Source organism: Natrix helvetica (genome assembly GCF_964273705.1).
Source record: "Natrix helvetica genome assembly, chromosome: 15".
NCBI classification, from domain to species: domain Eukaryota; kingdom Metazoa; phylum Chordata; class Lepidosauria; order Squamata; family Natricidae; genus Natrix; species Natrix helvetica.
In genome coordinates, this window is record NC_138565.1 from 11,617,393 (window position 1) to 11,689,220 (window position 71,828).

Below are 71,828 nucleotides of genomic sequence, written 5' to 3' on the forward strand. Positions count from 1 at the left end.
GCCCCGAAAATCAGGTGGCAGAGGATTATTACAAGTGAAGCAAATAGTTGAAGAAGAAAAACATGCACTGGCTGATTATTTAAAAGAAAGACAAGAACATCTATTAATCGAAGTAAAGAACAAAAATTTATTGAAGGCCCAACAGACGAAACAAGAATAAAGAAAAGATGTGATAAAATCAAGAATGGAGAGTTGGCAGAACAAAGCATTACATGGTCAATTTCTGGAAAAAATAAAAGATAAAGTGGACAGTAAAAAAACTTGGTTATGGTTAACAACAGGTACATTAAAGAAAGAAACAGAGTCACTAATCCTGGCTGCGCAAGAACAAGCTATCCGAACAAATGCCATTAAGGCCAAAATCGAAAAATCCTCTGATGATGCCAAATGCAGACTCAGGTAATTGGCACACTGGGTGCTATTCCAAAAGCACTGGAATTACATTTAAAACAGTTAAAAATTGACAAAATCACCATCAGTCAAATGCAAAAGGCTGCACTGCTTGGATCTGCACACATATTACGAAAATATGTTACGACGTCCTAGGCCCCTGGGTGGGGCCCGACTAGTAATTAATGCCAAATCCGGCAAAACAACTGGCCGCTGTGATACACTTCTGTTGATGCAATAATAATAATAATAATAATAATAATAATAATAATAATAATAATAATAATAATTTAATTTGTTAGCCGCTCCCTCTCCACAAGGGACTCGGGGCGGCGTACAATAAAAACACATACAAATATACATATAAACATACACATACACACATACACATACATACACATACATGGAGGAGGTGACAATCATTAAATACATCACAATAATAATAAAAAATTAGCCATTAAAATATCCCATATTAAAAATTACAAATTTAAAAAAGGACTGTCAGGAGGCATAGGATGAAACTACGGTTGAGCCAGGCCAGATAATTGAAAAAGGTGGGTCTTGAGCTTTACACGGAAGGAGCGGAGATCGGAAGTAGTCCTGATGTCAAGGGGGAGGTCATTCCACAGGGCTGGGCCCATCACAGAGAAGGCCCTGCTCCTGGGTATCGCCCCCCGACACTGTTTAGCGGACGGCACCCGGAGAAGTCCCTCTCTGTGTGAGCGGATTGGTCGTAGGGATGTATGGGGCAGGATGCGATCCCGCAGATAACTAGGTCCTGTGCCATGGAGCGCTTTGAAGATCGTAATCAAAACCTTGAAACGCACCCGATAGACCACAGGAAGACAGTGCAGCTCACACAGGAGAGGTGTTACATGGGAGTACCTAGTACTCCCCATAATCACCCGCGCGGCCGCATTCTGGACCAACTGCAGTCTCCGAGTGCATCTCAAGGGAAGCCCATGTAGAGAGCATTGCAGTAGTCTAGGCGAGACGTCACCAGCGCATGGGTGACTGTGCGTAAGGCATCCCGGTCCAATAAGGTGCGCAATTGGCGCACCAGGCGGACCTGGTGGAACGCCCCCCTAGCCACGGCTGTTACATGGTCATCCATGGACAGCCGGGCATCCAGGAGGACGCCCAAATTGCGTGCCCGCTCCATGGGGGCCAGTTGCTCGCCCCCGATGGCCAGAGATGGAAGCAACTGGTTGAACCGGGTGGCCGGAAGCCACAGCCACTCCGTCTTGGAGGGGTTGAGTTTGAGTCGGTTGTCACCCATCCAGACCCGTACGGCTTCCAGGCACCGGGACATCACTTCGATGGCCTCGTTGGGGTGGTTCAGGGTGGAGATGTACAGCTGAGTATCATCAGCGTACAGATGATATCCCACCCCAAAGCCACGGATGATCTCGCCCAGCGGTTTCATGTATGTGTTGAACAGGAGCGGCGAGAGGACCGATCCCTGTGGCACCCCACAAGTAAGGGGGCTCAGGGTCGATCTCTGCTCCCCTGCCAACACATGTTGTGCCCGGACGGAGAGGTAGGAGCCGAACCACCGTAAAACAGTGCCCCTAACTCCCAACCCCTCCAGCCGGTGCAACAGGATACCATGGTCGATGGTATCAAAAGCCGCCGAGAGATCTAATAGGACCAGGATAGAGGAACAACCCCTATCTCTGGCCCTCCAGAGGTCATCAACCAACGCGACCAAGGCCGTCTCTGTGCTGTGCCCGGGTCGGAAGCTGGACTGGCGCGGGTCTAGATAATCATTCTCCTCCAGGTGACGTGGAAACTGTTGGGCCACCACACTCACTACAACCTTCGCTAAAAAGGGAAGGTTGGAGACTGGACGATAATTAGCTAGCTCCGTTGGGTCCAGGGAAGGCTTCTTGAGTAAGGATCTCACAACCGCCTCTTTCAAGGCGGCCGGCAGTGACCCCTCGCCCAACAAAGCATTCACTAGGCCCAGGAGCCACTCACGTGTAACCTCCCAGGATGCCAGTACAAGCCAGGAGGGACACGGGTCCAATAAACATGTGGTAGGTCGCAGACATCCACGTAACCTGTCCAAATCCTCGATGGCAACCGAGTCAAACTCCTCCCAGTATGGTCTCTCAAGACTCGCCTCGGGCGTCTCCACTAGCCTACTGAAAGGGACCCATTCACTCCGGATTTGAGCGACTTTATCCTGCAGATATTTCCCAAATTCCTCTGCCCTGCCCTGTAGAGGGGCTTCCCACGGCCTCTGAGACAGAAGGGAGCGGGTCACCCAGAACAGGGCAGCAGGGCGGTTATCTGCGGACGCAATAAGAGCGGCACAATGTCAACGTTTGGCCGCTCTTAATGCCACAAGGTACGTCCTTAAGTAGGTTCGTACCTGTGCTCGGTCAAATTCGGAGCGGGAGGATCTCCAACGACTCTCTAGGCGTCTCTTGTGGCGTTTCATCACCCTTAGCTCCTCGGTAAACCAAGGGGCCAGGGTGGTTCGTTGCCGCAGGAGAGGCCGCAAAGGCGCCACTCGGTCTAGGGCCCCGGCAGTCACACTATTCCATGCGGCTACTAGGTCCTCTACCCGGGGGCGGGTCAGGTCTACAGGAGGTGGCCCAAGCTCCGTCTGGAACCTATCTGGTTCCATCAGGCGCTTGGGGCGGAACCATCTAATGCCTTCCGGTTCCGCCTCCCCGCAGCGGGGGATAGCACCAGGGAAGTCAAGTCGGAGAAGTGAGTGATCTGACCATGACAAGGGAGTGATAGTTAAATCCCCGATTCCCAGATCACTCGTACACTGGCCAGAGACAAAAACAAGGTCCAGCATGTGGCCTCCTTCGTCTGTAGGGCCCTGAATTAATTGTGTCAGGTCCATGGCTGTCATGGAAGCCATGAACTCCCGAATCCCCTCGGAAGCTTCTCCCATCGACGGCAGGTTGAAATCCCCCATCACTAAGAGTTTGGGGGTTTCAACCGCCACCGATGCGATCAGCTCGAGGAGTTCAGGCAGGGCCGCTGATGTATAGCAAGGAGCCAGGTATACTATCAGCAGGCCCAACTGCCTCCCTGGGCCCCATCTCACGACAAGGGACTCACACCCGGATGTCTGCGGCACAGTGAACTCTCTCGGCTCTAGGTCTTCCCGGATAATCACTGTGACCTCACCGCCCCTTCCCTGGGGCCGGGGCTGGTGAAATGCTCAATGACCTGGTGGGCACATTTCCACGAGGGGTAGACCTCCCTCGTGGCCCAACCAGGTCTCAGTTATTCCTGCGAGGTCCAGCTCCCCCTCCAGAATCAGATCATTGATGAGGGGGGACTTAAGGAGAAATGAAAGCATTGGATAGGAAATGGACAAATAAAATTACCAATCAAAGAGAATATTTGCACTTCAGAGTTGAAATGAGATGTTCTCTTACTTGTTCCTCTTTTCTCTCTCTCTGTCACTCTCATCCTCTTTCTCTTTGTCTCTATTCTCTTTCTCTCTCCTTCTTTTCCATTCTTCTATCACTTTCTCGCTCCTTCTCCCTTCTCTCTCCTCTTTGTCTTTTTCTATCTCTCACACCCTCTTTCTCTTTGTCTCTCTTTCTCTCTCCTTCTTTCCCACTCTTCTGTCACTTTCTCTCTCCTTCTCTGTCCCTTTCTGTCTCTCTTCCCTCTTTCCCTCAGCAGAACTGACTGCTGACTCCAGGCTGGCTCTCCTTTCCTATTATCGTGGAAGGTGTCTCACAAAAAGCACTGCGTGGCAGTTGGAACCTGCTGCATGGTGTTTTGTTGCCACCTGCATGGCCACGCACCAATTAGAGGCATCCCGACCACGATGGAGCCAAAATTTCTTCTTTTAAAAAAATATTTTTATTCTCTTATGTATAGTTACAGGTATACCTCCACAGGGTTATTGTTCTCTTTTTTTAAAAAAATAAAGCTTTTTACTTTTTCATTTCCATACAAATAACCACATGTATACTGTTACATAACCAACATAATTTTGTATTATTAAATATTTACGTCAATTCATTTACCCTCAACCCCCAATAACAATTATTGGCTCTTCTGCTCTCCATACACCATATTTGTACCTTATCCATCACTTTCTTCTCCCTCTCTCCTCCCCCTCCCTACCTCCTTTTTTCCCTCTGTCCTCCTTCCCTTCTCTACTTCCTCTTCCTCTCTCCTTCTCCTCTCTCCCCTTTCTACTCTTTCTTTCTCTCTTCCTCGTCTCCCCCGCCCTCTCTCCTATCCCTCTCTTCTTCCCTTTACCTCTCTCCCCTCTTCCACACTCTTCATCTCATTTACTTGGTGTATTTCAGCCTCTGAACGGGCTCCATTTTATGTTGATGGTATTTATAATTTCATTTCAATAAACATCTTTAATTTTAACATACCCGTATTTTTCGCCCTATAAGTCGCTCCGGAATACAAGCCGCACCCAATTTTAAAGGAGGAAAATCTAGACAAAAAAGATTATGAACCAAATACTATAGTAAAATATTTTATATCAACTGTATAAAGTTAACAGCAGTTTAAGAACAATTTTATGTCAACCATGTAACACATTAAGAACTATCTTTACTCTCATTAACAGTCAGAGCAAGAAACAGCAAGAAATCCAGAAATGAAAGAACTGTCAATATTACCAATATGTTCTTCATTTCCCCTCCCCACTTATATTTCATCTGGTGCTCTCTTATCCAGCCATATTTCATCTAGTGGTCTCATAACCCCTAATATCTCATCTGGTGCTCTCTAACCCCCATATTTCATCTGGTGGTCTCTAACCCCCTCATATGCATCTGGTTTGAGTGAATGCTGCTGGAAAGGAGATTGTAAAAACTCATGAATGAAACTCATTTAACAATGCTCTTGCTTAGCAACCAAAACTTTGGGCTCAATTGTGATCATAAGTTCTCTTCCTTTTTCTTTCTTTTTTTCTTTCTTTTCCTCCCTCCCTCCCTCCCTCCCTTCCTTCCTTCCTTCCTTCCTTCCTTCCTTCTTCCTTTCTTTCTTGTGTCTTTCTCTCCCTCTTTCTTTCCTTCCTTCCTTCCTTCCTTCCTTCCTTCCTTCCTTTCTTTCCTTCCTTCCTTTCTTGTGTCTCTCTCTCTCTAACGTTCTTTCTTTCTCTTTCTATCTTTGTCTCTCTCTCCCCCTTCCTTTCTTTCTCTCTTACTCTTTCTTTCTCACTCTCCCCCCCCCTCACACACACATACGTACCTTCCAGTTGGCAAAAATTTCTGTTTTGCCAGCTGGGAGGCTGGCAAAGAAGCCTCGTTTTCCCAGCCGCCCGTGGCACTTCACTTGCTGCAACTCGGACAAGGGGGAGGGGGGAGTAGCGCTGTCCGGGTTGCAGCAAGAAGAAGGATCGGCTGCGGGAGTCCGGCAGAGCAGCGTGTGGAGCCGCGCGGAGACGGGCTCTGCGCGCTGCTCTGCCGGTCTGCCGATCATCCGCTGACCCCTAAAGAAGAAGGATCGGCTGCGGGAATCCAGCAGAGCAGCAGCCGATCCTTCTTCTTTAGGGGTCAGCGGATGATCGGCAGACCGGCAGAGCAGCACGCAGAGCCTGTCTCCCCGGGGCTCCACACGCTGCTCTGCCGGATTCCCGCAGCCGATCCTTCTTCCTTAGGGGTCAGCGGATGATCGGCAGACCGGCAGAGCAGCGCGCAGAGCCCGTCTCCCCGGGGCTCCACACGCTGCTCTGCCGGATTCCCGCAGCCGATCCTTCTTCTTTAGGGGTCAGCGGATGATCGGCAGACAGGCAGAGCAGCGCGCAGAGCCCGTCTCCCCGGGGCTCCACACGCTGCTCTGCCGGATTCCCACAGCCGATCCTTCTTCTTGCTGCAACCCGGACAGCGCTACTCCCACCTGCCCATTGTCTGAGTTGCAGCAAGTGAAGTGCCACGGGCGGCAGGGAAAACGAGGCTTCTTTGCCAGCCTCCCAGCTGGCAAAACAGAAATTTTTGCCAACTGGAAGGTACGTATGTGTGTGTGAGAGGGGGGGGAGAGTGAGAAAGAAAGAGTAAGAGAGAAAGGAAGGAAGGGAGAGAGAGAGACAAAGAGAAAAGGTCTTTGCTCCCTCTCTTTTGCAGCAAGCCCCGATGCAAAAAAACACCAAGGACTTGCGAGTGAGTGACAGGGGCGGAACTTCCGGGTTCATTGACCAACCGCAGAAACCCACCACTGCCCAGGTGGCTACATTTGGCCTATAAGACGCACCCAGATTTTCACCCTCTTTTTGGGAGTAAAAAAGTGCGTCTTATAGGGCGAAAAATACGGTATATGTCTGCTTATCTGCATTCAGTTTTGGTGGCCACAAGCGTAAATCATATGAAGAACAGCTGCAAGAACTGGGTATGTCTAGTTTGATGAAAAGAAGGACCAGGGGAGACATGATAGCAGTCTTCCGATATGTCCGGGGTTGCCACAAAGAAGAGGGAGTCAAGTTATTCTCCAAAGCACCTGAGGGCAGAACAGGAATCAATGGATGGAAACTAATCAAGGTGAGAAGCAACTTAGAGCTGAGGAGAAATTTCCTGATAATTACAACCATTAACCAGTGGAACAACTTGCCTCCAGAAGTTGTGAATGCTGCAACACTGGAAGTTCTTAAGAAGATGTTGGATAACGATTTGTCTGAAGTGGTGTAGGATTTCTTGCCTGAGCAGTGGGTTGGGCTAGAAGACCTCCAAGGTCCCTTCCAACTCTGTTATTCTATTCTATTCTATTCCATTCCATTCCATTCCATTGTCTTCCATCCCATTCCATTCAATCTTATTTTTCTATTCTGTTCTGTTCTGTTCTGTTCTGTTCTGTTCTGTTCTGTTCTGTTCTATTCCATTCCATTCCATTCCATTCCATTCCATTCCTGTTCTATTTCCATTCAATTTTATATTTTCTATTCTATTCTATTCTATTCCATTCCATTCCATCTCACTCAAGATGACTCCGGATGGCTTACCGCAATAAATTAATCAATAAGCTCCATTCCTCTGGTGGCAACCATCAAACCAACCCCTGGATGGGCTCCATCTGGGATCTCCAGGCCTCCTGTAACTTCAGGGCCTTTTAGTGGAATGAGGGGAGGGGGTTCAGTCATAGATCTGTAGGGATGATATTCCACAGGGAGGGAGCCACTACAGAGAAATCCCTTCGTCTTGGTCCCACTTCCTTAAGAGAGGAGATCCATAACATCGCCTGCTCCTTCTCTCCCCTTGGTTGCCAAGTCATCTTCTTACTTTTGCAGAGAAGGTCTGTGACTGTAAATCCTCCCTCGAAAGACTTTGCTGGCTGTGAATGAGCAGAATTCACAGTCAATTAATAAAAGGGGGTTTTGTCGGGACAAGGAGTTTGCTTCAGGCTCTTGGGAAGCTTCGGTCAGCACAATAACCTCTTGTGGAAGGGAGTTCCACAGACAACATTCCTGCTTTATAGGTAGTCCTCAACTTAAAGTTGAGCCCCAAATTTCTGTCACTAAGTGGGTTAAGTGAATTTCAAAACCTGTCTTTCCACAGTGGTTCAGTGAGTCACAGCAGTTCTTAAGGTAGTCACACGGTCGTTAAGCGAATCCATCTTCCCCCTTGACTTTGCTTGTTGAAAGGTCGTAAAAGGGGATCACAGGACTCTGGCACACTGCAACCGTCATAAATATGAGTAGTTTGCCACGCCTCTGAATTTTAATCACGTAACCATGGAGATGATGCAACGGTCGTAAGTGTAAAAAACGGTCATAAGTCACTTTTTGCAGTGCGGTCGTGGCTTTGAATGATCACCAAGCAAACTGTTGCAGGCCGAGGACTCCCTCTATTTTCTCCTGGCATTGGAGATGGACGAATTTGGAAAGGACTCCGATTATTATTATCTTTGATGCTCTGGCTTCTCCAGTTCTGGGAATACACTCTCTCTCTCTCTCTCTCACGCTCTCCCTCCCCCCCGCTCTCTGTCTCTCTCTCTGTTTCTCTCTCTGTGTTTCTCTCTCTGTGTTTCTCTCTCTCTCTCTCTGTTTCTCTCTCTCTCTGTTTCTCTCTCTCTGTGTTTCTCTCTGTGTGTGTTTCTCTCTCTCTGTTTCTCTCTCTGTTTCTCTCTCTCTCTGTTTCTCTCTCTCTCTGTTTCTCTCTCTCTCTGTTTTTCTCTCTCTCTGTTTCTCTCTCTCTCTGTTTTTCTCTCTCTCTGTTTCTCTCTCTCTCTGTTTCTCTCTCTCTCTCTCTGTTTTTCTCTCTGTGTGTGTTTCTCTCTCTCTGTGTTTCTCTCTCTGTGTTTCTCTCTCTGAGTTTCTCTCTCTCTCTGTTTTTCTCTCTCTCTGTTTTTCTCTCTCTCTGTTTTTCTCTCTCTCTGTTTCTCTCTCTCTCTGTTTCTCTCTCTCTCTGCTTTTCTCTCTCTGTTTTTCTCTCTCTCTGTTTCTCTCTCTCTGTGTTTCTCTCTCTGTGTTTCTCTCTCTCTCTCTGTTTTTCTCTCTCTCTGTTTCTCTCTCTCTCTCTCTGTTTTTCTCTCTCTCTGTTTTTCTCTCTCTCTGTGTTTCTCTCTCTGTGTTTCTCTCTGTGTGTTTCTCTCTCTGTTTCTCTCTCTCTGTTTCTCTCTCTCTGTTTCTCTCTCTCTCTGTTTCTCTCTCTCTCTGTTTCTCTCTCTCTCTGTTTCTCTCTCTGTGTGTTTCTCTCTCTGTGTGTTTCTCTCTCTCTCTGTTTCTCTCTCTCTCTGTTTCTCTCTCTGTGTTTCTCTCTCTCTGTGTTTCTCTCTCTCTCTCTGTTTTTCTCTCTCTCTGTTTCTCTCTCTCTCTGTTTCTCTCTCTCTGTTTTTCTCTCTCTGTGTTTCTCTCTCTCTCTGTTTCTCTCTCTCTGTTTCTCTCTCTCTCTGTTTCTCTCTCTCTGTTTTTCTCTCTCTCTGTGTTTCTCTCTGTGTGTTTCTCTCTGTGTGTGTTTCTCTCTTTCTCTCTGTTTTTCTCTCTCTCTGTTTCTCTCTCTCTCTGTTTCTCTCTCTGTTTTTCTCTCTCTCTCTGTTTTTCTCTCTCTCTGTTTTTCTCTCTCTGTGTGTTTCTCTCTCTGTGTTTCTCTCTCTTTCTCTCTCTCTCTGTTTATCTCTCTCTCTGTTTCTCTCTCTCTCTGTTTCTCTCTCTCTGTGTTTCTCTCTGTGTGTTTCTCTCTCTCTGTCTGTTTCTCTCTCTCTCTGTTTCTCTCTCTCTCTGTTTCTCTCTCTCTCTGTTTCTCTCTCTCTCTGTTTCTCTCTCTGTGTTTCTCTCTCTCTGTTTCTCTCTCTCTGTTTCTCTCTCTCTCTGTTTCTCTCTCTCTCTGTTTCTCTCTCTCTCTGTTTCTCTCTCTCTGTTTCTCTCTCTCTGTTTCTCTCCCTCTCTCTCGCTCTGTTTCTCTCTCTCTCTCTTTCTCTTTCTCTCCTCCCTCTCTCTGTTTTTCTCTCTGTGTGTTTCTTTCTCTCTCTCTGTTTTTCTCTCTCTCTCTGTTTCTTTCTCTGTTTCTCTCTGTCTGTTTCTCTCTCTCTCTGTTTCTCTGTCTGTTTCTCTCTCTGTGTGTTTTTTTCTCTGTTTCTCTCTGTCTGTTTCTCTCTTTCTCTGTTTCTCTCTCTCTCTGTTTCTCTGTTTCTCTCTGTTTCTCTGTTTCTCTCTGTCTCTCTCTCTCTATTTCTGTCTCTCTGTCTCTCTGTCTCTCTCTGTTTCTCTCTCTGTGTTTCTCCCCCTCCCTCTCCCCCCTCTCTCTCACTCTCTTCTTTTCACTCCAGGGCTGTTCCCATGATAAATTCCTTGCCAATTCTTCCGGCAAGATAAGATTTGTGTTTTTATGGTGCTTTAATTTCCCTTTTCGCAAATGATGACAGATCTCTTGAGATTCAAAGCACGGGATGGGAGTTACTCAAGGACATAGGTGCCAGGAAAATCTGGGTCTCAAGCCAAGATTGGCAGAGTCTAGAGAGGAAAGCCAAATGCTTGAGATATGGATGGGTTTCTGCACACCAAAATGGAGAGGTTGTCTCAACTTACGACCAACAACGGAGCCCCAAAGTGAGACCTTTGTTAAGTGAATTTTGCTCCATTTTATGACCTTTCTCGATGCAGTGAATCACTGCAGTTAAGTTCGTCACATGTCACAAGCAGTCAGCAGAATTAGCCTGCAATACTGCATTCTGACCACTGCACCACCATGTCAGATAGACATAGAGATAGAGATAGATAAATAGATAGACAGACAGACAGACAGACATAGAGATAGATAGATGATATATGATATAGGTAGATAGATTATCATTGATAGATAGATAGATAGATAGATGATAGATAGATAGATAGATGATAGATAGATAGATAGATAGATAGATAGATAGATAGATATGGATGATAGATGAGATAGATAGATGATAGAGATGAGATAGATGATAGATGAGATAAATAGATAGATAGATAGATAGATAGATAGATAGATAGATAGATAGATAGATAGATAGGCAGGCAGGCAGAGAGATAGATAGATGATATATGATATCGGTAGATAGATTATCATTTATAGATAGATAGATAGATAGATAGATAGATAGATAGATAGATGAGATAGATAAATGGATGGAGGGATGATACACAGACTGAACTTAACAATAGTCCTTAGACATACACACCACTTTACAGTGCTTTATGGAACCTCTCTAAGCAGTTTACAGAGTCAGCCTTTTGTCCCAACCATCTGGGTCCTCATTTTAGATAGATAGATGATAGATAGATAGATAGATAGATAGATAGATAGATAGAGTCAAACTTGAGCCTGGTAAGATTCGAAACACGAAATTGCAGGCAGCCGGCAGTCAGTGGAAGTAGCCTGCAGTACTTCATTCTAATCACTGCGCCGCTGTGTGAAAACTAGTCCTAACTCAATTTTTTTTTCACTGCTGTTGTAACTTTGAACGGTTATTAAATGAATAGCTGAGGACTAGCGTCAAACTGCTTTGAATTGACAGTGATGGGGAGCAGCTTAAGAGCCAAAGTCAAAGAATACTGTATATACATTGGGAAATAATTGCAAAATCAAATTCTGATTTTTCTTTTCTTTTGTTTACAGAACTTGCCTGAGGGAAGATTCGGAAGATTAGGTGCTGCCACCATCTGCTGGAAGGATTTGGAAAGTCTCGGCAGAAAGTGGAGAATGAAAAGGAAACCCAGGCCCAGCAGGTAGTAAGGTAGTCCTCAACTTACGACAGTTCATTTAGTAAATGTGGCACTAAAAACGTCCAAGCAAGTGAAGGGCAGCTCAAATCTCTGGAGAAACCGCAGATGCCTTGATATGCCCTGTAACCCCTTAAGAAAGAAGGAATTGTTAGGTGCAAAACTGATTGCAGGGAGATCTGAAGCCACGAAGGTCATTCAAAGCTGAAGAGGTCAAGAAACTCCGAAACGGAAAAGCTGCCGGTGTCTAAAGCCACTGAAGCAAACTCAGCTCTGGAACCAGGAGCTGCATTGAATCACAAAAAACTTCACAACAAATTTTATTTATTTCTTCATCTAAGTTAACCACTTGTCCATCTCACAAAGGAAGAGATTCTGGACCCTCTGCAAGGAAACTAAAATGCAGGGAATCTTTGACCTGCGACCACAGTCAGGCCCAAAACTTTTGTTGCTAAGAGAGATGGTCGTTAAGTGAGTGTTGGGCCATTTTACGACCTTTCTTGCCACCTTTGTTAAGTGAATCCCTAGAGTGGAATTAAGTAGAACCTTCCGGGCAGTGAGGAGAATTAACCCCTGGAATAGCTGCCTTCAGGAATCGTGGGAGCCCCACATCACTGGAGGCTTTCAAGAAGAAACTAGAAAGCCCCTGATCTGAAATAGTGTAGCTTCTCCTTTTGAGCAGGGGCTGGGCTAGAAGACCTCCCAGGTCCCTTCCAGCTCTTTGTTCTGTTCTGTTCTGTAAGTTAGTCACATGGTTGCGAAATGAATCCGGCTTCCCCATCGACTTTGCTGGTGAGAAGGTCACAAAATGGGATCACGTCCCTCCTGGGACAGCGTAACCGTCATAACTGTGAGTCAGTTGCCAAACATCCAAATTTTGATCATATGACCGTGGAGATGCCGCAATGGTCATAAGTGTGAAAAACAGTCATAAGTCACTTTGTTCAGTGCCGTTGTAGATTTGAACTGTCACGAAACAAACTGTTGTAAGCCAAGGACTATGTAATATCGTATAACGTCACGTAATGTCATAGATCATGAATCCTGTATTATGTATGTCATGTATCCTGTATCGTGTATTGTAATGTATCATGTATCATGCATCATATATCATGTATCATATAACATGTATCATGTAAGAATAAAGCGGATCAGCCATAATCTCGGTTGGGGTCTTTGGACATCCAGCAGGTGGAGAGCCTCCCTCCCTCCCTCCCTCCCTCCCATTGGGTCACTCCGTAGGAGATATGATATGGCCAATGTTATGGAAGGGCTGATCAAGGGGACCCTCCATATCCCACCCCCATTATCTGGGGGAGTGGGAGGCCCCTGGGGTCATGGCCTCAGGTAACCCCTATGAGGGCATAATGAGCTGTGATATCATGGCCCCTGAAGGCAGACCGAGAAAGGCCAAAGGGAGGAGAGGAGAATGGTGGAGCCTTGAGTTAAGCAGCTCTGCTTTCTCTCTGCTGCCTGTTACTTCCTCTCCGTCTTCTCTCTCTAGCGGAGTTTTGGTTTGGTTGTGGTGCCAAACCAGACAGTTGTAGAGGTACAAAGGAGAAGAATTTCTCTGTAGAATAAGCAGCTCCTTGGGCAGTCTGAGCTTCCTGAGTTGACCCAGGAAGAACACGGGATAAATAGATAGATAGGAGATAGAGATAGATAGATAGATAGATGATAGATAGATAGATAGATAGATAGATAAATAGATAGATAGATAGATAGATATAGATAGACTAGATAGATAGATAGATAGATAGATAGATAGATAGATAGATAGATAGATAGATAGATAGACAGACAGATGTAGATATAAGATAGATAGACAAACAGACAGACAGACAGATAGATAGATAGATGACAGATGATAAATAGATAGATAGATAGATAGATAGATAGATAGATAGATAGATAGATAGATGATAGATGATAGATGATAGATGATAGATGATAGATGATAGATGATAGATGATAGATGATAGATGATAGATGATAGATGATAGATGATAGATGATAGATGATAGATGATAGATGATAGACGATGATAGATAGATGATAGGTGATAGACAGACAGCCAGTCAGACAGAGAGGATGACCAGGGACCCCTCTTTTCAACCTGGAGTTACAAACCTTCTCCCTTGTTGATCTGCATCCAGGTCTAGCGATCACTTTTCAGGATGTCTCACATGCGGAAAAAGTTCCCCTTCCTGAAGAGGGGCAGCCAAGAGGCACAACTTCAAATCAATAATAATAATGACCAGCAGCGGTGGGACAACCGGGAAGGCCAATTCTCGGGCTCCTACCGGTTCACTTCCTCAACCGCTCAGCGAGCCATGGAAGTCCTGCCTCTGCTGGTAAAGTCTTCTCCAGCTCCAATGGAGGCAAGGAGGAAGGTTCAGCTTCCAGCGCTGGGGCTGCCCAATCTGGTCCAGAGAGGAACTGTCAAGATCCCTCCAAGGATTTCTCAGCTGGAGGTCAAGCACGGCCAGAAGGAGCTCCCTCCCCTGCCAAGGGGGCCCGAGAGTGAAAAGGCTCAGAGGAGCAGCCTTGACCAGGGGATAATATGCTCCCCAGATGCCATCCTATCTTTATATCCAGGTAACTACGCTACAGGTCTGGGCTACCTCTGGAACCAGCCTTCTCCTATCACATCAGCCCATCCCACCCTATCAATCAATCAATCAGAACAGAGCCGGAAGGGACCTTGAAGGTCTTCTAGTCCAACCTACTGCTGAAGCAAGAGTCCCTATACCATATCAGACAAGTGATTGTCCAGTCTCTTCTCAAAAGCCTCCAATGATAAGAGCACCCACAACTTCTGGTGGCAAGCTGTTCCACTGGTTGATTGTCCTCACTGTTAGGAAGTTCCAGGTTGCTTCTCTCTTTGATTAGTTTCCAACCATTGTGTCTTGTCCTGCCTTGGGGTGCTTTGGAAAATATGTGGACCCCCTCCTCTTTGTGGCAGCCCCTCAAATACTGGAAGACAACTCTCATGTCACATACACACAAACACACACATACTGCCCTTCTTTTCTCTAGACGTGCGAAACCCAAATCCTGCCACCGTCCTTCATCAGGCAGGGGAGTTATGGAGGAGACCCTCTTAGCTCTTGGCTCTTAACTCTGTTTTAATCTTATCTTTTAAGAAAAAAATTGTCATCCCAAATTAATCTTCATATTTCATGGCTAATTTTATATGCTGTTTTATATCTTGATTGGCCTCCTCCTCCTCCTGAGGGTTATCTAAGGATATGAAGATGAGGGACTCGAGGCTTGTGACACGTTTTACCCCTCCCTCAGGCTCAGCCTGGCCCTCCCCTACACCCCTACACCCCTTTCCCCTCTTCCCTTCGAGAAGGCTCCTCCCTCCCAATTGCCTCTCAATCTCATCCTGTCTCTCCTTCCCAGAACTCTCCGATGAACAATTTCGCTATTTGTGGGAGAGCAAGAAGTCTCTCAAAGTCAGACCCATCAAAGAAATATTGGACTCAATGGAGGAGAGGGTAATGTTGGAGACTATCTTGGAACATCTTCGTCCTCTCCCGGTAAGCAGCTGCGTTTGTGTCCTTTGTGCAGAGGTTGCAGAAGCCAGGGCTGCCCCGGTGGAGATAATTGACCCCCAAAGTAGACAAAGGTGGTTCTGGAGAAGCAGTTGAACGATGGGGCCCTTGGTGGGAGGAGCATGGAAGGACCATGGAATGATCACCTCAACCATTTCGGACCCCGTCTCAACATCAGGATAACGGGGTCCTTAGAGTCTGTCACCAGCCCTGGAACGCTTCCAATGCATGGAGAAAATCCAAAGAAGGTGGAGATTTTTGGGTATCTGGGGTCCCACCTCCAAGGCAAAGGTCTTCTGACACAGGCTTTCTTAAAAAGCATGAAGCACAGTCTTGGTCCCAGCAAAACCTCTTTTACTGACAAGACTGTGAATTCCTTTCATTCAGAGTCAGCCAGGCTTGGCAAACAGACTTTCAGAGGAATATTTATCTACATGAACCTTATCTCCCTCGGAGAACTGCCAAATAATCAGTTCCCAAACACAGGGCAAGGTAACACTTGGCCCAGAGACTCTTATAGTCAAAAACAGAACTTTCCACTCTTGAAACGACTGACCGGAGGAATTGTTTCCTGCAAAAGCCCCCTCCCCGTTCGCTCCTCTTTTGCTTCCTCTGGGAGGAGCCAATCACCTCCAAGGTGTGTCTTTACTCCCAAGTCGACCCTGCTTTCTTAGTAGTTCTTGTCTTCTGGCAGCTCTGCGCATGCGCACACTGGGAACAGGCTCCAGCTGTTCCTCTGCCTCACTGCTGTCTAGCTCCCTCTCTGCCTCTGATGCTTCTGTGAGTTCCCCTCAGTCCCCAGGACTGGCCCATGTTCCTCCCCAACCTCCTCACTGTCCCACTCTGCTGCCAGCTCCACTGGCGGGCCACAACAAAAGGGAACATCAATGGCAAGGCGCAAGCAAGGGTGAATGCCGCCTGGATGCGTTGGTGAGAACTCACTGATGTGTTACGTGACAGACGGATGCCAACCCATCTTGAATCTAAGACCTACCAGAGAACCATCCTCCTGTTGCACTGTATGGCCCTGAATGCTGGGCAGCAACAGGAGGGAGCAAAAGCTTTCTCCATGCCATGGAAATGCGAAGACTCCCTTGCATATCGGGCACCTCCCTTCCTGACCTCATCACACATGATACCATTCGACCACATTTTGGTGTGGCTCCGATTACAGAGAAGATGAGAGAAGGCCGACTCTGCTGATAAGGACACGTCCCGAGAGCAGCACCTTCCACCGTGGCCAAGGCTGCCTACCAACTGGAAGACAAGGACTGGTGACCGTGTGGGCATCCAAAACAGGGATGGCAGGAGGCCATCAACAAAGATATGGAAGCTGCAGGCCTTCTCCCAGGCGACACAGGTGATGGTGCAAAGTGGCCCTCAATGACCCATAAAGCGGACATTGTACCTGTGGGAATACGCTAGGAAGAAGACGATGGGGCCCTTGGTGCTCCCTGAACTGGGTTCTTTAGTTGCACACATTTCATGACCCAACTTCTGTACATCATCAGTGCTGGTAAGTTTGATGTTTGCTCCCTGCTTATTCGGGACAAGCTCCTGTGTATAAACAGAGAGAAACTTCACTCCCTCCTAGCGCTGATGATGTTCCCTAGTTGGGCCATGAACCATCTGCAAGAAAACAACTAAGCTCAGAGAGCATCAAGGACCACATAGTCCTCATCATCATCCACCTCCCTTTTCTTTTCTCCCCTTCCATCCTTCCTCCTCCCCTTCCTCCTCTTCTCCTCCTCCAGTTTGAAAACCTTTCATCTCTCCCCCCCCCCTTTATCCACCAGAGCGAGGGTGGGGCTTTGCTAGCAGCGGTGGCTCTTCCGTCCCAAGGACCGGCCCATAGATTTCCACTGCTCTCCTTTCCTTTGCCTTCTGGGCTTCCACGCATCAGGCACTGGGCCCAGTTGTTCCTCCTCTTCCTCATCAGCCACCTCCAGATCTGGGAGCGGTTAAGTCTCCATCTGAGGTCTGATGGACAGCCCAGGCTCCACCCTTGTCACTCTCTCTCTCTCTGCCAGCTCCATTCTCTCTTCCCCCTTGGAGCTCCTAGGTTGCCTCAATGCTGACACTGACTCCCACACCTCCACCTCCTCCTCCTCCTCCTCCTCCTCCTCCTCCTCCTCCTCCTCCTCCTCCTCCTCCTCCTCCTCCTCCTCCTCCTCCTCCTCCTCCTCCTCTTTGACTACTGTGGCGGAGAGGCCCCAACAATAAATGGTGATAAATCAAGGACTACCAACCTCTGTAGACCAGACAGAGGAAGAAAATCCAGGCTCTTCATCTCACCATTTGTGGCAGAGCTTTCCCTTCCATTCCTCTCAAAAGCTCTCTCGGCTCCAGCTGATAAAATCCGGATGGTCCTTCTTAGATGCTTTGTGCCTGTTCCAGCTAGAAAAGTTGAGTCAATGATCCAATGAATCCTAAGGCAGAAGGGAGACCAACCCTTCCCTTGGAAACACACAAAAACCTCTTCCTTCCTCTGCTCCTTCACGTCCTCACAGCTTCTGTTTTGTTGTTGTCCAAGCAGATTCCTGCAGACCACAAAGTGCCCAGGGGGAAAATCAGTGGACTGCAGCCCATCAGCCAGAAGCCTTCAATGCCACAAAGCTCTTCCCACTTGTTGCCTAAAGACAAGGTAAATATGCTGAGCTTTCCCCCTTTTAGGGTGGCAGTTGTCTTACACACAAGGTCAGAAGAGGACAACTTGCCGTGGCCAACTCCCCACTACCCACGAATCACAGCCGACTTGACAGGGGTTAATTTAACAATTTCATTCTTTCCAATAATGTTAAAAATCATTTAAACATTTTTTCATTTCATTTTGTCTCTCCTTTGGCATCCTTTCTTTGATGCTTATGTTCCACATTTCTTCGATATTATACAGACAAATGAACATTAGAATTGCAGACTTGGAAGGGGGCCTTGGAGATCTTCTAGTCCAACCCCCTGCTCAAGCAGAAAACCCTTTACCATTTCAGGCAAATGGTTGTCCAATTCATCTTAAAAGCCTCAAGTGATGCAGCACCCACAACCTCTGGAGACAAACTGTTCTACTGGTTAATTGTTCTCACTGTTAGGAAGTTTCTACTTACTTCTAGGTTGGCTCACTCCTTGCTTAGTCACAGAATAACATAAGAGATTTGGAAGGGAACTTAGAGGTCTTCTGGTCCAATCCCCTGCTCAAGAAGGAAACCCTATACCCTTTAAGGCAAATGGTTGTCCAATCTCTTCTTAAAAATCTCTAGTGATGAAGCACCCACAACCTCTAGAGGCAAACTGTTCCAGTGGTTAATTGTCTTCATTGTTAGGAAGTTCCTCCTTAGTTCTAGGTTGGTTCTCTCCTTGATTACTAACAGAATAACATAATAAGAGAGTTGGAAGGGACCTTGGAGGTCTTCTACTAAGATCTTCTACCAAAAAGTTTTTAGTAGGTTGGTTGTCTCCTTGATAAGTTTCCATCTGTTGCTTCTCGTGCCGACTTCTGGTCCCTTGGAGAACAGGTTGACCCCCTCTTCTTTGGGGCCACCCCTGAGATATTGGAACACTGATATTAGTGTAACTCTTGTTCCCTGCTGAGTTGGCCATGGCGAGTAAGCCATGCTTAGTTGGAAATGGCCCTGTGCTTGACCACACTTGGTCCTTTTCTGATCACCCTTTGTCCTATGCTTCCTTTTCCTGGATGATGGGTGGAGTTCCCTCAGACTCACGCACTCTTTTTCCAATCTTCAGATAAACCTATATAAATACTATGGCTTAAAGTTGAGGAATACCAGACAGAAAGATCTTGTAAAAGACCACCTCAAAAAGCTTCTGTCATTCTCATTTGCAGACGAGACGGACAGAGAGGTGAGTGGGAGTGGGCTGCCTGCGGGGGCTGAGGCCTCCAACTTTGTGGGGTCCTTGGTGCTCTCTGAGCTTGGTTGCAAGAAATGCAGACCTTTTGCGACACAACTAGGTCATTTCATCAGTTCTAGAAGGGAACAGGTTTTGCAGAGGGGAGGTGAAGGGAGGAGTGGGAGGAGGGAGGAGGAGGAGGGGAGGAGAAGAGGAAGGAGGGGAGGAGGAGGAGAACTGTGGGGGTTTTGTAGGAGGAGGAAGAGGAGGAAGAGGAGGAAGAGGAGGAAGAAGACTGTGGAGTCCTTGGTGCTCTCTGTGCTTGGTTGCATTCTTACAGACATTTTATTACCCAGTTAGGTAATTTCATCAGTGCTAGAAGGGCCTGGGGTTTGCAAATAGGAGGAGGAGGAGGAGGAGGAAGAGGAATAGGAAGATAAAAAAAAGAAAATGTGCAAATGTCGTAATTCACAAGCATCGCTTTGCCTAGGGAATCTCGGAGACAATCCGCCTCGCTGCATTCCATCATCTGCCAGAAATTCTCCTGGTCCTCGGGGAGGTCGGTAATACCACAGAGCCCAAGAGACCTTCTCTCTTGGAAGGATCCATTGAGGTAAGAGCAGGGATGGGTTTCCAAGCTCCAAAACTCAGTAGAGAAGAAGGTTGGGGGATTCTGGGAAGGAAAGTCCAAGGTGTTTAGAAGGACGGATGCTCCAGGCCATCTGCTCTCTTCAGTCTGGTCAGAGATTTCAAAGACCTGAGACCAGCACTGAGATTGTAGGTGGGGCTGGAAATTGTCCACCTCCATCTCCTGGAGGACTATTTTATAAATCTAGAGAAGATCATGAGTTGCCCAACAAACATCTCAAGTAAATCCAGAGGTGCTTTTTCAAAGGGCTTGGACTTTGTTTGACCTTGAAGACATTTCGCTTCTCATGCAGGAAGCTTCTTCTGTTTTGACAACATTAATGCTCTGCTATGGACAAGCAGCCCTGGGAGCCTCCGCTGAAGACCTGGGTGTTTTCATCGAAACCATCGTGTCCGAAATTCTCGTCCAGTACGCCACCATGAACAAGGTAGGCTGGTTTCCACCCTCTGTCAGTGCTGGCAGGACTGTTGTTTTCCTCCTCCTAGTTCCTTGATCTATTGTTTACTTCTGCCTTGTTTGTCTGGGGTTAATCCCTGCTTATCTGGATTTCAATTGATGGTGAAAAAATATAAGAAACGTCTGTAAAAAAACAAAACAAAGTTCAGGGAGCACCAAGGGCTCCGCAGTTCAACCCTGAGCTACAAATCGCCCCTTTTAGTGAACCAGGACAACCTGACTGCAGTTCTTAGAGGTTGCTGGGGAGAATCTGGGCTCAACAGGCGACCTCCAGCCCCCAGTTATGCCTCCCATTCCGATCTGCTTCCTGTTCCAATTGCCCTGGAGAGGATGAAATGCTAGTGGTTTCTTTATCTGTGGTCATGCCACATTCATTACACTCAAGGCAGCGCATTATCCTCTTTCTTCCTTTTCACACAACCACAACAACCCTGTGACGTTTCTTGGATTGAGAGAGAAGAACTGGGCCAGATGTGGACTCACCCAGCTGGCTCTCGTGCTAAAGGAGGGACTAGAACTCACAGTCTCCTGGTGATTGACTCAGACAGTTGGCTTTCATGGCTATAGTGGGACTAGAACTCTCCATCTCCTGGTGATTGGCCCAAAGTCTCTCGGCTGGCTCTCATGCCTAAGGCAGGACTAGCACCCAGAATGTCCAGGGGATATTTTGATTGGGAGCCCCGCAGAGTTCAAGAAAAGACGGTCGGCTACATAATTGTTGAAATAAATAGATGCACCCTCTTCCTCCTGCTGTCTTCTCACCCCACCCTCTTCCCACTTGGGTTTCCCAGGACGAAGGCCTGAAGAAAGCCTTCATGAGGTCCATCATCATGGTCACCAAAGCAGCTGCCCTCAGCAGGAGGCAAGACCTCCATCTACCCCAGAAACAGGAATTGGTCCTCAAGATCATTGTAAGTGGGGAGGGGGAGGGGCAGGTGCTCCTGGGCGCCTTTAGGTTTGAAAGAGAATTTGAACCGAATTGAATTCCAATCAATTGGGCCCCAAATTATTCTGTTGCTAAGTGGGACGGCTGTTAAGTGAATTCTGCCCCATTGTACGACTTCTCTTTCCACAGTTGTTAGCCGAATCACTGCCATTAAATTAGTCGCACGGTTGTTTCATGAATCTGGCTTCCCCATTGTTTTTATTATTAGTGTTTATTTTTAAATCAAGTTAGGTAGGTAGGTAGGTAGGTGGATGGCTGAGTGGATGGATGGATGGATGGATATATAATAGATAGATAAATGAGATATATAGATATGGATGGATAGAGAGAGATAGATAGATAGATATTTAATATATAAAGTAGAATGACCAATAGAAATGGGAAATTCGGGGAAGAAAGAAGAAAAAAAAAGGCATTGAGACTTTCTAGAAGAAACGACACAGCCAATTTCCAGAATGGAAGAGGGCAGAATTGTATAACTTTAAGAACGGTGGATTCAACTCCCAGAATTCTCCAGCCTTCAGGGATTCTGGGAGTTAAAGTTCACAGGTCGTAGTGAGACCCTAGTTACCCATCCCTGACTTAAACCATGGTCAGGGGACATTGCAAACTGCCATCAATGCTGGCTGGTTGCCAAGAGACCAAAATATGATCCTCTGATCGCTGAGGAAGAAGAGCCTCTCAGAACTTCAAATCTGGGTCATAAGTATTTACTGTGCTTCTAAGTAGTCCTTGAGTATCAGAATTAGAAGAACCAAGTTGGAAGGTGCCTTGGAGGTCTTCTAGTCCAGCCAGGAAACCCTACACCACTTCAGACAAATGGTTATCCAATCTCTTCTTTAACACTTCCAATGTTGGAGCATTCATAGCTTCTGGAGGAAAGTTGTTCCACTGGTTAATTGTTCTGGCAGGAAATTTACCCTTGGTTCTAAGAGGGATCCTGGAGAGATCCTTCATAACTTTAAATGGTGGCTAAGTGAGCAGTTGTAAGTTGAGGACTTCCCCTGTCAACCAGGAAAGGCGTAGGGATGGGAGTAGTGCCAGCTGGATGGTGGCCACATCTCAGGAGCTTTCTTTCTTTCCTTTTCCTTTCAGGAAGTCATTGAAGATGAGCCCGAAAGAACCCTGTCCGTCATAGTTCTCCATCAAGCCATCGTCACCATTACCTGCATAAGGTACGTACCTGCCCCACCCTCATCTTCCCACCAGCTGGGGAGGAGCTTGGAGTTGGACCAAGTGATGGGATTTCCGTGGCAAGTCAACGTGCTCTAGAGCAGGGGGGGTCAAACCCCATTTCATTGAGGTACACATCAGGACTGGGGTGGTATGGATGGATAGATGGATGGAGAAAGAGAGAGAGGGAGGGAGGGAGGGAGGGATAATAGATAGATAGATAGATAGATAGATAGATAGATAGATAGATAGATAGATAGATAGATAGATAGATAGATAGATAGATAGATAGATCCAGGAGAGTAGGAGTTCAAACTCCATTTCATTGAGGGACACATCAGGGCTGTGGTGGGATGGATGGATAAATGAATGGAGAGATGGATGGAGAGAGAGAGAGAGAGGGAGAGAGGGAGGGAGGGTGTGTGTGTGTGTGTGTGTGTGTGTGTGAGAGAGAGAGAGAGAGAGAGAGAGAGAGAGAGAGAGAGAGAGAGAGAGAGAGAGAGATAGATAGATCCAGGAGACATTTCCTTACACTGAGAACAATCAATCAGTGGAAGGGATTGCCTCCAGAAGTTGTGTTCTCTCCATCACTCGAGGTTTTCAAGAAAAGAGAGAACAACCATATGACTGGGTTGGCTTAAGGACTATCAAGCAAGGGTTGGAGTAGAAGATCTCCAAGGTCCCTTTTAGCCCTCTGAGTCTAGAATCTCCTCACTCTCCTCCTCCTCTTTTCTTGTCTTTCATCAGCCGTATGAAGCCCCCCTTGAATTCCGAAGTGAGGTCTAAATTGGTCAAACAAAGCATCCGGAAGGTGTTATCGTTGCCAGCTATCAAGGTGTCCAAAATTAAAACAGATAGCCAGACCTATTCACCTCAATCTCAGGTGAGCAGTCTAGATGGAGCAAAGCAATAGGGGATCCACCTGGAAACAAGGATGCAGTGAACAGGATTCCCGATCTCCTCAACAGCCCTGGATCCATCCCTCGAGCCAAAGGTCCCCTTGGCCAGTCCCTTCCTCTTTGTTCTTGAAAGTCTGCTTCCCCTTCTCGTTCTATGTTTCTGGATCCCAGGACTCCCTATTTTGAAGCCCTAAACATCTCCAGGGGGTTTTCCTCCCCATCTTTTCTCTCTTCCTCCACTTCTCTTTTATCTTCTGTTTGAAGGATCTTCTCAAGATCAATTCCCACCTCCCACCTTTGCCCCCCAACAAAAGAAGGGCCATGGTGGGGCAGAGCAACCATGGTCTGCAGGCACAAGCTATGATTCCTAGCTAGTCTCAGATAACCCTCAGAATTCAAATGGTTAGCAACTGATTCAGATTTTTTTAAAACAATTTTTATTTATTTTTGAACAAAGACAAATAAACATAAAAATAAAAAAGCCATCTTGCATTACAAATTGTAGAAAGTGTGTCAGTTGGTTACAGTTCTTCCAGGCATCTCTTCCATAGTCATCACCAGCTTTTCATATCAAATCGCATATTTTAAATTCACCTATATTCATGTATATCACGTTTATTATATCTCAACCTTAATTTGACTGTAATTGTTTTTACGTCATTTTATATATAATATTCAAAATCTAGAATAGGATTATATGATAACATTCTATTAAATCATCCAATCCCAATACATCTTTATAACATATTCTAGATAAAGCTTTTAAACCTCCTCTCATATTCTCCATTTGTTGTTTATATAAAATTTCATTTTATCAAACTAATATATCTATATGTATTGTTATCATTATTAATCATTATTTAACTATAGCTATTGTTGCTTCATTTTATGTATAAAATACATAATATTTTATACATACATATACATACTACTAGTAAACTAAATTAAGCTTAGTTTTTATTATACATTGTATTTATTATATTATATTTATTATATGTAGCATTAATATTCTAGTTACTTTCTTAATAAATCTTGTATGAGCTTCTCTTCGCAACATGTTTTCCTTTCGTATCTCATAAAAGCTTGAAACCCAGCATCTGATCTTTTCATCAGCCTATCTTTGGTTATCAATGGTGCTGCTGTCAAGATTTCTCTTCGTATCTCCGTTAATTTTTCTCTCTTTTCTTCTTCTGTGCTTTGAAGTCTGGGGTAGAGTTCCAATCGATCTATCTCCCCTTTCCATATTCCACTCTTGCCATTACCAACCACGCTCACTTTGTTGTCAGTATCCACAGTTTTCTTATCTCTTTGCTCATTTTTTCTTCCATCTTTTGAACTCTGTCCTCCACATTCTTCATTTGATAAACATCCTCAGTTTCTCCATCAGATTTTTCTGTTTTATATTCCATATTCTCCAATCTCTTTTCAATTCTCTCTGTCACAACTAATAGATTTTGAATTTCAAACATAATCATTTGCAATGTTACAGTTTCTTTTTCCTGCTGCGCCAGTCTTCCAATTTTGCAGGCACTGCTACTATAGGATTCAAGGCTATTTTAATAAACTTCAAACAGGTTCATTTATTATCTTTCAAGTCAAAATGTTGTCTTCCCTCCAATAGCTAGTGATGGAACTCCCAAAAAGCACCTGTATAAACAACTTGTGCTCTTCCTACTATCACTCTCAGCAAACAATACAATACAATAGCAGAGTTGGAAGGGACCTTGGAGGTCTTCTAGTTCAACCCCCTGCCTTGGCAGGAAACCCTATACCGTTTCAGACAATTGGCGATCCAACATCTTCTTAAAGACTTCCAGTGTTGGGGCATTCACAACTTCTGGAGGCAAGCTGTTCCACTGATTAATTGTTCTAACTGTCAGGAAGTTTCTCCTCAGTTCTAAGTTGCTTCTCTCCTTGATTAGTTTCCACCCATTGCTTCTTCTACCCTCAGGTGCCTTGGAGAAAGTGACGTGCGGTGAGATTTATGGCTGGTGAGGCTGGTGACGTCATCAGGAAGGCAGGGAATGGGACCACGTGTGCTGGAGGGTGAGGCTGCCTCAGCCTCCAGCACACTTGATCCCATTCCCTGCCTTCCTGAGCGCGCTCCACCGGCTCGTGCTCCACGGTCCCTAACAGCAGCTGCTTTTCAGTGCTTTCCTGTGCGTCTGGTGTTTAGGACATCCGGCTATCTACCTAAATGCCAGACACACAGAAAAGCACTGAAAAGCACTTCGCCTCCAAGCCACTTTGTCTTGATGACGTCACCACAGCTGCTGGGCGCGGCTGGACGGAGGTAGCCTGATCCTCGGTCGCTTGCCCGCCGGACTGCCTCGCGCCACTCTGGCTACCTCTGTCCATTCGCAACTTGCAGCTGCGGCGACGTCATCAAGACGAAGTCCAGCGGAGGCAGAAATGTTGTTGGCACTCCCGGACTTCGTCTTGATGACGAAGCCACGAAAGTGACTGGGGAACGACGAGAACCTTCCTGCCTCTGCTGGACTTCGTGCACTCCTCACGACTGCAATATCCATCCAGAAGCAGCTTTTGTGGCTAATGGGGTTTGGGCTTCCAGCCCAACAGCCCCTGTCACTTCTGGACATCTATTGCAGTCGCGAGGAGCGTGCAAAGTACAGCAGAGGCAGGAAGGTTATTGGCGCTTCCGAGAACCCTCCTGCCTCCGCTGGTTGCCCAGCTGGCACCGCCCCGCACGCGCACCTCCTCCTCCCTCTTCTTCCTCTTCACTCCCCAAAGGTTCTTCTCCTTACCGGAGCTTAGCGGGAGCCATGTGAAAGGGATGGGAGGAAATATATATTATTATTATATATTATATATTATTTCATGATGAGCGGTGAGGCTCTGCCTCCCCTGCCTCCCCTGACCGCACGTCCCTGCTTGGAGAATAGTTTGACTCCCTCTTCTTTGGGGCAACCTCTGAGAACACTGTTATCATGTCTCCCCTAGTCCTTCTTTCTCTTAAGCTAGACATACCCAGTTCCTGCAACCGTTCTTCATATGTTTTAGTCTCCAGTCCCCTAATCATCTTTGTTGCTCTTCTCTGCACTCTTTCTAGAGTCTCCACATCTTTTCTACACCGTGGCGACCAAAATTGAATGCAGTATTCCAAGTGTGGCCTTACCAAGGCATTATAAAGTGGTATTAACACTTGGTGTGATCTTGATTCTATCCCTCTGTTGATGCAGCCTAGAACTGTGTTGGCTTTTTTGGCAGCTGCTGCACACTGCTGGCTCATATTTAAATGGTTGTCCATTTAATGGATGTCCAAACAAACTGGAAGAACCTTGAATCTCAAGTGATCAAAGAGAAAGAAGAAAAACAATGTATCCACCCTCCAGCCTCTAAGTGGCAGTGTAAATGCTTTTCCTCCTGTGGTTACAACCCTCTTTATAATCCTTCTTATTATCTTCTTTATATTCCAAGCTTCAGAAAGGAAAAAACCCATAAATGGAGATAAAAAACAATCCAATCAATCCAAAGAAGCATTATAAAAAAAGAAGGAAATTTTTAATCCATAGGTGTAAACAAAAGTGAAAAAAGAAGAAAAAATTAATCCATTCAGTTTAAAAAAATAGGAAGCCTTTGCAAAAATTCCATCCATGAAAAAAACAGGATAACACACTAAGTTTAATGTAGATTTATTTCGCCGCTTAGTCTTCTATCTTCAATTTTAATTTAACTTAATTTTTGGGGGGGAGGGGTAGTCTCTTTTTCTAATAATAAAATTTCCTCACCAATTTGACACACTTTCTCTTTTCGCTTTGTTCCTATTGTTCCTATTCCTTGGGAGCTGTCCCAACTTCAACAGCTTCATTTGCTGCGTTTCTGTCAACAGAAATAAAGGCAATTCCTGGATCTTTCAGGAACTTTGCGGTGTCCCTGAGATCAGCAGGAAGTGCCCTTCTCAATCACCATCTCTGTGGGACAGTTTAGGTCCGAAAGGACCGTCCAGTGGCAGAAATATGGACTGCAATCTCAGAGCACCAAGATCGCATGTCGAGCCGTCGTGACATCAGCCCCTTTTTTTTCTGCAACGGGTTCAGATGTATGACGGTTGCAGCATTCTGGGGTCACATGACCCTCCTTCTGTGACCTTCCGACCAGTCAATAGGGAAGCTGGATTCACTTAACAACTGTGTGACCAACTTAACAACCAAAATGATTCACTTAACCACTGTGGCAAGAAAGGTCATAAAACAAGGGCAAAATTCACTTCACTAATGTCTCCCTTAGCGATGGAAATTTTGGGCTCAATTGTGGTCATAAGATGAGGACTGCCTGTATTTGAATCTCCCAGAACTGTTAAGGAAGACATTCAACTTTTTAGTCATTCTGTTCTGAACTCAAACAGGAAGGAAGTCCTTTTGTTCCTCAAGTTCAGCAGATAAAGCATTTCTTCCCCCTCTGGAACGGGGCACCGTTTTGCGGTGGTTCGGCTCCTACCTTTCTGGCCGGACGCAGCGTGTGTTGGCAGGAGAAGAGAGGTCGACCCTACGCCCCCTTACTTGTGGGGTGCCACAGGGGTCGGTCCTCTCGCCACTCCCGTTCAACACATATATGAAGCCGCTGGGTGAGATCATCCGTGGTTTCGGGGTGGGATACCACCTGTACGCTGATGATACTCAGCTGTACTTTTCCACCCCGAACCACCCGAACGAGGCCATCGAAGTGATGTCCCGGTGTGTGGAAGCCGTACGGATCTGGATGGATGACAACCGACTCAAGCTCAACCCCTCCAAGACAGAGTGGCTGTGGGTACCAGCTCCCCGGTTCAGCCAATTAATTCCATCATTGGCCATTGCGGGCATTCAATTTGCCCCCGTGGAGCGGGCGCGCAATTTGGGCGTCCTCCTGGATGCCCGGCTGTCCATGGATGACCATGTGACAGCCGTGGCAAGGGGGGCGTTCCACCAGGTTCGCCTGGTGCGCCAATTGCGCCCCCTACTGGACCGGGACGCCTTACGCACAGTCACTCATGCGCTGGTAACGTCTCGCTTGGACTACTGTAACGCTCTCTACATGGGGCTTCCCTTGAAATGCACCCGGAGGCTACAGTTGGTCCAGAACGCAGCCGCGCGGGTAATTATGGGGAGTACTAGGTACTCCCATGTGACACCGTTCCTGCGCGAGCTGCACTGGCTTCCTGTGGTCTATCGGGTGTGTTTCAAGGTTTTGATAACAATCTTTAAAGCGCTCCATGGCTCAGGACCTAGTTACTTGCGGGATCGTATTCTGCCCCATACATCCCTGCGACCAATCCGCTCGCACAGAGAGGGCCTCCTCCAGGTGCCGTCCACTAGACAGTGTCGGGGGGCGGTGCCTAGGAGTAGAGCCTTCTCTGTGGCAGGCCCAGCCCTGTGGAATGACCTCCCTCCGGATATTAGGAATACCTCTGACCTCCGCTCCTTTCGTATTAAGCTTAAGACCCACCTATTCCAAGTAGCTGGCCTGGCTCAACTTTGATCTAACCATATCGCTCCTGACGGGTTTTTAATTGGGTATTTTAATTATATTTAATTATTTAGGGGTTTTTTAATCACTGTATACTAATTGTTTTTTATTCATCAGCCGACCTCCTCCTTGTGTATGTCTTGGTATATGTCTCTGTTATATGTTTGTTTTGTCCACATATTTATTTCATATGTTTCATTGTACGCCGCCCCTAGTCCTTCGGGAGAGGGTGCGGCTAAGAAATAAATATTTATTTATTTATTTATTTAAAAACCAGCCCTGCAATGTCGGCCACTCCATTTACTGCAGACCTCTGGCCTTCAACTCCCAGAATTCCATGGCTGGCTCAGGAAGGTTGGGAGCTGCAGTGCCCCAGTCAGAAAAAGGGCCATCAGTTCCCCACCCCTGGATTTCTGCCTCTTTCAGGTGCCGTTTCTTCCTTGACGCCCCTCCTTCCTTCTGACATTTTCTCCTTCTTTTAGGATTTCTATCAGCAGACGGCCACCGCCTGCAACAACATGCTGACCGGATTGCTGTCCGAAGCTCCCAATTTGGATGCCCTGCAGGAGATCCTGACGGTAAAGAGAGATCCTTTCTTGGGGTGGGTCAGACGGTCAGCCAGATGTTCAGGCTGGATTTGGCCCTTCTGTCCCCCTGTGGAGTCTGTGGCTCTTCCAACTGGGAATGACCCATTCCTCCTTTCCTCCTTCTCTTTCGTTTCCCCTGGCAGCACACAAATCCCTGGATCGACTCTCCCAAGAGCCACGAGAGAGAGAGGGCCCTCAAGAGCACCAAGCACCTCCTCAAGTTCGTTTCGGACAACGTCAGTTTCGATGTAAGTCTCCCTTTGGGATGAGAAGTGAAATGTTTTCAAAGAAAGGAAAAACTCCAAGAAAGTCCAGCTGCCTTTTGGGAAAAGCACCTTTGGAATGTGACCAGGAGGATACAAGGAGCCCTGCTTGAGCAGAGGGTTGGAGGAGAAGCCCTCCACGGTCCCTTCCAGCAACTGCGGTTCTGTCATGCTGTGATTCTATGATTCTGTAATTCTAAGGTTCTGTGATTCAAAGATTCTAAGATTCAAATATTTGATAATTCTATGATTCTATGATGCTAACATTATTCCCTAATTTTAGCCGGCTGAAAGCTTCATGAGCCCCCTCCCCTTCTCCTTTCCCCCCTCCTTTTCCCTTCCTTTCCTTAGACCACAGCTGACTTTTCTTTGCTGGGACAGCTGGTGGCTTTGCTGGCCCTGCACATTGGCGACACCAGCCCAGTTGTTGGCCAGACGTCCGCAGAGGCTGCCTACCACCTGCACCACCTCATCATGAGCAAAATGGGTGAGAACTTTGTACTCCAAGGGCTGACTTGCTGCAAGAGGACCAGGGATGCCCCCTGCCCAGGAGAGCATTAGGTGGCACAGCCTGTGGCGTGGCTAAGAAACTGATCGTTTGGCTTGGCAGAGATGCCTGGAATTGGCGGTTGATATTGGCACTTCTCAGGGCCAGGGGTCCTTTTAAGATGGAGATTCTCATGTTAAGTGAGTCAGCTAGGAAGGAGGAGGAGGAGGAGGAGGTGATAGGAGAGAGAGAGAAGGAGCGATGAAGAGAGAGAGCGAAGGAGCAAGGAGGAGGAGGAGAGGGAGAAAGGGAGACAGGGAGGAGAAGCAGGAGAAACAGGAGGAAGAGTAGCAGCAAGTGGGCCAGGGGTCCTTTTAAGATGGAGATTCTCACGTTAAGTGAGTCAGTTAAGGAGGAGAAGGAGGAGAGAGAAGGAGCAATGAAGAGAAGGGCAGGGAGCAAGGAGGAGAGAGGGAGAGGAAGACAGGGGGAGAAGGAGGAGGAAGTGGAGCAGCAAGTGGAGGAGGCGATGAGAAGGGAGGGAAGGGAGAGGAAGATGAGGAAATGGGAGGAGGAGGAGAGAGTGGGGGAGGAAGATGAGGGGGAAGGGAAGAGGAGGTAGTGAGAAAGTAGGGAACAGAGAGGGAGAGAGGGGAAGGAGTTAGAGGAGGAGAAGGAGAAGGACTGTGGGGTCCTTGGTGCTCTCTGAGCTTGGTGGTTTTCCTCTTGACATTTCATGACCCAACTAGGTAAGTTCATCAGTACTTGAAGGGAGGGATCTTTTTTCTGTGCTTCTATAAGCATTGATGGCCAACATCCCTACTTGGGCAATGAAACGCCTGCAAGGACCCCTCCTCCCAGCGCAAAGAGCACCAGGGACCCCTCAGGTCGACCCTGAGCTCCAGATCTTCTCTTCTGTTGCAACGACTAAACAGGCAGTCAGATGAAGGAACTTCCCAAGTTCTGAAGGCCAAAATCTGACCTTGTGGTTTTTTCCCCTCCATCCAAAGCGAAAGAAATGGACAAGAAAGGGAAGAATAAAAAGGGGAATATTGTACATTGGTTGCGTGAGGATTTCTTTGTTTCGGGTACTGGGATCTTCTACAACAACATCTCCAAAATGGTGAAGGTATGTTTTGGATCAGCCTTTGGCCTGTCTTCCTTTTGCTCCTCCTCCTGACCCAGAGACCCTCAAAGGAGTCAATCTCACAGTGGGGACAGCATCCTCCCAAGGTTGGGCTTTGGGTACCCCTCCTCTCCAATGCCCTTGAGGAAGAAAGGGCAGCTGCCATGTTGGCTTTCTTGACCCCCATCTAAATCCCACCTGATGGAGGACATGGAATAAGGCCTGCCTCTCTAGATGGTGTGCTGTCCCCCAATCTGGGTCAAAGTCTCAAGAGAAGGGAGTCAAAGCCCTGAGGCATCTCTGCATGGCCTCCTTTCCTTCTCTCCGATAGGCCTTTGGGGAGCACCTCAGCCCATTGCAGCTAACGCAGGTGATCCTGGAAGCCCTGGAGGCCTTGACACACGTGGAAAAGAACATATCCCAGTCTGCGGGGCAGCTCCTCAACTCCATCCTGGAGGAGTGTGGCATGGATCTGGAGGAGGTAAGAAAATTGCAGGGCTTGGAGGAAAAGGGATGTAGGAGATTTTTTAGAAAGCAAAGACGAGAACGGCTGAGACCTTGTTGGCTCAGTGACGACACTTTGGCTGGTTTTAAGAAGGCTAGGGCTGGATGGGAGACCACTGAGCTATCCAAACCTCCCAGAAGAAGGTAAGGGCAAAACAAAGGAGCCATATTGGTTTCATGAAAAATAACATTTGGTGAGCCAGTGTGCCAGTGGTTAAGGCTCCAGATGTTTTTACATCTTTGTCATCCACCTTGAGTCGCCATATGTGAATAGGCAGCAATATAAATCTCCTAAAGTAAACCAATAAAATATCACAGGCGGCTGGACAAATCAGGAGTCCTTTCAAAAATGTAGGGCAAACATTGAGACATTGTGGGGGCCAATTTATTTCCCCCAATGGGTGGGAGTTATCGTCTCTACTGCATCTCCAATGGAGACCAGCACTGGATCTCATCCCTCCGATCTCTCTTTTGCCATAGCTACCCATGATATTAAAGGAGATTTACCAGCGTCTCCCGAATATTGCCCACCCAGCAACGAAAGACCTCACCCTCAAGGCCGTATGTCACCTGGCATCCAAGAGGGTCAACCCAGTTGTGGACATATTGCTGGAATCCTCCATTGGCTGTGATGGGTAAGAAGAACTTCAAGGAGATGGGCCTCCTCTTGCCTTGGATTCATCAGAGATTCTCCATCCTTTGCGATGGGGTGAATCCCTGTACCTCAGGTGGAGGGAGAGGGTGGAGGTTGGTTCTCTGAGCTTCTGCGTTGGTTTCCAAATGTTTTGTTACCAGGCAAGGTAACATCTTCAGTGGAGTTTAAGGAACGCCAATGCTGGTGATCTTCTGCTTGTAAGGGCTTGGTGTCGTCAGAAGGTCGTGTGATGGGGAGGTCACCTCAGATTGAGAGTCATGTGAGGTGGGGGATCTTGTGATGGGTCTTGTGATGTGGAGGTCATGTCAGGTGAGGGTCATATCAAGTGAGGGACTTGTGATGGAGAGGTCATGTCAGGTGTGGATCTTATCAAGTGAGGGTCTTGTTAAGAGGGAGGTCATCTCAGATTGAGGGTCATGTGAGGTGGGGGATCTTGTGATGGGTCTTGTGATGTGGAGGTCATGTCAGGTGAGGGTCATATCAAGTGAGGGACTTGTGATGGAGAGGTCATGTCAGGTGTGGATCTTATCAAGTGAGGGTCTTGTTAAGAGGGAGGTCATCTCAGATTGAGGGTCATGTGAGGTGGAGGATCTTGTGATGGGTCTTGTGATGTGGAGGTCATGTCAGGTGAGGGTCATATCAAGTGAGGGACTTGTGATGGAGAGGTCATGTCAGGTGTGGATCTTATCAAGTGAGGGTCTTGTTAAGAGGGAGGTCATCTCAGATTGAGAGTCATGTGAGGTGGGGGATCTTGTGATGGGTCTTGTGATGTGGAGGTCATGTCAGGTGAGGGTCATATCAAGTGAGGGACTTGTGATGGAGAGGTCATGTCAGGTGTGGATCTTATCAAGTGAGGGTCTTGTTAAGAGGGAGGTCATCTCAGATTGAGGGTCATGTGAGGTGGGGGATCTTGTGATGGGTCTTGTGACGTGGAGGTCATGTCAGGTGAGGGTCATATCAAGTGAGGGACTTGTGATGGAGAGGTCATGTCAGGTGTGGATCTTATCAAGTGAGGGTCTTGTGATGGGGAGGTCATCTCAGATTGAGGGTCATGTGAGGTGGGGGATCTTGTGATGGGTCTTGTGACGTGGAGGTCATGTCAGGTGTGGATCTTATCAAGTGAAGGTCTTGTGATGGGGAGGTCATCTCAGATTGAAGGTCATGTGAGGTGGGGATGTTGTGATGGGTCTTGTGATGTGGAGGTCAGTAAAGGTCGTGTCAGGTGAGGGTCTTCTGATGGAGGTCCTGATGGGCTATGGGTGTGTCACAGATGAAGTCTTCTAGTGGGGAGGTCACATCAGATGAGGGTCGAGATAGGAATGAACTTTGAAAGATATTTTACGACTTTTCTTGTCACATTTGTTAAGTGAGTCACTGCAGTTGTCAAGTGAGAAACATGGTCATTAAGTGAATCTGGCTTCCCGATTGAATGTGCCTGTTAGAAGTTCGCAAAATGTGATCGCTTGACTTTGGGAGGGTCGTAAATCTGAACCAGTTGTCCAGGAGTCTGAATTTTGGTCAGATGATCCCGAGGATGCTGGAACGTGTGAAAACTGGGAATAAGTCGCTTTTTTCAATGCCGTTGTTCCTTTGAATGGCTGCTGGACAAACGGTCGTAAGTCAAGAACTACCTGTGTATATAGAGATATTTTGGGGGGATGAATAATAATAATAATAATAATAATAATAATAATAATAATAATAATAATAATAATAATAATAATAATAATTATTATTATTATTATTATTATTATTATTATTATTATTATTATTATTATTATTTTATTTGATTAGCCGCAACCCTCTCCCGAAGGACTCGGGGCGGCGTACAATCAAAACAGATAAAATACAGATAAAGACACACATACATACATAAAGAACAAAGACATATACATGTGCATGCAGGAGGTAGACTCATAAGTGAAAGACAATTAAAAAACACAATTTAAAATCCCATTAAATAAAATTATTAAAAAACCCATCAGGAGCGTTATGAAGTTATGATTGAGCCAGGCCGGCTATTTGGAATAGGTGGGTCTTGAGCTTTACACGGAAGGAGCGGAGGTCAGTAGTGGTCCTAATATCCGGGGGGAGGTCATTCCACAGGGCTGGGCCCGCCACAGAGAAGGCTCTGCTCCTAGGCGCCGCCCCATGGCACTGTCTGGTGGACGGCACGTGGAGAAGTCCCTCTCTGTGCGAGCGGATGGGTCATAGGGATGTATGGGGCAGAATACGATCCCGCAGGTAACTAGGTCCTGAGCCATGGAGCGCTTTAAAGATCGTAATCAAGACCTTGAAACGCACCCGATAGACCACAGGAAGCCAGTGCAGCTCGCGCAGGAGAGGTGTCACATGGGAGTACTTAGTACTCCCCATAATCACCCGCGCGGCCGCATTCTGGACCAACTGCAGTCTCCGAGTGCATTTCAAGGGAAGCCCCATGTAGAGAGCGTTACAGTAGTCCAGGCGAGACGTCACCAGCGCATGGGTGACTGTGCGTAGGGCGTCCCGGTCCAATAGGGAGCGCAATTGGCGCACCAGGCGAACCTGGTGGAACGCCCCCCTGGCCACGGCTGTCACATGGTCATCCATGGACAGCCTGGCATCCAGGAGGATGCCCAAATTGCGCCCCCGCTCCACAGGGGCGAGTTGAATGCCCCCAATGGCCAGAGATGGGATTAACTGGTTGAACCGGGGGGCCGGAACCCACAGCCACTCCGTCTTGGAAGGGTTGAGCTTGAGTCGGTTGTCATCCATCCAGACCCGTACGGCTTCCACACACCGGGACATCACTTCGATGGCCTCGTTGGGGTGGTTGGGGGTGGAAATGTACAGCTGAGTATCATCAGCGTACAGATGATATCCCACCCTGAAACCACGGATGATCTCACCCAGCGGCTTCATGTATGTGTTGAACAGGAGTGGCGAGAGGACCGACCCCTGTGGCACCCCACAAGTAAGGGGGCTTAGGGTCGACCTCTGCTCCCCTGCCAACACACGTTGCGTCCGGCCAGAGAGGTAGGAGCCGAACCACCACAAAACGGTGCCCCGGACCCCCAACCCCTCCAGTCGGTGCAACAGGATACCATGGTCGATGGTATCAAAAGCCGCCGAGATGTCTAATAGGACCAGGATAGAGGAACAACCCCTGTCTCTGGCCCTCCAGAGATCATCCACCAACGCGACCAAGGCCGTCTCTGTACTGTGCTCGGGGCGAAAGCCGGACTGGCGTGGGTCTAGATAATCATTCTCCTCCAGATGTCGTGGGAACTGAGAAGCCACCACACTCTCTACAACCTTCGCCAAAAAGGGAAGGTTGGAGACAGGGCGATAATTGGCCAGCTCCATAGGGTCCAGGGAAGGCTTCTTGAGCAAGGGTCTCACCACCGCCTCTTTCAAGGCGGCCGGAAGAGACCCCTCACCCAACAAAGCGTTCACTAGGCCCAGGAGCCAGTCGCGTGTAACCTCCCAGGATGCCAGTACAAGCCAGGAGGGACACGGGTCCAGTAAACATGTGGTAGGTCGCAGTCGTCCACGCAATCTGTCCAAATCCTCGATGACAACCAAGTCAAACTCCTCCCAAAAAGGTTTCTCAAGACTCGCCACTGGCGTCTCGACTGGGCCACTGAAGGGGACCCAATCCTTCCGGATTTGAGCGACTTTATCCTGCAGATATTTCCCAAATTCCTCTGCCCTACCCTGTAAAGGGGGCTCCCGCGGCCTCTGAAACAGAAGGGAGCGGGACACCCGAAACAGGGCGGCAGGGCGGTTCTCTGCGGATGCAATGAGAGCGGCACAATATTGACGTTTGGCCGTTCTCAATGCCACTAGGTACGTCCTTAAATGGGCTCGTACCTGTGCTCGGTCAAATTCGGATCGGGAGGATCTCCGACTCTCTAGGCATCTCTTGCGGCGCTTCATCACCCTTAGCTCCTCGGTAAACCAAGGAGCCAGGGTGGATCGTTGCCGCCGGAGAAGCCGCAAAGGCGCCACCCGGTTCAAGGCCCCGGTAGTCGCATTATTCCACGCGGCCACCAGGTCCTCTACCCGAGGGCGGGTCAGGGCTGCAGGAGGTGGCCCAAGCTCCGTCTGGAACCTATCTGGTTCCATCAGGCGCCTGGGGTGGAACCATCTAGTGTTTTCTGGTTCCGCCTCCCCGCAGCGAGGGGTAGCACCAGGGAAGTCAAGTCGGAGGAGTGAGTGATCTGACCATGACAGGGGAGTGATGGTTAAATTCCCTCCTCCCAGATCACTCAACCACTGGCCAGAGACAAAAACAAGGTCCAAGGTGTGACCTCCCTCGTGTGTCGGGCCCTGAATCATTTGAGTCAGGTCCATGGCTATCATGGAAGCCATGAACTCCCGAACCCCCTCTGATGCTTCTCCCACCGATGGCAGGTTAAAATCCCCCATCACTAGAAGTTTGGGGGTCTCAACCGCCACCGATGCGATCAGCTCCAGGAGCTCAGGCAGGGTCGCTGATGTATGGCGGGGAGCCAGGTATACTATCAGCAGGCCCAACTGCCTCCCAGGGCCCCATTTCACAACAAGGGATTCACATCCGGACGTCTGTGGCACAGTGGACTCCCTCGGCTCTAATGAGAGCCATTTATTTGGCCATCGGTTTTCCAATCCTTCCTTCCGTTGGGAGTTCATCTATCTGGACTGGCCGTCTCTTCTGAAGTGGGGAAAGATCTGTTTTCCACCCCATCTGTTTCTCCCCCTCCGCAGAAGTGCCAGGGAGGTTTGGGGGGCGCTGGCTGTGGACCATTATGCCAACCTCAAGATCATGAAGCCCCTCTTGAAAAGGCTGCAGGACCAAGACCCCAGCACCGACGCCCTCACAAGGAGGAACAGCAAGTCCCTCATGCCCATTGCGGTAAGCCCTCCACACCTGAGGGAAGGGAGGAGGGAGGCAGTGGGCAAGCGGCTGGGGGCTGAAATTGGAGCATCATTTGGTGTAAGCCCCCCTCCTTTAGGTGGAGGCAGATGTTTCTCTCCCTGGGCACAATGAGAATATATCTGCCGAACAAAACTCCTCATTGGCAACAGGAAGGGCATCTGGCCAGTAAACCCCCAGCTCCATTTAGATAGCCAGACTCCACCCTGCAAGTGTTTCTGGGAACGTTAGAAGAAGAGGAGGAAGAAGAAGAAGGTGATTAATCTAAGTTACCTGGGGAGCCCAAGGTGACGCTTCTTTCATCCCGCTTCTAGGCCACCAACGCTCTCTGTTTCCTCCTGTCCCTCCCGAACGCTGCTGAGCTCCTCCACAAAAAATTCTCCAACCTGCTCCTTGCCCTGGTCACGCAGCTGTACTTCCTCCTGGGAGCCAGCAAGAGTGGGGCCAGGAGGTCCAGCAGAGTCACAGACCTTTCAGAACAGATCAACCATTTGGGGTAAGGAATCTCCTGGGCCCAATCTGGATCCTACAGGATATCACTGGAGGGGGAAGAAATAAAGGGAGGCTGATTTGCTGTTGTGTTTTGTGGTTGTTTCACAAGCCGCCAAGTGAAACCTGGAGATCTCCTGAAGGGCAGCGGGAGGCCGGTTGGCATCAGGGTAAGCCTGGCCTTTGCAGGGGGCATCGGCCGAAGGATTGGCACCAACTCTTCTCCCTTTCTTTGATTTAGCACGACTGTGCAGGCGATCAAAAACCTCATCCTGTCTGCCGGATACGAAGAGGAGTACAAAGATTTGGGGATGGTGGGATGCTGGGAGATGCTCTTGAGCCCAGATAGTCTGTTTGAGGCCATTTTCCACCTGGTCCGGTAAGAACTTCAAAGTCCAAAGAGCTTGGCTACAAGTGTCAGTGGGTGAGAGAGGGAGGAGAAGGCAGAGAGAGAGAGGAGGAAGAAGAAGGGGCAGAGTGAGAAAAGTGAGGGAGAGGGGGAAGAGGGAGGGAAGAGGGGAGGAAGAGAGAGAGAGAGAGAGGAAGAGGGAGGGTGATAGAGGGGAGGGGAGGGCAGAGGGAGAGGCGGAAGAAGAGGCAGAGAGAGAGAAAGTGAGGGAGATGGGGAAGAGGGAGGGAAGAGGGGAGGAAGAGAGAGAGAGAGAGAGGAAGAGTGAGGGTGATAGATGGGAGGGGAGGGCAGAGGGAGAGGAGGAAGAAGAGGCAGAGAGAGAGAAAGTTAGGGAGAGGGGGAAGAGGGAGGGAGAGGAGAGGGAGAGGGAAAGAGAGGAAGAGGGATGGAGAAAGGAGGAGAGAAAGAGAGGGAGTGTAAGAGGGAGACATAAAAGGAGAGAGAGAATGAGATGGAGAGGGACGGTGGGAAGGAGAGGGAGAGAAAGACAGAGAAAGAGAGGGAGGGTGAGACATTATCTAAATGGAGTAGTTCATTGAGTAATTCATTTATCCATAATTCAGATAATCTTTTCTCTAGCTTGGTGATTTTCTCCTCACTCACCAGCAGATCTTATTTGTTTGTTTGTTTATTTATTTATTTATTTATTTATTTATTATTTATTTATTTATTTATTTATTATTTATTTATTATTTATTTATTTATTTTATTGTATTTATAGACCGCCCCCTCTCCCCGAAGGGACTCGGGGCGGTGTACAGACAGCAGCTAAAAAACCATATACACAGTAAAAAATATTAGATACCCCTTAAAAACAGATTAAATATAAAGCCTGTACAGTAATAATAAAAATTAAAAAAATTAAAAGGTCTACCGCCAAAAATTTAAAATACCGGCCAGAGGGATTGAAGATTAAAACTACGGTTGGGCCAGGCCAGCTAATTGGAACAGGTGGGTCTTAAGTTTCTTGCGGAAGGAGCGGAGATCGGTGGTTGTTCTGATGTCGGGGGGGAGGTCATTCCAGAGGGTCGGGCCCATCACAGAGAAGGCCCTACTCCTGGGCGCCGCCCGCTGGCATTGCCTAGTGGACGGCACCCGGAGGAGTCCCTCTCTGTGAGAGCGAATTGGTTGCAGGGATGTGTGGGGTAGGATGCGATCCCGCAGATAACTAGGTCCTGTGCCATGGAGTGTTTTAAAGATGATAGTCAACACCTTGAAACGCACCCGAAAAGCCACAGGTAGCCAGTGCAGCCCACGCAGGAGAGGTGTTATATGGGAGTACCTGGTACTTCCCATGATTGCCCGCGCGGCCACATTCTGGACCAACTGCAGCCTTCGGGTGCATCTCAAGGGGAGCCCCATGTAGAGAGCATTGCAATAGTCCAGGCGGGACGTCACAAGCGCATGGGTGACTGTGTGAAGGGCATCCCGGTCCAATAGGGGACGCAATTGGTGCACCAGGCGAACCTGGTGGAACGCCCCCCTTGCCACGGCTGTCACATGGCCAGAGACAAAAATAAGGTCCACCGTGTGGCCTCCCTTGTGTGTGGGGCCCTGAATTATTTGGGTCAGGTCCATGGCTGTCATGGAAGCCATGAACTCCCAAGCCGCCTCGGATGATTCGCCTATCGACGACAGATTGAAATCCCCCATAACCAGTAGCTTGGGGGTCTCAACCGCCATCTCTGCGATCAGATCGTGTCTGATTTCTCCCTATTTGATCTTTAGGAAACTCTTCAACTACTCTAAAGTGGAGCTGAAGGTGATGTTCAGACAGGCCAACAACTACCTGCACCATCCCGATTTAAGGGAGAAGACAATTGGGATGGTGTTCTTCTCAGAGGTGAGGAGACATTGTGATGCACCACAACATTGTGGATCTCCAGGAATGTTGAGCAGGGTTCATGAGGACTTTATGGATAGGAACTTGAAGTTGTGGGGGCTCTATCACTAGAGGCCTTGAAGAAGAGACTGGAGAGCCATTTGTCTGACATAGTAGATGGTCTCCTGCTTGGTCAAGGGGTTGGACTAGAAGACCTCTAAGGTCTCCTCTTATTCTGTTAATCGGTGGAATGGGAGAGAGAGAAAGAGGCAGGGAGGGAGGGAGAGAAGGAGGGAGGGAGGGAGGGAGGAAGACTCAATGACCCCAAATTCCTTTTCCTCTTTGCAGTATAGGCAGTTTTGTATTCTTACTATCATTTGCACTACCTTTGCAATACTGTAGTCCTCGACATATTACTTGGCTTATCAGACGGTCACAAAATGGATCACGTAACTTCTAAACATTGCAACTGTCATAAATACGGACCCTCAAATATCCAATTTTTGATCACGTGACCGTGATCAATGGCCATAAGTTTGAAAAATGAAATTGTCCCTTTTGTCAGTGACATGGTGACTTTCCGCAGTCACTAAACGAGGACTGTCTTTTCTTCTCCCCGTAATGGTTGAATGTGGCATCTCTTCATAGAGGCTCTGAGGAAAGTTCCCTTCCTTTGTTTTGCTAATGCTCTGTCTCTCCACTCTTCTTCCCCAGCTTCTCTATCACCCGGAGTTTGGAGAATTCTTCATCATGAAGGACATCCTCAATGTCCTCCAAGACTGGATGGCTCAGCCATATCCCCTCATCCAAATATTTGCTGTTCGTGGTGTGGGGTATCTTCTCCAGCACCCCTTGGAGGTAAGAGATGGGGGGCAGGAAGTGAGGGACTTTCAAGGGAGCAGCAGGTGTGACCTCTCTGGGAAGTCTACAAGGCTAGGAAGGGTAGAAGGAGGAGAAGAAGACAACCCCCAGAAAGAGGATGCCCTCAGCTACAGTGGCGACTCTTCTACAAACATGGCGGCATCCCTGGAAGATCTGAAGGATCAATTTGGAGACAGATCCTCTTGGAGGACATCTAAAGCAGAACAAGAAGCAACGGATGGAAGCTAATCAAGGAGAGAAGCAACCTAGACCTAAGGAGAAATTTCCCGATACTGAGAACAATTAACCAGTGGAACAACTTGCCTCCAGAGGTTGTGGGTGCTCCAACACTGGAGGCTTTCAAGAAGAGACTGGACAACCATTACTACTGGTTTTCCTAGTAGTAGAGACCTTGCGGTCTTCTAGTCCAGCCTTCTGCTCAAGCAGGAGAACCTAAGCTAATTCAGATAAGAGACTGTCTACTCTCTTCTTAAAAACCTCCAGTGATGGAGTGTTTTGCATCAAACCCCTGGGATGAGGAAGCCCCTGAGCTGACCTAACAATCATCCAGCTTCCTCACGCCCAGCTATTTCCCCAAGATCTTCCCTTGCAGGATTGGAGATCACGGGGAACCTCCACCTGGGATGCTGGGTGTTATGGTTTTCTCCATTTATACATCTCATCCAGTTTTCTTATCATTGCAACCCAAGAGCATACGAAGAACGCTTACAGGAACTGGGAATGCCTAGTCTAATGAAAAGAAGGACTAGGGGAGACAGGATGGCACCTGTTCCAATATTTGAAGGCTCCTACAAAGACCAGGTGGTCAAAAGAAAGAGGAGAAAGAATGGTTGGAAACCAACCAAGGAGAGAATCAACCTGGAATTAAGGAGAAATTTTACTAACGGTGAGAGCAATCAAGCAATGGAAGGACTGATCTCCAAAACGTGTGGGTTTTCCAAAAGAGACTGGAAAACCATTCATGGTATAGAATCTCCTGCTCGAGCAGGGGTTGGACTAGAAGACCTCCAAGGTCCCTTCTGACTCTGATATGCTGTGTTGTATGTTCTAAGTGCACATGTTTATGTGCTTGAAATGGGGAACATGATGGTAGGTTTAACTGTGAAAGCTGAAGTGTGGAGCTGAGGCAAAACATAGGATGAAGAATTGGGGAACTAGGTAGTTTTAGTCTAACAACAAAAAGTGGGGCTGGGATGAGATGAGACTTTTAATATTTGAAGTGCTTCCACAAATAATGGGGGGGGGCAACTGATTCCACGAAGCCCCTGAAAGGAGAACAAGAAGCAATGGGTGGGAACTAATGAAGGAGAGAAGCAACGTGGAACTAAGGAGAAATTCCCTGACAATGAGGACAATTCACCAGTGGAACGACTTGCCTCCAGAGGTTGTGGGTGCTCCAACACTGAAGGCTTTCAAGAAGAGACTGAACAACCATTGATCTGAAATGGTACAAGGCCACCTGCTTGAGCAGGGGGTTGGACTAGATGACCTCCAAGTTCCCTTTCAACCCTGTGATTCTAGGTTATGGGGGCTTCTCTGTGTTTGTCATTCGTAGACTCAGAGAACTCCAGTGACCATGTTTAATTGCTCCCTTTTTTCCCTCCTTCCTCCAGAATACGATGTTAGAGCCGGTGCTAGTCCCTGTGGTCAACTGTGCTTGTCACCCAGAAAAAAGTGTGGCAAAGGAATCCTTACGGACTCTTCAGTTCCTATTCCGGTATCTGAAAGTTCAAACCTATGGATGGAAAGCTGTCAATCTTATTCCGGTCCTGGGGAAGTATTTTGCTGATGTACGTCAACCAAATCACGGCAAACTAATCCACCCCCCTCTCTCTTCCTCTCCCTCCCTCCCTCCCTCCCTCCTCTCTTTTTTTCCCATAAAGATGGCCTGGGTACCATCTGCAGAATTCTAATTTTATCAAAAAGGCTTAGAAATAGTTCAGCAATAACTGTGCTGTTCTCATCTAAAAGAGTGTGTGAGCTTTCAGATGATCCTTGAGCCCTTCCAGAGAGCTGGAGAAGGTTGCCACTCTCTTCAGCTTCACCAAACCACCATCAATCCCTCTCCATATTTATTAAAAATCCAGATTGGTGTTGCTTGATCTCAGACTCTTTAACGTGTGTGGGTCTCAACTCTGCTGGCCTGAGAACTCCAGAGGTTGAAGTCCCCACATGTGAAGGCTGCTAAGATGGGAAAACAGCTCCCTTGATCACACCATAGAGGTTGGTCTGCAAGCCTTTTACACCCATGGCCAACCATCCCCATGGCCTTGTCTGGAGAAACAGTTGCCAGACTCCTCTTCCTCGTCTTGTGAGTGGGAAACTGAGGCAGATCACATGAAGAGGATGGAGGTGATGAAGGCTTTTATTGTAGGTTTAGTGGATCCCTCCCTGCCTTTCTATTTCAGGAAACAAAGAAGAATCAAATTTGAGATGTTTTCTCGTCTGAAATTTCTGCTCTCAGTTTTTGCTCAGCTCACTATTGTGTGTGTTGCAGTTTGTTCTTCTAGGTTCTCACAATGCCTCCCATTTCCTGAATGCTATTGGAGGGACTGACCCGTTTCTCTTCCTTCGTAGGAGGACACCGAGTTGCGCAACATCTCCATCACTCTTTTTGGCCTGGTCTTAAATGGGGTCAAGGAGACAGAGCGGAATCTGACCAAATCCATCCTGCGCAGCCTGATTCCTCTCGTCATCCAGTTGGCTAATCCTTGGACCCAAGAGGTGAGTTGAAGGGCGGGGTCAACTAAGCTCCTGCTCTTTCATGCTCCCTTCTCCATGAGACCATGTTGTACCCCCATCTTCACTCAGGGCAACATGGTTGCATCATGTCGACCCTCTGGAGAAGGCAAAGAGATTCTGGACAATCCTGAAGTTATGAGGTCCTTGGTGTTCTCTGAACCTGGTTGTTTTCTTGCAGGCCTTTCCTGACCCAACTAGGTGACAGCATCAGTAGGTTGGAAGGGAGGGTTTGACCTCTGCTTAATGCCCGATCATTTTGATGTGGGTGCAGGTTTTCTGTTGGGTTGTCTTCGATTAGGGGGTTGTTCTCTGCTTGATTGTTTGCCTGGTTTACCAAGAGAATCAGGGTTGAATTGTGGGGAACTCTGGCCTTCAGAGGGGCCCTTTCCCTGCCTTAGCTTCCTCTTGGGGTGGCTCATCCCCTTTCCCACCTCTGAGCAAGGAGAAGTTTGGCTTTTCTCTGCCGAAGATGGATAACCTCAGAACCGGCTCCTCTGATGCCTCCTTTCCTCCCTCGGCCCAGTTCTCCAGGAACGCCCTGACCTCCTGCGTCTCCTTTATGAAGTGGGAGGAGTTTCCAGAGACTTTGTTTGACTACGAGATTTACACCAGTCTCCAGAGCATGTATTCCAGCATCTGCTCGGAGGTGGTAAGTAGGAGCCCAGCTGGTTCCTTTTCTTCTGGATTAGAGTATAATATATTTTCTTTTTCTCCTGCCTTTCTTCTTTTGATAAATCATTCAAGATGGTGGTCGTCCCGAATGCTTCTCCTCCCCCTCCTCCTTGGCTCCTGGTTTGTTGCCTGAAGCCTCAACCACTAGACTAAATCGACTAGAGGGATTCTTCTTGGGTTGTTGTTCCCTTGGGAACAGCAGAGGTTCTATGCCACCATGACGACTGGAAACCTTGCTGATTTGTGGGTTTGAGATTAGAAATGGCAGTTTGTGGAAAAGGGAAATTACGATGTAAAGAGGGCAAAACATAAATGCATTTATAAGACCAGAAGCCATTTCCTTATCATCTTTCTTTCCCTTTTCTTTTTCTATTCTTTTTTCACTATCTATTATTTTTCTTTATTTTCCTTTTTGGTTTTAACTTGGATAAAAATGTCTTTAACAACATAAATGTGTGTGTGTATAATATAATACAATATTAAACTATATTATACTAACACTTTTAATATAATGTAATAGTATATTGTATTGCATTGTACAATAATCCAGTCTAGTCCAGTCCAGTCAAGTCCAGTATAGTATAATAATATTGTTTAGTATAATAAAAGATAGTATAGTATAACAATCTTATAGTTTAAAGTACACTACGATACGATAAAGTATAATAAAATTCAATATGTTATTGAAGACATTGTTGTTGAGGACATGAGGACTAGAAACCTTAGAAAGAAAAAAAGAGGAAGCTGCAGAGTTCATTGCCTTGTTTGTGGCCTTGTGTTCCCCAGATCAATCGATGCAAGGAAAACCTGCCTGAAATGTTGGAGCAGATGGTGGAATTCCTAAAGAGCCGGAATCCTTTGTCCCGAGAGGCAGCTGCCCTCTTAATTGGTAACCCCAAATGCGAACTCTGGAAGGAGGGGAGGAAAAACCAGGGCAGGCGGGAGGCCTAAGGCCAGGCATGCTGACCATTATTACACACACACACACACACAGACACACACACAGACACACACACGGCCCCCTTTCTTAAGGGTATCGCCGCGGTTTTTAAGTGAGTCATGTGGTTGTTAATTGAATCTGGCTTCATTCTGGAGTTTGCTCTCTCGAAGGTTGCAAAAAGTGATCAGGTGACCCCCAAGACTCTGCAACCGTCATAAGTACGAGTCGTATGAAATTCTTTCCATTCCATCTCTAGACAGACCCAATTCCTGGGACCATCCCGTAAAGCCCCAAAGCGACTCTTCCAAGTAGAAATAAAAGAATTCTGCGTTTTCTTTCTTGAATCAGTCGATTTAGCCGTCTCTGCCAACTCCACCAACCTTTTCTTTGCATGTGTCTAGGCTGCTGCGCACAATACATGACACGGGATCTGGTGATTTCCAAACAAATCGAAGAAGTTTTCCTGGGTGAGTTTCAAAGTTCCCTCGCTTGAAGTGGAGACTTTCTCTCCAGAAGCTCTGGCCCTGATCGGGGTTGGTTCTCAAGGTGGATCCTGGTAATCATTTCTTTTCTGGATTCCTTCCAGGTCTCCGGGATCTGCAAGAGGATCCCGAAGCCTCCGTGGCTCAGGCTGCAGCTGGGTCCATGGAAGTAATCTTCCGGCAGTATGGCCATCGGATCAACCCTGCTCTCATTAGTAGCCAGCTCCTCTCCAAAGTCATCCAGAGCATCTCCAAGACCAAATTATCATAGTTAAATAGTTTAATCCTTTACTTTATTGTCTTGGCACCTCATATAACAAAGTTGTGCCTTCTTTAGTGTACAGTATATTATACATTAAAAATAAAAGTATGCAATTGTATAGAACTATACATTCTATACGATGAAATTGAAAACTCCTGATATTGCATTTCTGTTGCCCTCTACAGTAGAATTCAAGATAATTACTGCTCTGGGATGGAAGCTCTTTTTCAGTGTACTTGTCCTTGTTTTTATTGTCCTGTACCGTCTGCTAGATGGCAATAGTTAAAAGAAAGGGTGCCCAGGAGGAGATGGATCTTTAAGGGTGTTTGAAACTTTCTTAAGGCAGCGGGAGCTATAAAGCTCTTCCAAAGAGGGGAAGGGGGCAACCAAGGACCCTCTGGGCACCTCCCTTCCAGCTGATCTTTATTTATTTATTTATTTATTTATTTATTTATTTATTTATTTATTTATTTATTTGACTTATCAGTCGCCCCCTCTCCGCAAAGGGACTCGGGGCGCCGTACAATCAAAAACAAATATACAGATGTGGCATGGAGGAGGTGACATCAATGCTTAACAAATAAGATTCCAATAAAAAGCCACTAGGTTAAAATAAATAACAATAAATGAAAACAGTTTAAATAATTTAAAACCCCAAAATTTACATTTACCGTAATTAAAATTGCCAGGGAGGTTAGAAAGTTCTAGTCTAAGCCAGGCCGGCTAGTTGGAACAGGTGGGTCTTGAGTTTCGTGCGGAAGGAGCGGAGATCAGTCGTTATCCTGATGTCTGGGGGGAGGTCATTCCAGAGGGCTGGACCCATCACAGAGAAGGTCCTACTCCTGGGCGCCGCCCTCTGACACTGTCTGGTGGACGGCACCCGGAGGAGTCCCTCTCTGTGAGAGCGAATTGGTCGCAGGGATGTATGGGGCAGAATGCGATCCCGCAAATAGCTAGGTCCTGTGCCATGGAGCGCTTTAAAGATGGTAACTAACACCTTGAAGCGCACCCGGTAGATCACAGGGAGCCAGTGCAGCTCGCGCAGGAGAGGTGTTATATGGGAGAACCTCGTTCTCCCCATAATTGCCCGCGCGGCCGCATTCTGGACCAGTTGCAGTCTCCGGGTGCATCTCAAGGGGAGCCCCATGTAGAGAGCATTACAGTAGTCCAGGCGGGACGTCACCAGCGCGTGAGTGACTGTGCGGAGGGCATCCCGGTCCAATAGGGGGCGCAATTGGCGCACCAGGCGAACCTGGTGGAACGCCCCCCTTGCCACGGCTGCCACATGGTCTTCCATAGACAGCCAGGTGTCTAGGAGGATGCCCAAAATGCGCGCCCGCTCCACGGGGGCCAGTTGCTCGCCCCCGATGGCCAGCGATGGAATACACTGGTTGAACCGGGGGGCCGGTAGCCACAGCCACTCCGTCTTGGAGGGGTTGAGTCTGAGTCGGTTGTCTCCCATGCAGACCCGTACGGCTTCCAAACACCAGGGCATCACTTCGACGGCCTCATTGGGGTGGTTTGGGGTGGAAATGTACAGCTGTGTATCATCAGCGTACAGGTGGTATCCCACCCCAAAACCACGGATGATCTTGCCCAGCGGCTTCATATATGTGTTGAACAGGAGAGGCGAGAGGACCGACCCCTGTGGCACCCCACAAGTGAGTGGCCTCAGGGTCGACCTCTGCTCCCCAGCCAACACACATTGCGTCCGGTCAGAGAGGTAGGAGCAGAACCTCCTCTCTTAAAGATACATAACATGCCTTGTGCAATATATTGTCTACCCAACTTGTTGGTTACACCCTAACAAACCCCCATCCTTTGCCCTCCAGAAATCATCCACCAACGCGACCAAGGCCGTCTCTGTGCTGTGCCTGGGCCGGAAGCTGGACTGGCGCGGGTCTAGATAATCAGATTCCTCCAGGTGACGTGGGAACTTCTGAGCCACCACGCTCTCTACAACCTTCGTTAAAAAAGGAAGGTTGGAGACAGGACGATAATTTGCTAGCTCCATTGGGTCCAGAGAAGGCTTCTTGAGCAAGGGCCTCACAACCGCCTCTTTCAAGGCGGCTGACAGGAAACCCTCACTCAATGAAGCGTTCACAAGTCTCGTGTAACCTCCCAGGATGCCAGTACAAGCCAGGAGGGACACAGGTCCAATAAACACGTGGTGGCTCGCAGTTGCCCACGCAACCTGTCCAAATCCTCGGTGGCAACAGAGTCAAACTCCTCCCAGCATGGTCTCTCAAGACTCGCCTCGGACGTCCCCCCTGGAACACTGAAGGGGGCCCATTCCCTCCGGATTTGAGCGATTTTATCCTGCAGGTATTCCCCAAATTCCTCTGCCCTGCCCTGCAAAGGGGGCTCCCGCTGCCCCTGTGACAAGAGGGAGCGGTTCACTCGAAACAGGGCGGCAGGGCGGTTCTCTCCAGACGCAATAAGAGTGGCACAATATCGACGTTTGGCCACTCTTAATGCCACAAGGTAAGTCCTTAAGTAGGTTCTTACCTGTGTTCGGTCAAATTCGGAGCGAGAGGATCTCCATCTGCTCTCTAGGCGTCTCTTGTGGCGTTTCATCGCCCTTAGCTCCTCGTTAAACCAGGGAGCCAGGGCGGTTCGTTGCCACCGGAGAGGCCGCAAAGGCGCAACCCGGTCTAAGGCCCCGGCAGCCGCTCTATTCCATGTAGCCACCAAGTCCTCCATCTGGGAGCGGGTCAGGTCCACAGGAAGTGGCCCAAGCGCCGTCTGGAACCTATCCGGTTCCATCAGACGCCTGGGGCGGAACCATCTAGGACAATCTGGTTCCGCCTCCCTGCGGCGGGGGGTAGCGCCAGGGAAATCGAGCCGGAGAAGTGAGTGATCTGACCATGACAGGGGCGTGATAGCTAGATCCCGTACTCCTAGATCACTCATCCACTGGTCGGAGACAAACACAAGATCCAGTGTGTGGCCTCCCTCGTGCGTGGGGCCCTGAATTACTTGAGTCAGATCCATGGCTGCCATGGAAGCCATGAACTCCCGAACTGCCTTGGATGCTTCTCCCATCGACGGCAGGTTGAAATCCCCCATAACTAAGAGTTTTGGGGTCTCAACCGCCATCTCAGTGATCCGCTCGAGGAGTTCGGGCAGGGCCGCTGATGTATAGCGAGGAGCCAAGTATACAATCAGTAGGCCCAGCTGTCTCCCTGGGCCCCATCTCACGCCCAGAGACTCACACCCGGATATCTGCGGCACAGTGAATTCTCTCGGTTCCAGATTCTCCCGTATAATTACCGCTAGCCCACCACCCCTGCCCTGGGCCTGTGGTTGGTGGAATACACGGTAGCCTGGTGGGCACATTTCCACGAGGGGCAAACCTCCCTCATGGCCCAACCAGGTTTCCGTTATTCCCGTGAGGTCCGGCTCCTCCTCTGAGATCAGATCGTTGATGAGGGGGGCCTTGTTAACCACGGACCTCGCGTTACACAACATCAGCCTGAGACCCTGGCTCTGTAGAACCTGACCACCTAGAATGCGGGGGTTGGTACAAATGACCGGGCGTGTCCAACGACCACGGTCTCCCAACCGACTACACGTTCTTCGACTGTCCTCGCGCCTGCCCCTTTGGGGAAAGGGAGGAAGCATGAAGATAATTCTTATATCGTGAAGGACCACGAAGGGACGTTGTGGAAACAGGACCTAGCAGGGAGATTTTGGAAACAGAAAAAGCCAGGACAATTTAATTAGAGAGAGAGGAAGCCATGAGAAGGTCCCAGAGCCACAGGTGCCAATGGAGAAGGGTGGTGGCCACCATCAGTCATCCACGATGTCTGGGACATCTCCACACTTGGTTGAATTCCGGCAGAAATTGAAGCATGTAGAGTAGGGCAGATGCCAAGAGCTGAACACTCCCCTGGGGGCAGATCTAACGTCCTCCAAAAAAATTCTCCTTATTATCCACATAGATGGACCATTGAATCAAAGCCTTCAGGAAAATATCTGGATCCCACATAGTCTCTTCCCATGGGTCGTGATCGCCTTTGGAAACCATGCAACGTTTGTCAACTTAGTTTGTTAAGCCAGGAAGGGGGCTAAGCCCTGGTCCCCTCCTCATATCTGTTACAGGGAGGCCTCTCAAGGTTCAGCCGTGAATGAGCCCAGCATTATCGGTTGTAAGTTGCGTCGGTCATAAACCAAGTCACCCTGGGTCCATGATCGATTTTATGACCTTTGAATGAATTAAGGGAGTCATTCAAAAATACACATTGTAAATTATGATATATTCATGTGACTTTTATAGGCGAAATAGAATACAAAAAGAAATCTAGAATAGAGCTGGAAGGGACCTTGGAGGTCTTCTAGTCCAGCCCCTGCTAAAGTAGGAGACCCTATTGTTAGATCGGGTAAAGGAAGACACAAAACGCTAGCGATAACAGCTCTTTATTGAAGTACGTGCAAACATCCACTGAGGAGATGGTCGGCCAGCTCCCCTTTATAAATGGAAGCTGTCCAGCCTCTCAGCCAATCAGGTGCTCCTCTGTTCCCACCGGCAACAGAGGATCTGAGTGGAGACTTCTATTGTTTAGCCGCAATAGCGGGGGGGGAGGATCTAATACCCCTCCCCTCTAGGATGGAACATTCAAACTGGTAACATAGTCCCGTAAGTAGGCAGGCCTTTGCGTTGCCCGGCTGGACCTGCACAGTTCAGTTTGCTGGTTGCCCTCACGCAGGTTGGACGGACATGACGCTTCTTCGGACCTGCCTGGTGGAACCTCCTGGAAACTTTCACAGGCCCCGGCTGGAACTTCTGGTGGTGGTTCTGCCCAGCCCACATCGCCGTCAGATAAGTCCCGTGATGCATCCGGAACAGTCGGGAGGTGGTGCTGCTCGAGTTGTGGAGGAATCATTGTTGGTTGTCAGAGTGGGGAGTTGGTTATTTGGCCCCGGAGTTGGTCGATGTGCCTCCTCCAATGTCGTCCGTCCTCGAGTCTTACCGAGTAGGATCTCGGGCCGGTGATGCCAACGATGGTCGCAGGTATCCACAGAACACCCCCCCCCCCGTGTAATTGTGCGTGTATACCGGGATGCCTATGCTGAATGATCTGACTTTGCTCATGGAATCTGGGGGTGTTTCTGTGGAATAGTTGGGGTGTAGCCCGTCCAGGTGGGACCTGAGACGGCGGCCCATGAGCGTTTGGGCTTCTTCCAGTTGTGGCTCTGGGTGAGATGTGTTGTATTAGCAGGTAGTGGTCTATTTGTGTTTGCCAGTCACCCGGGCCCATCCTGTTGAGGGCTTCCTTTGCAGATCTCACCATATGCTCCACCTGGCCATTGGAAGCCGGATGAAACAATGCGACCATGTCGCAATGCATGTCGGATTCCTTGTGCCGCAAAGAACTCCTCAAAACCCCTGGCCATGAATTGTGGGCCATTGTCTGACACTAGCACGTCGGGGAAACTGTGAGTTGCGAACAGCTTCCATAGCGCCTTGATGACTGCGACTGTGGTAGTGGATGTCATCAGTACTACCTCTAGCGACTTGGAGAATGCGTCCACAATTATGAGGAAGGTTTGGCTGTGGACTGTTCTGGCAAAGTCTATATGTATTCTAAGCCACGGTGCTTGTGGCCGCTCCCACTCTTTTGCGGGCACCTCTGGGGGAGCTGGTCTGGATTCCTGGCGGGGTGTGCATGTGGCCACCCATTCCTGTATGTCTCTGTCAATGTTGGGCCACCACACATAACTCCTTGCCAGTGCCTTCATCTTGACTATCCTCGGGTGCCCCATGTGAAGCGCCTCCAAAACGGCTATTTGTAGATGTTTAGGAATGACCACCTGGTCCCCCCATAGCAGACCACCCTTGATTGCCGACAATTCGTCAGTCTTCAAAACATACATTTTATATTCCGGCCCAACCGGCCCTTTGGGCCACCCCCTCCACACCCAGTTCAGAATCTGTTTGATGATGGGGTCCTTTGTGGAGTGGCATGCGACGTCACAGGAGGAGACGGGTCCAGAGTCCAGGCAGTCAAGCAGGAGCACCACAGTCTCAGGGGTGGGGTAATCCAGCAGTTCTGGTAGGTAGCAGCGGCTCAATGCGTCAGCGTGTCCTAGTGTGGTGCCTGGGTGGTGGCTGAGCTGATAGGAATAGGCCACCAGGAAAATAGTCCATCAGGTCATTCGGGGGGAGAGTGACACCGGAGTGGGGCGTTCTCTGACCAACAGTCCCAGTAGAAGCTTCTGATCAGTAATTGGGTCAAAGTCCCTGCTGTACAGATATTTGTGGAACCGCTTGACTCCCACCCCTGCAACCAGGGCTTCGCGTTCCAACTGGCTGTAGTTCCATTCCATCGTGGACAGTGTCCTTGAGTACAACGCGATGGGGGCTTCCTTACCATTCAGCATCCAATGGCTCAGGACAGCACTGACACCGAAGGGGGAGGCGTCGCAGGTCAGCACCAAGGGCAGGGTCTGGCTGTATTCCACGAGGAAAGAGTCTGCGGATAACAATGCTTTCATGGCGGCAAATGCTTTGGCCTCGGCTTTGCCCCATGTCCACTCTGCGTTCTTTGCCAGCAGCTGGTGTAGAAATTCAGCAGCTGTCATCTTCTGGTTTAAAAACACGATATAGAAGTTAAGGAGCCCAAGGAACGCCTGCAGCTCAGTCTGATTCTTCGGTGTGGGGGCTTCCTTAATATCTTTTATTTTTTGGTTAGTCGGGTGAATTCCCAAACCATCGATCATATAACCCAGGAATTCCACTTTTGGTACATTTATTTTACATTTTTCTCTTTTGAAACGGAGGCCATTGTCTCTGATTCTGGTTAGGATGGCGCATACTCGTTTTAAAAGTTGCGCTTCATTTGCGGCTGATACCAGTATGTCATCAAAATAAGGGACGACTCTGGGTATCCCATGCAAAAGGTGCTCCATGATACTTTGGAACAGTCCAGGGGCGATACTTACTCCGAATTGCAGGCGGTTACATTTGAACGCCCCCTGTCCGTCACGATGGTCTGGGCCTCTGCAGTAGCGTCATCTACTGGCAGCTGCTGGTACGCCTGCACCAAATCAAGTTTTGCATAGATCTTTCCTGGACCGAGGGAGTGTAACAGATGCTGTACTACTGGTACCGGGTATGCGCTTTGTTGCAATCCTTTGCTGAGTATGCATTTATAGTTCTGATAGACCCATCAGGCTTAAGGGGGGTCACGATCGGCATTTCCCAACAGGCGTGAACGATTGGTTCGAGGATGCCCTGGCTTACCAATTCATTGATTTCTCTGTCAATTTTTGGACAGAGAACGAAAGGTACTCTCCTGGGCTTAAGTTGAATTGGAGCTATGTTTGGGTCTAAGCTAAATGAAATTGGGTTCCCCTTGTACTCACTCAGACTGGAGGGAAAAATGTCCTCAAACTCCTTAAATATGGTTTCGGCGGCGCTCCCAGTGGCGGCGACGGCTGGCCCTTCTCTGGTCTGCTGCTCGTCCATGGCGTTGACTTCAGCCATGACCATTCCCAAAGCCTGAAACCAGTCCAGTCCAAAAAGGCTTTGTAAGTCATCCCTGACTATGATCGCGTGTAGGTTCCTACTGATCTTCTTTTTTGAACAGCGCGTTCAGCCAGGCCATTCCCCGCAGGGTGAAAGGGAGCGACTGGGGCAAGGCGAATGCCCAAAACTGCAAGGAATTGTTGGAATTCCTGGGAGGTGAACTGGGGGGCATTGTCCGAGACAATGACGTCCGGCAACCCATGGGTGTTAAACAGTGAATTAAGGATGCGGATAGTAGCCGCGGAGGTGGTAGAGGGCATAGGAAAAAGTTCCACCCACTTAGACCAGGCATCTATAACAAGGAAGAAGGAAGTGCCTGCGAGGGGGCCCATGAAATCTATATGGAGGCGGCTCCACGGAGCCCTAGGATGCTCCCACTCGCGAGCAGGGGAGGGGCGGGACGGACCTGTTGGCATGGGGTGCAGCGCTGCACCTAAGCCTCGATGTCTGCATCCATGGAGGGCCACCAGACATATCCCCTGCCCAGGGATTTCATCCGGACTATGCCTGGGTGCCCCTCATGGAGGCGTGCAAGCACAGACTGGCGCAAATGGTCAGGAATGACCATGCGATGGCCCCATAGGAGGCAACCCTGAAGCGCGGAGAGCTCCGTGCGGCGCCGGTAAAAGGGGAGAAAACGGGGTTCGACAGAGGTGGGAGGCCATCCCCTGCGAACATAGTTAAGGACAGTAGAAATAGTAGAATCAGAAATAGAGGACAGGGCTATATTGGAGGCGGTAATGGGCAGGTGAAGTTCGTCCAGGAGGTGGATGGACTCGATGGGAGCTGGGTCGGAAAGAAGCAGGGGAAGCGGGCAGCGGCTAAGAGCGTCCGCGTGGCCCATGTGGCGACCGGGCTTATGGATGAGGGAAGAATTGTAAGCAGAGAGGAATTCCGCCCAGCGTGACATGCGAGGGGAGAGGATGGGAGGAGTAGGGCGATGCCCTGCGAGGATGCCCAAAAGAGGCTTGTGATCCGTAAAGAGGGAGAAGGGACGACCGTAGAGATAGTGGTGAAAACGCTTTACCCCCGCAACGGCGGCCAGCGCCTCTTTGTCCAGCTGGCTGTAATTTTGCTCAGGCTTGGTCAAAGTGCGGGAGTAAAAAGCAATAGGGGCTTCCGAGCCATCAGGGTAAGCGTGGCTCAGGACAGCCCCGACGCCGAAGGGGGAGGCGTCGCAAGCAAGGAGCAGAGGAAGGGACTGATCGTATTGTGCCAGGACAGGTGGGCACGTGAGGGATTCCTTGACAGCCGCGAGCGCATGCGCTTCGCGGCTAGTCCATGTCCAGGCGGCGGAACTGTCTAAAAGCCTATGGAGAGGCTCTGTGAGGGAAGCTTTATGAGGAATGAAAGAGGAATAGAAGTTGAGGAGGCCAAGAAAGGCCTGCAACTCAACCTTGTTAGAGGGAGTGGGGGCGGAGAGAATGGCGTCTATTTTGGAGGGGGAGGGATGGACGCCATGCTGGTCAATGAGGAAACCTAAGAATTCAACAGAGGGAACGCCAAGCTGGCATTTGGAAGGTTTAAGGCGGAGGCCAGCTTTACGGAAACGCTGTAGGACGGAACGAAGGACTTTGGCGAGTCCTGATCGATCCTGGGCAGCGATCAGGACATCGTCGAAGTAGGGAGTGATGCCAGGGATCCCATGAAGCAGCCGCTCCATGAGTCTTTGAAATATGCCAGGAGCAACACTAATGCCAAACTGGAGCCTTTTGCATTTAAAGGCGCCGCGGTGGGTCATGATTGTTTGCGCAAGCGCCGTGGTGTCTTGAACAGGGAGCTGCTGATACGCTTGCGCAAGGTCCAATTTGGCAAAAATCTTGCCCTGGCCGAGTGTGTGCAGGACTGTTGCACAACTGGAACAGGATAGGGATGGGCTTGAAGGGCCTTATTGACAGTTGACTTAAAATCCGTGCAGATCCTTACGGATCCGTCGGACTTCAAGGGGACTACTATAAGAGTCTCCCACAAAGAAAAGTCCACAGGTTGAAGCACCCCCTGGGCAAGAAGCTTATCAATTTCAGCGTCTACCTTTGCCCTTAAGGCAAAAGGCAGACATCGGGCTTTGAGACGGATAGGAGCAACAGTAGGATCAAGGTTGAGGGAAATAGGAGAGCCCGTATAGCAGCCCAGAGAAGGAGAGAAAACATCAGAAAATTCAGAAAGAAGGGAAGAAAGGTCATCCCCAAGGGAAGAAGAACACCGGGTGGAGTGGATCCCCGAAACAAATAGACCAAGAGCACGGAACCAGTTCATCCCTAGTAGAGAAGCTAGGTTTTTTTTTACAATTAGCAATGGCAGACGCCCATTGAAAGAACCGTAGGTAACAGTAGGCGCCGCGCAACCCAGCAGCGGAATTGGGTTGCCCTGGTAGTCTTGAAGATGGCAGCAGGCAGGAGTTAGGTCACGTGTTCGGAAGTTAGGCAGGAGAGAAGAGAAGGTGCTCCAGGACATGATAGAACGGGCAGATCCGGTGTCCAGCTCCATGGAGCACGGGCTGCCTTCGATCTGAAGCGAGAGATGGATCTTACCACGTTCTCCCTGGGAGGAGGAGGAAGCATCGATGACCCATTCCGGACAAGAGTTGTCGATGTCACCTAGGGAGAGAAAATTTTGGCACCTGGCAGGGAGAGGCGGCCGGGCTGGCCGGTAGATAGGAGGCACCGTAGCAGGACGGGTGTTAGGGTTCTAAATACCATGCAGAAATAAATCATTGTCCAAGGCAAAACATCCTTTAAGGTGCAATTTATTCCGCAGGCATGTTAGTACTGCTATGGAAATTTCAACTCTGGAAGTACATTCTCTAAGTTCAACCAGTTGAAAGTTCATGATCTCTCCCCACACCCACAAATCCATCACATGTTCCAATCATCATCTTCCACGCTGGCATGTACACCCATCTTCTTCCGGCCAGGTGTCGAGATGCGAAGACAAAAGATGACCTTGGCTTCTACAAAAGAATGTCAACAATCCATTCTACAATCCTACTCCTTTCTATTCCCCCCTCCCAACTACTACACTATTGAAACAGCATAGAAAATTATAAGAAAGTGTGGCAGGCCAAAGATCCAAAAAAGAATATAATTACAGGCCTGACAGGCGGCCTCTCCTCAAAAGAAAAACGTTTCCTGCAAAGAGAATACCATAAAAGTTAACATAACAAAATTAACCACCTCTTCTCCACCCAGGGGAACCCCTTGACTTCTCAGGAAACTTCCCATTGAATTGCTTTACTAACTTCTCCACTTTCAGGTTCCCACTGTTTACCCAATTAACTTCAGACCAAGGGTGCCTGCTTAGAAACCAAATCAATAACCGTCCAAATTACTTTATGCCCACTGCTGTCTGGGAGTTCCATGATGAAGTCCATTGCGACCTCTTCCCAAGGCCGTTTCGGGCTCTCTGCTGCAGGTGCTGTAGGTTCTGGGCTCTTGGATCCAATCATCCACGGCTGGCCTTGTTCCTCCTCCGAGGCCTCCCCCTTGGTAGGACTCTTCGTCACCTGAAGTTGGGGGTTCTCTTCCAGAGGTTGGTTGGGCATTTCCCCCTCCGAGGCCTCCCCCTTAGTTGGACTCTTTGTCACCTTCAGTTGGGGATCCTCCTCCGGAGATTGTTTGCCCTTTTCCTCTTCCAAGGCCTCCCTCTTGGTAGGACACTTCGTCACTTTAAGTTGGGGATCCTCTTCCAGAGGTTGTTGGCCCAGATGACTTTTCTGTGCAGGCATCTGGGGCCCTCTCTTAACCACCGTGGCAATTGGTACACACGTTTGTTCTTCGGCAATTCCCTCCTCCGAGGCCTCCCCCTTGGTAGGACTCTTCGCCACCTGAAGTTGGGGATCCTCTTCCAGAGGTCGTTTAGGCTTTTCCCCCTCCGAGGCCTCCCCCTTAGTTGGACTCTTTGTCACCTTAAGTTGGGGATCCTCCTCCGGAGATTGTCTGCCCTTTTCCTCTTCCGAGGCCTCCCCCTTGGTAGGACACTTCCTCACCTTAAGTTGGGGATCCTCTTCCAGAGGTTGTTGGCCCAGATGACTCTTCTGTGGTGGCATCTGGGACCCTCTCTTTACCGCCGTGGTGGTTGGTGCGCACGTTTGTGGCATTGGGGCTGGAGCCAAACACTCTGACGCTCTGTGGCCAAGTTGACAACAATGGTGGCATTTAATTGGCCCCCACGAGGAATGGAACCTAGTTACATCTCTAAACTTAGGAACCGTTTCATCACACTGCCTTGCTCTCCAACTTGCAGCTGCCCCCTTGGTAAACCCTTCTTCCATGGTGGAGATTGCTTCTCTGTAGGAAGGTGGAGTAAGAACCTTTTGGGGCATTGCAGATGCACCTTGTCCCGCTTCCCATCTTGCAGGCCTGGCTTTGGTAATCCCTTCTTCCATGTTGGTGATTGCTACTCTGTAGGAAGGTGGGGTAAGAACCACTTGGGGCCTTACAGGCGCACAATTTCCCGCCATCCATCCCGCAGGCCTCCCTTTGATAATACCTTCTTCCATGGAGATTTCTTCTCTGTAGGAAGGTCTGGTAAGAACCTTTTGGGGCCTTGCAGGGGAGACTGGAACCGGTGGGGAGGTCAATCCCTCGGTTGGCCACTGCCCAGCTTTCTGCCATGGTGCCATCTGCTGAGGGAGGGCAGGTGCCCACTGGCATCCCTCCCATCCATGACCTGGGGTTAAGACCCATCCCGGGGTTGCCTGCTTCACAGGTTGCAGCTCAACCAATGATGGCTGGCTAGGGGGTTTTACGTGCCAAGGACCCTCCTGCTGGCTTGGAGGAGTTATGGGCCAAGTAGGTGCCCTTTGCTGGCTTGGATGAGTTATGGGCCAAGTAGGTGCCCTCTGCTGGCTTGGAGCATTTCCCCATGCTGATGGCAAAGGAGTTTGTAAGTAGCATCTCTTCCATCCAAGTCCTGGGAGGAAAGCCCAATTTACTGCCCAATTTGCTTCATTTACTGGTTGCAGCCCCATTTGTGGTGGCTTGCAAGTGACAGATGCTGGAAAAATTCCTTCTTCCTGCCTCCTTTGAAATTCCCATTTTGAAAGGGAATCTTTCTCCCAGCTATCTGCAGGGTGACAAGCCATTTCATTTATTGCCGACTGGAAGGAGCCCAAACCTCCGTTCTAAGGGTGTTTTTTTTTTCCAATCTTGCTTCTAAGCTGGGGGGGAAGGAGGGGGAGCATGCACTCACAATTTTGCTGAAGAAGTCCGTCTGAGATTTCCTTCGTCTTGTCACGTCTCCTCCTGCATTCCTCCAGATGCAATTAAACTGGTGGCAGCATTCCATTGCCCTTGAAGTTCCGCACTCAGCTTCTTATCACCAAAAGCTTCTCATTTATTCTTTGCTGATATTTACGCTGTCCCGGTCAGCATTGAGAATGCCGAGACCTCATCACCAGATCTTTCATCACCAGCCCTTCCCCCTTGATAGGGGGAGGGAGCTAGTGAAAAATTTTTAAAGTAGAGAGTTGAAATAATGTTAGGGTTCTAAATACCATGCAGAAATAAATCATTGTCCAAGGCAAAACATCCTTTAAGGTGCAATTTATTCCGCAGGCATGTTAGTACTGCTATGGAAATTTCAACTCTGGAAGTACATTCTCTAAGTTCAACCAGTTGAAAGTTCATGATCTATCCCCACACCCACAAATCCATCACATGTTCCAATCATCATCTTCCACGCTGGCATGTACACCCATCTTCTTCCGGCCAGGTGTCGAGATGCGAAGACAAAAGATTACCTTGGCTTCTACAAAAGAATGTCAACAATCCATTCTACAATCCTACTCCTTTCTATTCCCCCCTCCCAACTACTACACTATTGAAACAGCATAGAAAATTCTAAGAAAGTGTGGCAGGCCAAAGATCCAAAAAAGAATATAATTACAGGCCTGACAACGGGAATCAGGAACGGTAGAGCGGCAAACATTTGCTAAATGGCCCTGTTTACCGCACTTTTGGCACACAGCAGTGCGGAAACGGCAGGCTGAGCGCAAATGGTGGCCACCACAGCTGAGGCAATTACGTGTATCTTTATGGCTCAAAGATTGCAGGCAGTCAATCGCCAAACCTAAGTCAGATTGAAAAGAGTTAGAGGCGACAAGCTGGTTGGTGGCTGAGGAAATAGCTGGAGGAAAACACCTCTGGTCAGGGCTGGATTGACCTGCCATTTTGTAAGCACGAGCCTCATCGACAGCATTCTTCAACGTGAGGTCCGAGCGGGAGAGAATGCGCCGGTGGAGATTAACATCCTTTAACCCATAGATGAATTGCTCAAGGAGCGCTTCGTCTAGGTCGGCGAATTCACACGTGATAGCGGCAGCTCTAAGCGCGGCTACGTACTGACTAATAGATTGTCCATCTCATTGAACACAGTGGCAGAAATCTTGGCGCCTGGCAAAACGTGAGGGCGCTGGCTCATAGTGCATTTTAAGTTTTGCCATGAGGAGCTCCCATGGCATGGTATGAACAGGGGTGGGGGCAGATAGTGCCCTTGCCGTGGCAAACATTTCTGGGCCACAGTAATTCAAGAAAATACCCCTCTTATGTTCAAGCGAGAGATTCAGCAGGTCATGGGCTTGAAGAAAACATTCAAAACGTTCTATGAACACCTCCCAGGATTCGGCCTCAATGCGGAATGAAGCGAAGAAAGCTGTATTAGCCATAGTTCTTGTGGTTTGAGGTTCAGGTTCGCTCACCTTCGTCGCCAGTTTTGTGTTCCCAGTCAAGAAGTTGAAGGAGACTGCTGAACGTTAATCTTTATTTAAAAAAACAACAGTAACTGACTAAAACCAAGATACACAATCCTCGGCTGACAGCAATTTATACAAAACGCCGTCAGTCGGGGAACCAATGGGGTAATCAGGATTCTCCCGCCGGATGTATGGGCCAATGCAAGGAAGGTCTACGCAGCGCCACCTACTGGTGGACTGGCTCAGTACACAACACTTACCTTTGCTAATCTATCCTAAATATGTTTTTTCCCCTTTATATCTTGCTCTTGAATTTATACTTGTATATTTAACATTTTCTTTTCTGTTTTCCCCCTCTTCCCCCCCCCCTTTTCATTTAATAGTGCATCGTCTGGGTTCTGTATTTTCTTCTTACTTTCTTTTCTATCTTCCTTTCTCTAGTCAATCATAAAATCTTCCCCATGTCTTGAAGTACACCGATTCCTCTTTATCCTTTATTTTCAGTGTCAACCTGTTCATCTCTGCATAATCTAGTATCTTTTAAAAAAATCTTTAGTATCTTCATCTCTTGGTAGCTTATTTAATTTTTAATTTTGGGCAAATACAATTCTTGCTGCTGTAGATACATGTATAATCCTGGCCACCGCCCTCTGACAATCTCTAGAGGACGGCACCCGGAGGAGACCCTCTCTGTGTGAGCGAATGGGTCGCAGGGATGTATGGGGCAGGACACGATCCCGCAGGTAACTAGGCCCTATGCCATGGAGCGCTTTGAAGATGGTAACTAACACCTTGAAGCGCACCCGGTAGGCCACAGGAAGCCAGTGCAGCTCGCGCAGGAGCGGTGTTATATGGGAGAACCTCGATCTCCCCATAATTACCCGCGCGGCTGCATTCTGGACCAACTGCAGTCTCCGGGTGCACCTCAAGGGGAGCCCCATGTAGAGAGCATTCCAGTAGTCCAGGCGAGACGTCACCAGCGCATGAGTGACTGTGTGCAGGGCCTCCCGGTCCAAAAGGGGTCGCAATTGGCGCACCAGGCGAACCTGGTGGAACGTCCCCCTCGCCACGGCTGCCACATGATCTTCCATAGCCAGCCGGGCATCAAGGAGGACGCCCAAATTGTGTGCCCGTTCCACCAGGGCTAATTGTTCATCCCCGATGGCCAGCGATGGAATGTGCTGGTTGTACCGGGGTGCTGGAAGCCACAGCCACTCTGTCTTGGAGGGGTTGAGCTTGAGCCTGTTGTCACCCATCCAGACCCGCACGGCTTCCAGACAACGGGACATCACTTCAACAGCCTCGTTGGGGTGGTTTGGGGTGGAAATATACAGCTGAGTGTCATCAGCGTATAGATGATATCTCACCCCAAAACCACGGATGATCTCGCCCAGCGGTTTCATATATGTGTTGAACAGGAGAGGCGAGAGGATCGACCCCTGTGGGACCCCACAAGTGAGGGGCCTCGGGGTCGACCTCTGCTCCCCTGTCAACACACATTGCGTCCAGCCAGAGAGGTAGGAGCGGAACCACTGCAATACGGTGCCCCCGATCCCCAACCCCTCCAGACGGCGCAATAGGATACCATGGTCGATGGTATCGAAAGCCGCCGAGAGGTCTAATAGGACAAGGATGGAGGAACAACCCTGTTAGGTACTGGTGCGATTAAGCACTAGCAATGAACCCCAGGTCGAGGTTATAACAGAGCAACCCTGTAAAGTATACGCAGCGTGCGATAGATAAAGCAACCACACTGAATAATGGATAGTAAAGTAACAAAATAAACTTTACTTTTTGAAGAATATAGCAAAATCCATAAACACAGCCAAAAAGTCATACACAGAAAAAACAGTCCAATACTACCAAGATAACTTGGATACAAGTAGCAAATAACTTACACACAGTAAGTAGTAGCAACAGTAGTAACAGTTAGACAGCAGTTATCATACATCAATCAAGAGAGAGAGAGAGAGAGCAACAACATCAGCTGCAATTTAAATGCTGTAATCTACTAATTAGCAGAGCTCCTCTCTTAAAGATACATAACATGCCTTGTGCAATATATTGTCTACCCAACTTGTTGGTTACACCCTAACATTCTCCCCTTTGGGTAGATCAATATATCCACTCACAATGTAAGATGATAACCTTCACATGATGAGGTATGTTTCACTGAACTTTGTGCCTTAGTGAAGTTGTCTGCTAAATTGTCTTCAGTTGAACAATATTCCAAGTTTATCAGGCCATCCTTAATGCTTTGTCGAACATTAAGATACCTCAAATCAGTATACTTCGATCTCGTCTTAATAGCTAAACTAGTCGCCATTTTTATTGCTGCCTGATTATCTTCATAAACAGTAAAAGGTTCATTGATACTTAATCCCATATCTATAAGCAACTGCTTATAATATATCAGCTCAGTACATGTCAACGACAAACATGAAAACTCAGCTTCCATTGTGGATAAGCTTATGTGTTTCTGTCGTATCGACTTCCATCCAATCAGTACACCACCTAGCATAAAGGCTAAGCCGGAAGTTGACTTCCTATTATCTATAGCAGCTGCAAAATTCGCATCAGCATACACAGTCAAAACTAAATCCCTATTCGGTTCTAAATATAATGCATAGTGGATAGTTTTCTTCAAATAACGCAGCACACGCTTTGCTGCTTGCCAATGCCTCTCTGAAGGACTATCATTGAATCTAGCCAGTTGGTTCACACTAAATGATATATCTGGTCTAGACCAATTACTTAGGTACATTAGGCTACCTATCAAAAATTGATAGATTCCCTTATCAAAACCAGTACCCTCAGTAACCTCAGGTTTAAACTCCAATGCCATTGGTGTCTTTGCAGTCTTACATAGCTCCATGCTATATTTCTTAAGTAAATGATTAATTTTACCAGCCTGCGACAGCTTAAAACCTTTACTGGTTCTAACCACGTCTAAGCCCAGATAATGCTTAATTTCACCCAAATTCCGGATTTTAAATTTACTCTCTAATTGTGAAACAATGTCAATAGCTTCCTGCTCAGACCTAGTAATAATAGCTATATCGTCCGTGAATAAAAGCAACAACGAGATCAAACCATTTTTCACCCGTCTAAATAAACAAGGATCAGCCAAACCTGGAATAAATCCCATAGCTTTTAGTTCATTTACTATACATCTGTTCCACTCAAAACCGGACTGTTTTAAACCATAAAGGCTCTTTTTAAGTCTCCAACAACCAGTCTGGCCATTAGAATCCACACCTGGTGGCATCTTCATATAAATGGTATGCTGCAATGGAGCATGCAGATACGCTGTTTCAACATCAATATGGGTAACATTACACCGATACTTAGCAGCCCACACCAATGCTGCCCTCAACGTAGAGGCTTTCAAGCTCGGAGCAAAAACCTCATCGTAATCCCTCTCAGTTTGGGAAAACCCTTGAGCAACTAAACGAGCCTTATAAATAGCATTGCCAGCAGCATCGTTTTTAATTTTAAACACCCATCTACAGCCAATTGCACTCTCCCCTGAAGGGAGCCTAGCTTCTTCATAAACCTTCAATTCCTGTAAGGATTTCAACTCCTTCTCCATAGCTGTTTTCCACAATTTCTTTTCCTTTTCAGGATACAGCCTTAACTCTGCAAAACTAGAAGGTTCTATGCTAACTTGCAATACTACACTGGCTTGGTATCTGTCGGGTGGATGCCTGTCCCTAGTAGACCTCCTAGGCAATACAGGACTTGCAGAATCATCCTGTTCCACCTCACGAGTAGATTCTACATCTACATCTTCCTCCCTTTTCAGAGTAATAGATGGACCATCCTGATTCTCTAACTGCTCATTTGGTGTATCATGATTAACCAAACGATCAACATCTATATCATCACAAACCTTGTGAAACTCTTGTTCTAGCTTCTCCCAACCAACATGTTCTGAAAATTTAGCACTAGCACTGTGCATAATTCTCCGAGTTCCAGGTTCCCAGAACCTAAACGATCTATGATTGGAATTGTACCCAACAAAAACCATCTTCCTAGCTCTGCTTTGATCCTTCCGTCTAGTCTGTGAGGGAATATGCACCCAAGCAGGGACACCAAATGTGTGTAAATAACTCAAATCAGGCTTCCTACCATGCCAAAGAGTATAAGGAATCTTACCAGTAGTTGAGTTAACTACTATGTTCAGAATATGGTTTGCACACATTATAGCCTCACCCCAAAGCTTTTCTGACAAACCAGAATCAACCAGCATAGTTCTGGTCATTGCCTGCAATGATTGACCACGTCTTTCAATAAATGAATTATGTTCTGGCCTGTAGGGGGCAGAACGCCTATGTTCTATACCAGCATTCTCCAACATTGATGTAAACCTATGATTAGTGAATTCAGACCCATTATCAGTGACTAGGCAAAGTACTTTTTTATCCATCTTACGTTCAACAAACTTTAACCATTTAGTAAAATGTTGGAAAGTTTCTGCCTTTGATTTCATTACATAACAGAAACCATACCTAGAATAATGGTCCATAATGCTGAGTATATAGCAGGCACCTCCTAAGCTAGGTTTCTTAGGGCCAATTAGGTCTGCAAACACTACATCCAGTGGTTTAGATGTCTTGAATCCTTGAAACCGGTTTGCAGGGGTAACCTTACTTTTAGCCTGGTTACAGGCATTACAGTTAAGATATTTTGAACAAGGTTTCAAATTGATTCCATTAGATAGAATAACAGTTTGACGTACCATTTTAAAATTTACATGGCCTAAACGTCTATGAAGTAGATGTATACAGTTATCATGGGGCTGTTTATTCTTATAACCAGGTTCAGAACTCGCAATATTTAAAGAGTTCTCATGTAGAATAAATAAATTATTCTCCAAATTGGCAATAACACTATTACCTTCCTTTTCAATAATGCATCTATCATTCTTAAATGTTACTGTAAACCCACATTTCACAAGGTCTTTTACAGATAATAGGTTAAATTTCATTTTAGGTACATATAACATTTCCAATTTTTCATTAATACATGGACAATAAGCTGTACCTTCACCTGAAGCCTTAATTTTCCAACCATTTGCTAAGGAAATGTGCTGTTTGCTAGCCTTCATAGTAACAAACCTTTCTTTAACCTTAGTTATAGAATGGGATGCGCCACTGTCAACCACCCAGAAACTATGGTTTACAGCCTTATCTACCTTAGCTACAGTTACAGTAACATTGTTGCTTTTTCTTTTACTATTAGCAACACTCCTTTTCTTGCTATTTTTACAGTTCTTAGCAATATGCCCCTTACCACCACAAGAATAACATTTCTTAACAAAATTTACAGTTGAAAACTGTGTTTCTTCTTGTGATTGATTGTCTCTGAACTGAACTCTATCCTCTCTTCGTCTGGACTCTTCAAGCAATCTCCCGGTAACCTCAGATAAAGTCAGTTCATCTCGTGAAAGAACTTCCAATGAGGAAACAAAAGAGTCGTAGCTTTCATCAAGCGATGATAGAATAATATACACCTGTTGAAGCTCAGAAAAAATCAACTCTTTTTCTTGCAAATCCTGCAAAGTTTTCTTCATGAAGTCTAAATGAGCCAACATATCACCACCTTTTTGCAAACGGGCTCTAAACAGTTTCCGTGTGAGATGAATATGAGCACCCACACTGTCCCGAACATAAATTCCCCGCAATGTGTTCCAACACCTAGCAGCAGACTCTTCGCCACGAATATGGACCAGTTGCTGGTCATTCAGTGTTAGTCCAATAATGCAGAGAGCTCTCTCATTGTCCCTGTTAAACTGCGCAATCTTCTTCGCATCCTCATTATCAGCAGGATCCCAATCTGTAACATCTGGTGGGTTCTGAACCACAAACCACAGTCCTTCTCTACGCAGAAGTAGGGAACACTTCAAGGACCAGGAAACATAGTTGGTTCCATCAAACCGGGTAATCATGGAGAGTGCAGCAGACTGTTCTTGTGCCATATTCACAAAAATAAACTATCCAAAAAGTGGTGCTTAAAAAAAAAAAATTATGGTTAAGGCAGGGCGTCTGGGCCCATAACCAATGTTAGGTACTGGTGCGATTAAGCACTAGCAATGAACCCCAGGTCGAGGTTATAACAGAGCAACCCTGTAAAGTATACGCAGCGTGCGATAGATAAAGCAACCACACTGAATAATGGATAGTAAAGTAACAAAATAAACTTTACTTTTTGAAGAATATAGCAAAATCCATAAACACAGCCAAAAAGTCATACACAGAAAAACACAGTCCAATACTACCAAGATAACTTGGATACAAGTAGCAAATAACTTACACACAGTAAGTAGTAGCAACAGTAGTAACAGTTAGACAGCAGTTATCATACATCAATCAAGAGAGAGAGAGAGAGAGCAACAACATCAGCTGCAATTTAAATGCTGTAATCTACTAATTAGCAGAGCTCCTCTCTTAAAGATACATAACATGCCTTGTGCAATATATTGTCTACCCAACTTGTTGGTTACACCCTAACAAACCCCCATCCTTTGCCCTCCAGAGATCATCCACCAACGCGACCAAGGCCGTCTCCGTGCTGTGACCGGGTCGGAAGCCGGACTAGATAATCATCTTCCTCCAGGTGACGCGGGAACTGCTGAGCCACCACACTCTCAACAACCTTCGCTAAAAAAGGAAGGTTGGAGACAGGACGATAATTTGCTAGCTCCATTGGGTCCAGAGAAGGCTTCTTGAGCAGGGGTCTCACCACCGCCTCTTTCAAGGAGGTTGGTAAAAGGCCCTCACCCAATGAAGCGTTCACCAGTCCCAGTAGCCAGCCTCGTGAACCCTCCCAGGAAGCCAGTACCAACCAGGAGGGGCACGGGTCCAATAAGCATGTGGTGGCTCGCAGTCGCCTGCGCAACCTGTCCAAATCTTCGGTGACAACAGGGTCAAACTCCTCCCAGCGTGGAATCTCAAGACTAGCCTCGGACGCCCCCCCTGGAGCACTGGAGTGGGTCCACCCCCTCCATATCTGATCAATTTTATCCTGCAGGTATTCCCCAAACTCCTCTGCCCTGCCCTGCAATGGGGGGTCCCGTTGTCCCTGCGACAGCAGGGAGCGGGTCACCCGAAACAGGGCGGCAGGGCGGTTCTCTGCGGACGCTATAAGGGTGGCACAATATTGGCGTTTGGCCACCCTTATTGCCACAAGGTAGGTCCTTAAGTAGGCTCTTACCTGTGTTCGATCGGATTCGGAGCGGGAGGATCTCCACTTGTTCTCTAGGTGTCTCCTGTGGCGTTTCATCGCCCTTAGCTCCCCGTAATAAAATAAAACCCATATCTTATAAAATTTTTTATCTTCTTGTTCTCTAATTTCAAATGTCAATTTACTCATTTCAGCCCATTCCATTGTTTTGTAAGTAACTTCCTCCTGCATTGGTATTTTCTCATTTTTCCAATTTTTAGCAAATACAATTCTAGCTGCTGTTAATACATTTACAATCAAGTTTTTCAATTCTCTATTGTATGTTTCCGGTATAATTCCCAATAAAAAGATTTCTGGTTTAAAGTCTATATGTTTTTGTATAATTTTATCAACCAGGTGTGGATTTTAGTGCAACATCTTTTAGCTTCTATACAAGTCCACCACATATGGTAATATGAACCCGGTATCTGTCGATTCTCCATTTATCATTATCTTTGCTGTTTGTTTGTAGTATATAGTTTGTATGGCTTGGGTGAATTTCTTACCAAAGCCCCTCTGTTCCAACCATAGCAACATAAATCACCAGTTCACATTGTCAAAGGCTTTCTGTGCATCTAAGAACATCAAAGCCATTTGTTTTTTGTTTTTTCCCCACATTTTTTTTATTTTAAACATAAAAGACAATATTAAAAAAAATTTCATCCATTACATACAGCATGTCATTTGGTTACAAGTGTTTTTGCATCCATATTTTGAATTACATATACAATCACAGATTTTCCATCTAATATAACCAAAAACCTCACTTTCATTGTACAACATATATTCAATTACGATTAATATTTCTTTCTTTTCAATAAACATACTCTCTTACATACTTGATTATCTGCTTAATAACAACATACCTTTATGTAATCATTATCTCATTTTAAATATTTTTACAGTATACAAGAATTTATCAAGTGTTGGGCGGGACTTGCTGCCAGCATGAATGGCTGCTTGGACAGAGAGCTCTGTTAGTAGCAGCCAGAACTAACATCCGGAGGAGGTTTGCTGAAAAGATTTTGATAAGCCAAGCCTTCCTGGAGGGAAGACTGAAGAGAGAAGGTTGGTTTGACACGACCATAGGACGGCAATCCATGGTCTGTGCTTGAAATCTCCTTCATATCCCCAGAGGTGGAAGAGGGCGACAGTAATGGCCGTCCCAAAATGCTGACAAGAGTTCAAAGCAAGCGAGGATGTATTACAGAGAAGCTGTCGGAGTTGCGATTGACCTAACAGTTTCCGGATCTTGGAGAAGGTAATTCTATCCCAAAACAGCTCAAGAGATTAAGGGCTCCAAGAAGAAGTGGGGGGGCTGCTTACCCTCCTCCATCACAGCGGCGAGAAGTAATATGCTGAGTGAAAAATGGAGGCTTTATCTTTTTACTCTCTGAACTGTCTGATAAGCTGAACCTAAACCTAATCTGTTAACATAACAAAGCCGGCTGCAAATAACTCTGACTATACAGATACCTTCAGGGGGTTTTGAGTTAATTATACAAATCTTGAAGGCTTGAAAGAAAAATATATCTTAGCAACATATATATATATATATGATTGCAGTTGGTTAGCTTCTGGACAAGTGGAAGAGTGACATCTACTGGCGAAATCTAGAATTCCCCCCCCCCTCTTAATACCCTAAGAGAAAACAGGATTTTTACAATAATACAATAGTAGAGTTGGAAGGGACCTTGGAGGTCTTCTAGTCCAACCCCCTGCCTAGGCAGGAAACCCTATACCATTTCAGACAGATGGCTATCCAACATCTTCTTAAAGATTTCCAGTGTTGGGGCATTCACAACTTCTGGAGGCAAGCTGTTCCACTGATTAATTGTTCTAACTGTCAGGAAGTTTCTCCTCAGTTCTAAGTTGCTTCTCTCCTTGATTAATTTCCACCCATTGCTTCTTGTTCTACCCTCAGGTGCCTTGGAGAATAGTTTGACTCCCTCTTCTTTGGGGCAACCCCTGAGATATTGGAACACTGCTATCATGTCTCCCCTAGTCCTTCTTTCTCTTAAACTAAACATACCTAGTTCCTGCAACCGTTCTTCATATGTTTTAGTCTCCAGTCCCCTAATCATCTTTGTTGCTCTTCTCTGCACTCTTTCTAGAGTCTCCACATCTTTTTTACATCGTGGCGACCAGAGCTGAATGCAGTATTCCAAGTGTGGCCTTACCAAGGCATTATAAAGTGGTATTAACACTTCACGTGATCTTGATTCTATCCCTCTGTTGATGCAGCCTAGAACTGTGTTGGCTTTTTTGGCAGCTGCTGCACACTGCTGGCTCATATTTAAATGGTTGTCCACTAGGACTCCAAGATCCCTTTCACAGTTACTACTACTGAGCAAGGTATCACCTATACTGTACCTGTGCATTCCGTTTTTGTTGCCTAAATGTAGAACCTTACTCTTTTCACCATTGAATTTCATTTTATGTTCCTGCCAGCTTGGTGTTATCTGCAAATTTGATGAGTTCCCCATTTATTCCCTCATCCAAATCATTGATGAAGATGTTGAAGAGTACTGGGCCAAAAACAGAGCCTTGGGGTACTCCACTGCATACTTCCCTCCATGTAGATGCAGTTCCATTGAGGACTACACGTTGAGTGCGGTTGGTCAGCCAGTTACGAATCCATCAGGTGGTGATGCTGTCTAACCCACATTCTTCTACTTTATTTAGTAGTAGGTATTTTTGTCAGTATTTTTGTCAGTATAGTCAATACTATAGTATTTTTGCTGACTATATTCTCTGGATAACCTTTGGATACTACTATCTGGAGAGAGAGAAAGAAGATCTATCGGAGCAGGGGAACCCAGAACACTCTCATATAATTATCCAACACAGGAGGGACGCATCTTAAAGTTCCAATTTAATAAGACAGATATCTTAGCACATCTGTGGAATTCCAACTCTGATTTACTTCCTGGAATTCCATCCAATTGAAAGTTCATAATCGTATGCCCACTCCCATAAATCCACCACATGGTCCAATCTTCTTCTTCAACCCTGACAACTCCACCCCGCTGGTTCCGGTCAGGTGCAGAGGTGCGGAGACAAAAGATGACCTTGGCTTCTAGAAAAGAATGACAACAACACATTCCACAATTCTACTCCTTTCTATTCCCCCTTCCCAATTACTACACTAATGAAACAGCATAGGAAAATAATAGAAAGTGTGGCAGGCCAATGATCCTAAAAGGAATATAATTGCAGGCCTGACATATACATTATATTACCAATCCTCTATCAAATGTACATAAATTCGTTATTATCTTTGTCCTTAATTTTATAACAAAAAATTCTAAATTATTCAATTCAGATATATGTCAGTGTTTCATTGTATCATTATTAGTCTATTTAACAACATTATTGTATTCTCACTTTTCTCCTTCAATTAAAACATAAGTAAAACATTTTTCATTTCCAGGTTCTTTTTTCCAGCCACTGATAAAACAAATCCCATATCTTATAAAATTGCTCATCTTCTTTTTTAAAAAAACAAAGTTTTATTGGTTTTTTAAAAAAATAAAAAGGAAAGGGGTGGTGGAATAGATTACAAATTTTGGCAGTCACAATATGTAGGAGGTGCCCCTTCCCCCCATGCTCATAATTTCCATTTATACATAAGTAAGTTTAATACTAAATAGTAATATTTTGTCAGCATATAAATTCAAATAATAATTTCAATCAATTTATGTCAAGCAGATTTTCTTGCTCATTTTTGTGATCTGAGATTTCATGGTATTGCCCCTTCTCCCCCCGCCAGCAGAGCTCCGCCCCTCCCGTGTCCTGTAGATCTGGTGTATCATCGAATTTATCTAGGAGTACTTAATTTTTTTCCATAAAGGCCTGAGCCTCTATAGTTGTGTTAATTCTAACTCTTGTATCCTCCCACAATATTAACATGCCTTCAGGCATCAACCATCTGAACCACACCCGTTTCTGGTATAACTTCTTTGCTAATTGCGAATAATTTTTTCTTTTCTCTCTCACTTTCTTAGGGATCTGTTTCAGAATGGTTATTTCTCTATCTTGATATTTCAAAACTTGCCCCCTTTGTGCACTCAGAATCTCATCTCTTGTAGCCTTTCTAAGAAATTTAATGTGTACCTCCCTTGGGACATTGTGTGTTCTAGCATATGCTGAGTTTACTCTATAAACCAGGTCCAAGTCCCACCCCATCTGTTGTTTTTCTTTTTGAATATATTCAGCCAAAAGGTTTGTCATGATGTCCCTTAAATCTTCATCATCCGCCTCAACCACATTTTGAAATCTAAGAAAAAAAGGACATTCTTTCAAATTCCGTTTTTATCTGGTGGTTCTCAAGCGCTTGGTTCCCCTTCTGCACCCCTTTCACCTCCCCCCTCATCTCAGCCGTCCCCTCCTCCAAAAGATCCAAGCTCTGTGAATTTTTAATTGCCCGGTCCTGGTTCTCCTTAAGCTGCTTATTCATCTCCTTTAGTTGATTTTTTAAGTCCTCCTGTCCCTTTAAGATTTGTTGCAACATCTGCTGGAAGTCCGTCTCAGAAGGCTTGGGCTGCAACAGGGAGGTTAGGGTCTGTTGTCCACTGGGACTGGATACTGTAGATGTCGGGGCGGAGACAGCAAAGCCCGGCTTCCCTGGGGGTGGTCTTTTAG

The 71,828-nt window shown here is 47.4% G+C and overlaps 1 protein-coding gene across 1 annotated transcript; it reads left to right on the plus strand.

Moving 5' to 3' along the window:
• Positions 1–18,673: 18,673 nt before the first annotated feature.
• On the plus strand, positions 18,674–45,747 carry LOC309399373 (maestro heat-like repeat-containing protein family member 7; the record flags this gene model as incomplete). The annotated part of the gene is made up of 23 exons (XM_081967109.1): positions 18,674–18,680; positions 18,920–18,936; positions 19,866–20,000; positions 20,821–20,940; positions 22,071–22,150; positions 22,896–23,031; positions 28,996–29,091; positions 29,244–29,348; positions 29,715–29,850; positions 30,861–30,979; positions 31,308–31,457; positions 31,961–32,115; positions 36,867–37,014; positions 37,350–37,531; positions 37,766–37,903; positions 39,665–39,779; positions 40,473–40,616; positions 42,254–42,430; positions 43,218–43,364; positions 43,906–44,031; positions 44,841–44,943; positions 45,396–45,461; positions 45,581–45,747. The coding sequence occupies 23 exons, from the start codon at positions 18,674–18,676 to the stop codon at positions 45,745–45,747; spliced, it is 2,769 nt and encodes a 922-aa protein (XP_081823235.1).
• Positions 45,748–71,828: the final 26,081 nt, after the last annotated feature.